Source organism: Macrotis lagotis, chromosome 1 (assembly GCF_037893015.1).
Source record: "Macrotis lagotis isolate mMagLag1 chromosome 1, bilby.v1.9.chrom.fasta, whole genome shotgun sequence".
NCBI classification, from domain to species: domain Eukaryota; kingdom Metazoa; phylum Chordata; class Mammalia; order Peramelemorphia; family Peramelidae; genus Macrotis; species Macrotis lagotis.
This window is the reverse complement of record NC_133658.1, coordinates 741,413,694-741,485,782: the sequence shown is the minus strand read 5'-3', so window position 1 is coordinate 741,485,782 and position 72,089 is coordinate 741,413,694. Positions and strand designations below refer to the sequence as shown.

Genomic DNA, 72,089 nt, shown 5'->3' with positions numbered 1-72,089 from the left:
CTCTGTCTGCTTCTGGTTCCTGGATCTCAGCTGCCATTACCACGCTGCTAGTTGTGTGCCCTGAGAGCTGAGCTTCATGTGCTCACTGTGGCAGAGGTCCCCCACTTCCCCCTGCTGTTCCCCCAAGTTGTGCTTGGTGCTCCCTGGAGTGTAAATCAGGAAACTGCCCCCACTGCTGTGAGCCTTGGCTCCCAGTGCCCTGGGGCTGCCTCCAGGAGGCTGAAATTACTTTGCTCTGGCGGGCCACCCCTCTGACCCCATGGAGCCGAGCCTTTCCATTCTTTTCCAGGTTACCTTGGGTTGGAGAACTGCCTCACTAGATCTCTCTGTTGCTTCTGTCTCTCCAAAATGTAGTTGGAGTCCTTGGTTTATAAGTTTTTCCTCCAGAGCAACTAAGAGACGTTCCTCTCCTGTCGCCATCTTAGCTCCACCCCCCCCCCCCACCATTTAAATGAAATCTGATCATCTCTTTGGTTTTGATTCAAAACATAGCTTTCCCCCACCCTGGTGAGAGTACATTTTGTTTTTTGTTGCAATTGTGGTGGTAGGTATAGCTATTAGTAACAAAATATATCAGATAAGATAATGGATCAATAGTCTCTTCTCTACTAAAATCATTCTTTGGGGGAGGGGGTCCTGATCTATTAATGCTTTGATTTTGGAAGGTCCCAGGTGAGGCTATTTTCTCAACCAATGCAGGTCAGGACTTGCCACATAACTAAGATTGGAGTGACCGGAGATACTTTAAATGATATGCTCAGGGTAATGTAGCCAGTATGTGTCAAAGGGTAGATTGGAACCCAGGCTATCATCATTCCTCAGAGACCATCTCTCTTTATATGTTATGCCAAGTCACCTCTCAAAAGGGTACATAAGTCTGAAAATTTGAGTTCATGATCTTGATAGAACATCTCTGAAGTTCATTTTATTCTTCAGTTCTCTCAGGGGAAGAATGGTGCAATCTAATGATCACTTTGAGATCTGAACCTTTAATTAGTAAAGATATTTCTCCCTCTTCATTTATATGATATATTTCATGGTTGCTGGATAATCATAAAGTTGAGTCACTAACTTTCTACTTCAAACACAGACCTAACAGGAAATCAATATCACCATTTCAGGTTCTCCCAAATACCATCATCGTTATTCCAACATGTCAGTTAGTCATTTGGTCAATAAATATTTATTAAGGACTTACTATGTCCTTGCCAGTGTATTAAGTGCTGAGGATTCAAAGAAAGTTAAAGGCAGTTCTCACTTTCAAGAGGTTTCCACTTTAATGGAAGAGTCCACATATAAACAACTACATACAAACTTGAAATGTAGAGGAGAAATTGGAGATGATCAACTGAGGGAAAACAAAAGAATTAAGGGGAAAAAAAACTTTTGACTCAGAGAAATGAGAAGTGATTATAAAAGAATTTTACTGTCTATAATGACCAATTTGGTACCTGAATAAGAGAAAAAAAAGTATTGTGATAAAAGTTGATTTATTTTCAACTTTGAGTATTTTTCTTTTTTTGCCTAAGATGGAAAAGGAGGGAGTTTGTTTTTCATGATAAAAATATATCATAAATCAAAAGTATTTAAAATAATTTCCCATTAGATGATTCTAGCTTACCCCCAGAAACTCAGAGAATCTTCTCTGCAATTTTTATTCATCTTCATTTGCCCTCCACAATTTTTTGAAAATCCATTTGATTTATAATATTTTTCTCTTTATAGTGTCATTTCAGTAGAGCCAGAACTAGGGTCAGAGGATCTTGCTCCAGAATGGCATATTTAAAGGTTCAGGTCCTTCAACAATAAAAAAAAAAATAGACTTGGTGCCTAATTGGCAAAAATAATGAACTAAAATAGGAAATCACCAGATTTCAAGCTGATGTGAGCTTGTCTAGTACCCTGATTACTTCAACTCTACATAGCAGCTCCTATGGTTCTTGTTCCAGGATCACCCACTCCTAAAGTCATGTCCTTAGATTACATGCCTTCAATACAATTTGTGATCTTGTCCTTGGTATAGAAATTTCTGGTTCTAGTTTTATATTTCAAATCTTGGTTTGTTTTTAAGTCTCATTGATTTCTCCTTCTTCATATTGGCCCTCCTGACCCCCCCACACACACCACATCCCCTATATCCCCCAAACCCAGCCAATCTAATGCTAACATTGTCCCTTCAAGTTTGCCAATATATTTTCAGAATAGAGAAACAAGCACACAATCTGTGAAGTCCCTCACAGTCTAAGCCCCAATTATAAAATATATGTAATGATCTCTTTACAAATGTGAATTCAATTTATTAACAATATTTGAGGTTTTGCTACTTTAGTAGTATACTAAAAACATAAAGAAACAGTTATGTGTCCTCTACTTCCAAAGAAATATTACCATTTAGTTATCATGGTATGACTCTACCTGTCATTGTTCAGTAGATTAAAAAATATTCTTTGATAGAATAGATGTTGTATTGAATAGTTGGATAGCTGGATTAAAATGAGCTCTATGATTATACTTTTCTGCTTCTCTAACTCCTTATCACTTTTAAACTCAAATTTCTAGGATAAAATTATTCTTCATTCTCAAATTCATTTTTTAAAAGCAGCTCATGTTTTTCAGTCTAAACAATTAGACTAAAGTTGGTGATCTTCTGTGTATTGTACATCATGATTCCCAAGGGGTGGTAAGGATTCAAAGGTTAATGGAAGGCCCCAAAGACTTAGGAGCTTGACTTAGTGCTGTGTGGTTGCTGTGCTCTGATAGTGAACTTGTGACTCAAGAGCAAGAGAAGGAAGCTGGGATGGCAGAGGCCCAAGATACTGCTATCAACATCCATCCATATATATATACACACACACACACACACACACACACACATATATGATATTTAGAATGCTGATGCATCAGGAAGAGATGCCAAGAATGACAAATTGATGACTAGACTACCTTGAACCTTTGAGCCAATATTATGTTGGGCACAATGAACTAATCAGGATTGTGGAAGTAAACATAAAGAAGCTGACAAAAGCTGAGGTCAATTTAGAGACGCACGGAAAGAATTATACCAACTGATGCTGAGCGAAGAGAGCAGAACCAAGAGATCAATGTACATATTAAAAACATTTTGAGTTGATTAGCTTTGATGGATGTACCTCCTTTCAACAGTTCAGAGAGCAAGGACAGCCCAGGAGACCTGCTATAGATAGTACTTTGCACATCAGAGGAAAAAACAAAACAAAATAAAAATGGAATCTGAATGGATACTGTCTTCACTTTTTAGAAACTACTCTTGTGTTTTTTCTTTCTATCCCATGATTTTCTTTCTTTTCCTTTAGTCGTAATTCCTCATACAGAAAATAATGTAAACATATTAAACACAAATGTACATGCACAACTTTTACCAGACTGTTCAGCACTGAGGAGAGGTGAATAAGAAGGGAGAGGGGTAGAAAAATGCATAACTTATAAATATGTAAGTGGATGAATGCTAGAAAGCTTTCATAACATGTAACTGGAAAAATAAATAAATAAATAAATAAAAGGTACATGTTTAGAAACAACAATAATAACAAAAACTGGGATAATGGAAACTTTCAAGAGAAATCAGGGAAAATTAGTGACTTTCTATCAGTATATGCTTCTGTTCAATCCTCTTTTAGTATCTTTTCAATGTGTTTTTTAAAAACATCGATCCTAGAACCCTTTAAAATTTGCAGAGCATGTTATAGTTTTCATTTTATTTGAATGCCAGCAGTATGAATGTTAAGCACAATGGACATTTTTATCTCAGTTTTACAGACAAAGAAACTGAGACAACAGCCACATGAATAAGTCCCTCACTCCTCTATGTCTCCAGCTTTCTGCCCAATACCATTTATACAGAATTTTTAGTAGTTCAGCAGAAGGAAAGTCCTGGGAATCTTTGGAGGCTGTGCCAGCAAGTTGGAAGAAGGAATGAAGAATGGTCAGATTGGAGCAGGACTGACTGCTCAGATTGCCTCTGGTCTTTTTAATGTAGGAGTCAGGGACACCACCAAGTTTCCTTTTGTTTTTTGGGAATTCATAAGAGTTCCCAACTCCTACTTGTTTTCATTTATTTATTTATTCATTCATTCATTCATTCATTTATTTATCTATTTATTTATCTATCTATCTATTTATTTATTTATTTATTTATTTATTTATTTATTTATTTATTAGGTTTTTGCAAGGCAAATGGGGTCAAGTGGCTTGCCCAAGGCCACACAGTTAGGTAATTATTAAGTGTCTGAGACCGGATTTGAAATCAGGTACTCCTGACTCCAGGGCCAGTGCTTTATCCACTGCGCAGCCTAGCGGCCCCGAACTCCTACTTGTTTGAATACTTTTCTCTAGGAGTTCTTTCCAATCCATTAACAAATATTTATTAAGCACCTACACTATCCTAAGTGATGAGTTTAAGAGAAGTCATTCAGATTTCTAAAAAGGTCATATCTGCAGGAGGTCAGTACTCTGGATGACTCAAGTTCTTATCTTGATGTAACTTATATAGTAACTTATATAGTCATGATATGGGAACAGGAAGTCACAACTTTCTTTAATGAATAGATCAGAATATATAGCTGTTATGGCAGAGTGATTGTCCAGAGAAAGGTCAAAATCCAATAAGCATGAAGCAACATTGCCTGAGTCCATTGCCAGAGGTACAGTCAAAGTAATGTCAGGAAAATACTTCTAATAAAAGACTTCTCTTTTGAAACCCCTGAACTACCAGTTTTATAAATTCAACTAGAACTATAAGAACTAGTCTTATAGATGACAGTAATTATCAGTTAACACTTTAATGGGGATTAAGATTATAGGATCATAGATTCAAGGTTGGTTGTGTCCTCAGAGGCCATTTTCATCATAAAATGATAGATTTAGAGCTAGAAGGGCTGTTAGAGGTCACCTAGTCCTACTTCTTCATTTAAATGACTTGTCCAGGGTCACACAGTTAGGGATCAAGATAGGATTCTAACTCACTCTTCTTTATTCCAAGGCCAACATTCAATCCATGGTGTCATGCTGTCTCTCAATCCCCTCATTTTGCAGGTGGGGGGGGGGGGAAGGTTCAGGCAGGTTAAGTGATTGCAGAGGCAGAATTTTAATCCAGAGCCTCTGATCTAGAGTCAATGCTCTTTCCATTCTACACTTAATTCATGCAGAATGGGCATCAGAAGGTAAGGCTTTGATGAAGGAGGAAGAAAAATCCAAAGACAAACTTAATAGTTTTTGCTAATGTCCACCCTTGGAAGATGAGACTCATTGTCTCACTTTTAACACACAGAGGGATAAGCTCCCAACCCCCAGTATAAAACCAAAAAGATCTAGGTGTAGGCACTCTCTAGTTCTGATGAACATAGCAAACATCAGCAGCAATATGGCAATGGTCAGTCAAGTAGCATAGGAAATCTTGAGTACCACTAGAGAATCATGGTTTAAATGCTTACAACCCCTAGACAAATTTTCTACAGGAAAAATATTTGCTTCCTAATTACCCTTTATCCTGCACTATTAATGAACAAGATGCACAAAATGGAAAAGGGTGTTTATTTCCTGTTTTTCTTTTTCTTCTTTTCTCAGTGATTCACCACAAATCTGACAAATCAAATAGAAGCCAATTTATTCTCTATGAGGAAGGACAATATTGTTATTCAAAGGGCACACATACTAGTGAAAACAAAGGTAAATTGTATAAGTTTTAAACCAGTGTTGGTGCCCACTCTTGATATAAGCAGAAGACATTTCCATAGAGTATTGACCATGGATGCAAGAAGAACTAATAGTCAAGTTCCCAAGTATGATATTATGGAAAGACCACTCAATTTTGCAGTCAGAGAACCTGAGATCAGAAACCAACACCCTCCTCTTATGGCTTATGTGAGCAGGTCACTATACCTTACTGGGCTTGGTTTCCTCATCTACAAGAAAGACTAGAAAAACTCCAAGGTTCCTTTAGCTCTATATCTATGAGTCTGTAAGTTGGCAAGGGGAGATGGCTCTATTCTTCTCTGGGAATCCTGATAAACTCCTTCGAGTGAGATGGAGCAGTACCATTGACTTCAGTACTATGATATTTACTATTCTTTTCCAAACATTGTTTCTTGGGAGAAGAATCATAGAATCACAAAATTTCAGAGTTGGGAGGGACCTTATATATGTCTAACCCATACACAAAAAGGAATTCCTACCATAAAACAATGAACAAGGAGCTCTGAGAAAACCTCCAATAAAATCTCTTGAGGATTTCTATTTTGGATAACTCTTTTCAAAAGTTTTTGCAAGCAATTGGGGTTAAGTGACTTACCTAGGGTCACCTAGTCAGTAAGTATCTGAGGCTGAATTTGAACTCAGGTTCCCCTGGGTCCAGAGCCTGTATTCTATCCACTGTTCCATCTCTCCAATCCTTCCTTCCTTTTTTTCTTCTCCTTTAGAACAGTTCTAATTGTTAGGAAATTAACAGGTCACATTAAAATATCAATCCTAAATTTTTATTGAAAAGTCCATTTATTATTCTTGGTTTTTCCCTCTGATGCAAACAGAATAAATCGAACCTTTTCCTTCCCATGATAATCCTTCCAATATATGGGAAGTTATCATGTCTACCCTGAGTCTACTCCAGACTAAAATGTCCTAGGGCTTTCCTAATACTTCCATTCATAATAGCTGATATTTGTCCTTCATTCTCAAAGATCGGGACATCAGGGAGGTGATGACAAGCAAGTGAGTTGGATTTAAATTGAGGGTGGGTGGAGGGTTGTACCAAGTCATCAACCTCACTTTCTCTATCTGAGTCCAATAGACATCTATGGATCAGGACTACTGAAGATGGCCCTGGATGCAGTGGGAAACCTTGATCTTTTATAACTAGATCTTCCCAGGTCATAGTTTGACTGAGACAATGTCCATCCAGTGATTAAAATTAGGGAAGAGAAAGATGAGGAAAGAAGAGTAAGATGACTTCCAAAAAAATTAATCTGGAAGGCTAAGACCTTTGGAATTTATGACACAGATTGAAGGTCTTTCAACACTCTTGACTGACTTTCTCAGGGCACTTTCTAGCTTATCAATATCCTTAGATCACCACATTCCTTACCCAACTAACAGAGTCCAGACATACATCTACTACCCAAGCAGACCTAATTAGGAGCCGGTGGAGCTAGAACAGCAGTAACCCCGGAGCAGAAATAGTGCCTGCTGGCAGCAGCAACTGCAGCACCTTAAGTCCTTTTAAGAAAAACCTCTTCTTGGATGTTGAAACCAAGTCAGAAATACAGTGGATACAGATTACCGGGCAATGAACTTGTCAAAGATTTCTGGCTCATGCTCCAACTAAAGGATGCCCCTGGGGAAAGAAGTCAAGATTAGACATGGCAGTTCTTTATCAAAGACAATCAGAAATTAGAACAATTCAGAGCAGCACATGAAGATCCTATGTATGACATCTTTAGGGAGAAAAGCATCTTGAAAAAGGTGTAAGGATACAACAGTTACAGAAACTACTAGAGGATTCTACCGCAAATGAAGAAGGCAGCACATCTAGCTCCTCAGAATGTAAGGAGTAGCAAAAGAGAAAGAAGGAGAAATATAGGAAGAGGAAAAAAGGAGGGAAAAAAAAAGCAAAAAAGCACAAATCTAAGTAAATGAGGGTTCAAACTGAACAAAAAGTAATTTTCTTTAATCTACCTCATTACTCTAGAAACATAGTTGAATGTCAGAGGTACTAAAGTAGTAGCCACAAAAGGATCTCAGCTGACAGAGAAAAAGGAACCAAGAAATGTTTGTTGTTTGTAGTTTGCATCACTTCTGTGGCAGCCTGTTCAGGATGTTGAGTTGCTTATATGCCACACTTTTGGATTCTCATTGTCATTTTCTCTGATTCCTATAGTTTTTTTTTTCAAGGCAATGGGGTTAAGTGACTTGCCCAAGGCCACACAGCTAGGTAAAGATTAAGTGTCTGAGGGGCGGCTAGGTGGCGCAGTGGATAGAGCACCGGCCCTGGAGTCAGGAGTACCTGGGTTCAAATCTGGTCTCAGACACTTAATAATTACCTAGCTGTGTGGCCTTGGGCAAGCCACTTAACCCCATTTGCCTTGCAAAAACCTAAAAAGAAAAAAAAAAGATTAAGTGTCTGAGGCCAGATTTGACCTCAGGTACTCCTGACACCAGGGCCAGTGCTCTATCCACTGTGCCACCTAGCCACCTTATTCCTATAGTTTTTAATAAATTTTTGAGCATAAGACTTTGTAGGCATTTCCAAAAGAGATACCTTCATGAAAGCAGAGGGTTTGTGGAGCTATTGACTGACTTACTTGAAGTCTAGCTCTTCAGCAGTTGCAAATGAGTTCTATCAAGAAAGTTAATGTTCTGTTGCAGACAAGAAACTTTTTAAAAATATAATGGTGATACATAGGAAAAGGAGGCAACTATAGGAAATATCTCATTTCTATTGCAATAATTTTGTTTTGGAATTTAGCATTGCACTAAAGTAACTGATTTATGTAGATATTTTAGAAAATATTTTTAACCAGCAAAAATCTTTGCTCTCTCCCTCCCAGTCTAACTTATTCCCCTATACAAAAGAAAAACAAAATCAAAAACATATTCTTAAGCAAAAAAAAAAAAAACCCTTCTCAAACTGTGGTGACTGGACCTAACACAATACTCTTGATGAGGTCAGAATATAATGGAACTATAAACTCCTTATTCCTGAATTTATGCTTATTTTAATGAAGCCTGAGTTAGGTCAACTTTTTGGGGGGGTCGTATTATACCATATTGCTAACTGGTAGATGGAACAAGGATTAGAGCATTGACCTTGGAGCGAGGAAGACCAGAGTTCTTCTGGCATCAGACTCTTGCTACTTAAACCTTTTTTTTGCCTCAAATTCCTTATCTGTCAAATGAACTGGAAAGGGGAATGGCAAATCAATTCAATATCTTTGTCAAGAAAACCTGAAATGGAGCCATTAAGAGTCTGACATGGCTGAAACAATAGAACAACATCATTACACTATTCACTCGCATTGAGCTTACAGACCCACAAAATTCATAGATGTTTTTGGGAAACAACTGTTGCCTAACCATGTGATGGTTATCATCAATCTTAGCTATGAAGACCATGCCATCTAAATCTTTATTCCAGCTTAAAAACTGTGAGTATAAAACCATATGTTTAATTTAAACAGCACAAAGTCAGATATTCCAAAAGTATTCCACTGGAGATCTCATGCCATGATGATATTGAACTATACTTTGAGTCTAGCCATTCAACTAGCTCTGAATCAATCTATTCATTATAACTTTCAGCAAGTCCACAATTCCCCATAGTCTCCAGAAGAATTATAGGAGATATTTTATCTAAAACTTAGTTAAAATTCATATTAAGCTATCCATAACATTCCCTTAATATACTATTTTGGTAATCATGCCCCCAAAAGAAAAAAGCCATGCTCATTTTTTGTTTGTTTTTTCATTAGTCCTTCAGAATTGTCTTGAATCAGTGTATTGATAAGAATAGCTAAATCATTCACAAGTGATCATCATTCAACATTACTATTACTATATACAATGTTCTCCAGGTTCTACTCATCTCACTTTGTATCAGTTCATACAAGTCTTTCCAAGTTTTTCCTGAAAGCACTCTACTTGTCATTTATTTATCTATTTATTTTGCAATGCAATGGGGTTGAGTGACTTGCCCAAGGTCATGCAGCTAGGCAATTATTAAGTGTCTGAAGTCAAATTTGAACACAGGTCCTCCTGACTCCAGGGCCAGTACTCTATTTACTGTATTACCCAGCTGCCCTGAAATGTTATGTTCTTGATGACTTTTTTAATTATTGATATTCTTTCTAGTTGTTTAGGAAAGACTACATTCTAGAATTTTTTTCAAGTATTGAAATCAAGCTCTCTGGACTATAGATTAAAGATTCCGTTTTCTTTCATTTTTTTTGGAAAATTGGGCCAATCTTGCCATGTTCTTTTCAATGACTCAGAAGTTTCATCTGCATCTGAGGATGCAATCCATCTGTTGATCAATTAATTATATTTTCTTACTTATCTTTGCTATTAAAGGAAGAGAATGAAAGCCTTGTTTCATTTTTTAATGTTTTTGTTTGTTTGTTTGTTTGTTTTTTAGGTTTTTGCAAGGCAAACGGGGTTAAGTGGCTTGCCCAAGGCCACACAGCTAGGTAATTATTAAGTGTCTGATGTTGGATTTGAACCCAGGTACTCCTGACTGCAGGGCCTGGTTTATCCACTATGCCACCTAGCCACCCCCATTTTTTAATGTTTTTAATTAAAGTTTTGACTTCCAAATTCTATCTCTCCCTCCTTTACAACTTTTCTCCTCCTTAAGATGGTAAGCCATCATATATAGGCTATATATATGCAATTAAATAAAACATTTCCATATTAGTCATTTTGTGCAAGAAGATTCAAATAAAAGAAAAAATGAAACAAAGAAACTTGAAAAATGGCATGCTTCAGTCTGTATTCAATCAACATCAGTTCCTTCACTGAAGGCAGATAGAATGTTTCATCATTTTTCCTTTGGGATTGTCTTGTATATTGCTGAGAATAGCTGTCATTCACAAGCCTTCATGATACAATATTACTGCGACTGTGTGCAACATTCTTCTGCTTCTATTCACTTTGCTATGCATTAGTTCAAGTAAGTCTTTCTAGGTTTTCCTGAATCATACTGCTTACTATTTCTTATGTCATAATAATAGAGAATAAGCATTTTTACATATCATCTGAGGGAGGTACAATTATTATCCCCACTTTACATTTGAGGAAACTGAGGCAGATAGCAGTTAATTAAATGTGTTCTCTGGGGTCACATAGCTAGGAAATGTCTATGGTCAGATTTCAACTCAGTTTTCCTGATTCCAGGCCTGGAATTTTATCCACTACACCAACTATCTCAATTTCCCTGTGAGTCAATACAAGGGTCCTTCTCCTTGTCAGGGGAAAAAAAGAAAGTAAAAATTCAACAGCATTTTTTTTTCTGTTGGCAGTTGTCTTCCATCCCAAGCAAAGGTTCTAATCCATGATCCTTTTTTTCCTTCTTAGTGTAGCATAAAAATCCTTTTTTTCTTCTGTTTTTAGCTTTTGCTGTTCTTGATATCATGACAAAATGGATACAGAGCTGGCCTTGAAGCCAAGAACACCTGGGTTTAAATCCCCACTGTGATACATATTGACTCTTTGATCCTGGGTAAATCACTTAACTTCTCAGTACTCTAAACCAGCAATTCTCCAAGTATGATTGGAGGACCCCATAGGTCCTGAGACATTTGAGGGTTGTTGGTCCATAAGGACAAACTATTTTCATAATAACAATAAATATTGTTTGCCTATTAAATATATCCTCCCTCTTCCAACCACATATCTTCATAAGGTCATATTTTCTTGGTACATTTCAATCAAAATAACACACTGCAGCAAATTGAAGGCAGAAACAGATATGAGAGTACAGTTGTCTTCTCTTAAGCCAGGCATTAAAGATATTTGCAAAAATATATAAAACAAATGCCATGCTTCTATGTAAAACTGTGCTAGTTTTGGAAAATACAGGGTCTTAAAAAACAAAATGTCTTTTAGGTTAGCATTTAATAGGCTTACTATTGGGGTGGCTAGGTGGCACAGTAGATAAAGCACCAGTCCTGGAGTCAGGAGTACCTCGGTCTCAGACACTTAATAATTACCTAGCTGTATGGCCTCAGGCAAGCCACTTTACCCCTTCGCCTTGCAACCCCCCCCCAATAGATTTACTATTATTATTTTTTAATTAGTTAATTAAATTTAATTAGTTAATTAAAAAATTAAGTTTTAATTCCTAATAGGGTAAATATCAATAGATATAACTAAAGATATGCTGGCAAATCTTTAACAATGAGTTTTTCAGGAAAATGTATACATGATACATATATTCATGCTTAATCTGCTTTATTAATATTTTCTCCATTACTTTTTTATGATTATATAATCAGCAAAACAAGGAATTAAGCCCTGAGTTGTAGCACTTGCCAATTTTTGAGATGTAAATACACTGAATATGTAACAATCTCTTGAAAACTGGTTCCTGCACACTTCTGGATACACATACATACATACATGCAAACAAAAGTTCTTTGAGGTCCTCAATATATTTTAAGAATGTGAAGGGATCTGAAGCTAGAGAGTTTGAGTAAAACTGCTCTAGGCAATTATCTAATACTTTGAATTGAAGCAAAAATACCAATCTTCTTTGGGAGGAGTTGAAAGTTCCCTACACTAATGAAATCAGAAGTCCAGTCCCTATTCCACCTAACTTCCTTCACCACGCCCAGCTTATCTTGACCTTCAGCACTTCTGACATTCTGTATTCCTCACTATTTCTCACCATTGATAGCCAATCTGTTGTCCAGTTTTGTCAATTTCACCTTCACAACATTTTTCCAATATGCCCTCTATTCTTTGACACTGCCACAACATATATTGATTCCTGTAATAGCATGCTGGTAGTTCTCTTCCCACTCTAATTCCTCCTCCATTCAGTTCTAAAATTATTTTCTCAAAGTCAAGTCTACTCCATTCATTAAATTCTCCCTATCACTTCTAGTATAAATACAAAATCCTGTGTTTGTCATTCAAAACCCTTTCTACCTTTTCAGTCTTCTTACACCTTTCTCTCCACTTCAGTCCACCTCTTTGCTGCTCCATGAACATTATCTCTTGGCTCTATCTACTAGCTTTCCTGACTTCCTATAAATCCCAACTAAAACCTCATCTTTGACAGGAAGTCCTTTCTAATTCCTCTTAATTGATGTGCCTCCCCTCTCCTAATCAGTTCCTATTTATCCTGTATGTAACTTATTTGCACATATTTGTTTGCTTATTGTCTCCCTCATCAGACTGTGAAAAGCAGAGAATAACTTTTGCCTCTTTTTTTAATACCAGAGATTAGCACAGTATCTATATACCAAATGTTTAATAACTGTATTGACTGATTGGTTGTCTATTTTTATGGGAACAAGCTATGCTTTTATAGTCATCCTATTACCTTGCCTTGCTTCCAACTTTTTATTTTTTTTTTAATCTTGGAGAATGAATTCCTTTTTTGTACTCTTTTCAAATAAGTTTCCTTTTTCCTCATTGAAATTATTTCTCTTTGTGACTTAAGAATTTCATTCTTGAGCATTTCCCATCCTTCTTATATTTACTTCCTCTGTAGAGTTTATTCTATAGAATTTTACTGATCTTTCTCTGAACTCTTTGAAATCTGCTTTTAAAATGTCTAGGGTGCATGTCATAAAATGCCAAATTTTCTCTCCTCTATCACAAACTTTAGAAAATTTGTAGCATTTCCCTCCAGATTGCCATCATTTTCATCCCTGCAACAATGAGTGAGAATCTCAATTAGTGAGAACCATATTCACAATAGAATTTTCCTTCTTTGGCTCCTTCATCTCTTAAAGAAACTATAACTATAAGAAATTATTAACATTCTTACTTTTGGCAGAGAGGGAGAGAAAGAGAGAGCGAAAGACAGAGAAATACAGAGACAAAGAGAAAGAGAGACAGAGAGAAAGAGAGTTCTTTTTATAAGATATCTGGACAATTGAAGTCTTTCACTGCTACAATATCATGCCTCTGTGTCAAGTTTGTTGTCTTGTTCCCAAAGTCCTTATTGTTTTTTTCTTTCTATCCAGATACTCTATAGTATATTCATATATATATATATATATATATATATATATATATATATATATATATATATGTATAACTGGACTTCATTTCTGTTGTCAAATGTGTCACAATCAATGAGACCAAGTGGAAAACTTCTCATGGTTTACCATACCCAAACCATTGTCTACATCAATAATCAACAGATGAATGAATGAATGATTAATTGAATATTATCTTACTCTTTATCAGTTTTCTCTCTGTTAAAGGGAGAGAGTTGGATGAGATGACCTCTTGGACTCCTTTCTGCTTCAGTTCTATGATCTGAATTAATGATCCAGATCTTCCTAAAGAAAATAGGTTAGAAACTGGTGACTGATTCTGAGCAGGTAAATGAGGAACCAACTTTCCTTGAGGTGAGTCCAGGCCTTGCCTGGTGTAAAGAGGTCTACTCTTCCTTAATAGCAGTCTTAAGGACCAAAATATTACTGTTTTATTACAAGTATATTTTTACCTTCAAACTAGTTGTCAGGAGAATGAGAATGTTATCTCCTTAAAAGTTTCGTTTACACTATGCAAAACATATCATCCCTAAATGCTTAATGACTCAAGGTTAACAGAAAACAATATTGGATACTACACACTGACAAAAGCCCTAATTAGAGGAAACGAGTTCCTTAAAAGCTTTTTTTGAAATTCTCTTTATTTTCTTATGTCTTTATGAAACATTTCATCTTTTGCAGATCAGAGTGCTTTGCTCATATGTTTTTCTCATCACTTTTTGTAGAAATCCTTCATTCCCATAGTAGTTACCATGTCCTTCAGAACCAGATCCTTGATACAATGGTAAAGGCACTCCACTTAGTCATTTGGGTGGGTCACACAATCTGGCATTTTCCTTCTTTCAATGCCCATTCACCAAATTGGGTTATTTGAGCCATCCAATGACAAACAACAGGGATAATGTTCTTTTTTTTCTTGAAAAAAATTCCTCCTGTTTAACAGGTTAAATTGCTAGCTTATGTAAATAAATTAGAATAAAATATCAAGTATATAGTTGTATACATTATCAACTGGCAAGTTCATGCTGACACAGATATCCAAATGTTTGCTGGAAGCCCTTTTCCAAAATATATGCAAATGACTGGGCAAGGTACTTAGTTTCTCTTGACCTCAATTCCATATCTGTAAACTGAGGATGGGTTGTTGTTCAGTTGTTTTTCAATTATATTTGACCCTATTGGGATTTTCTTGGCAAAGATACTGGAATGATTTGTCATTTCCTTCTCTAGTTCAATTTACAGGGAAGGAAACTGAGGCAAATAAGGTTAAATGATTTGCCCAATATAAGTCATTGTATATTTCTTCCTTATTTTGTTGAGGTTTTGAACCTTGGTTTATCCTTAGTACTAGGATAAAATATTTTTTTTTCCTTCCTAATTCTTCCTCAGCAGGTTCTGCTCCATATATTTTAATTCTCTTAATCCTTTTATATCCACCTTAATTGACCTTAATCCTGCTTCTTTTTTAATTAGGAGTTGATGGATCAGTTGTTGTTATTCCTTCATTTTCTGTAGACTTACTTGCTCACAGAGTTATGCTGAGTGAACAGCTTCACTCTCTTCCAGAGTTATCAAAGTCCAGTGACAAGACAAGTCAGGAGGATTGGTATTTGAGGGTAAATTGTGGAAATATCCAAGAGCAGTGTGTCATGACAGAATATATCTGTTTAACTTCTAATTATATACACAACTTAACTCAAGATTAAAAATTGCCTTTTGAGGTTCCTTATGGAATTTACTACAATGAAAGGATGAAGTCTTTTCTTAGTTGGACCCTCGTGGCAAATTAGATAATCCACAAAACAGTGAAAACCTGCTTTAACTAGTATACTCAAATATCTTGGACTGCATGTCAATATGTTGGCTATGGTAGATGGAGAGTTAAAGAATTCTGCCCTTTACAAAAGGTAGCACTGGACTGCTTGCATCTAAGCTACATTACATTGGTACATTGGGTGAATAGAGGGTTATATAGAATGATGGATTTAATGAGGAAAGACATTCCTCCTTTTTTGGGTTTTAGATTTACTGATGATGCTTTGGAGTCTTTCTTTTTTTTTAAAGTCTATTGATTTATTAAGGAGTGTCTAGAGGACAGGATGGTGAAAATCCTTGAGTCCATGTCATATGAAGATTTTTGTTGTTGTTTTTTTTTTAATTTATTTTTTTATTCTCATTTTGTACAAATGTTTTTTTACATTAATAAAATATTCTTGTTTACAAGTAAACAAAATACCCCTCCTCCCCCATGAATATAGACAGACTTGCTTGGGAGAAAAAAGTAAAGGGGAGAGAAAAAAATTAAAATTAAAAAAATAATAGTAATAATTGTAGGTATGGCCAGGTGGCGCAATGGACAAAGCACCAGCCCTGGAGCCACCAGCACCCGAGCCCATATCCAGCCTCGTAAACCCAACAATCACCCAGCCGTGTGACATGCAAGCCGCCTGATCCCCACTGCCCTGCAAAAACCAAAAAAAAAAGAAAAAAAGACCCAAAATAAAATAAAATAGTAATAATAGTAGGGGTGGCTGGGTGGCAGACAGAGCATTGGCCCTTGAGCCAGGAGCACCTGGGTCCAAATCCAGCCCCAGACACCCATAGATCACCTTGCTATGTGGCCCAGGCAGGCCACCCAACCCCACTTGCCCTGCACCCTCCCCCAAATAAAAATAACAAAAAATGTGATTGAGTCTTTGTTCCAACACCAACAACTCTGTCATGGGTGGATCTCATTCTTTATGATAAGTCCATCACAAAAGTTACTTCCATATTTTTCCACCATTGCCATTGCTGATCTCAACTCCCTCCTTTCTTATTTCTCCACTACCATGTACTATATTTTCTCTTTCCTTCCACTCTGACTCTGCTATAGGGTCGTTGACTGGCTCAGCAGACAGATCCCTGGTCCTGGAGCCAAGAAGCCCTGAGCCCCCATACCACCCCTTAGGCCCAGAATCCACCTGGCCCCATGGTCCTGGGCAGGCCTTCCAATCCCAGCCCCTTGCAAGAAGTAAGAAAGAAAATGTGCTATATATGACCACTCTCCCCCCATGGTCCATCCTCTGCTCCTTTATTCACATCCCCACCCCTTCCCCCTGCTCCCCCCTCCTTCTTACTCCAGATGTCTATACCCCATTGAGTATATAGGCTGTTTCCTCTCCTAGCCATCTCTGATGAGAGCAAAGGTTCCCTCATTCCCCCTTGCCTCCCCCCTTCCATATCATTGCAACAGCTCATTGTAATAAAAAAAATCTTATGTGAAATATCTTGGACTATTCCCCCTCTCCTTTTCCTTTCTCCCATTCCATTTCCCTTTTTTTCTATTGACTCCATTTTTACACCATATTTTATTTTTGAATTCAGCTTTCTCCTGTGCTTCAACTATAAAAGCTCTCTCTACCTGCTCTATTAACTGAGAAAGTTCATATGAGTATTATCAGTGTCATTTTTCCATTCAGGAATACATGCAGTTCATCCTCATTAAGTCCCTCATATTTCCCCCTTCTCCTCCAATCTCTATGCTTCATCTGAGTCCTGTATCTGAAGATCAAACCTTCTGTTCAGCTCTGGCCGTTCCAAAAGAAACATTTGAAATTCCCCTGGTTCATTGAAAGTCCATCTTTTTCCCTGGAAGAGGACATTCAGCCTTGCTGGGTAGTTCATTCTTGGCTGCATTCTAAGCTCTTTTGCCTTCCAGTATATTGTATTCCAAGCCCTACAAGCTTCCAATGTAGTTGCTGCTAAGTCCTGTGTGATCCTGACTGCAGCTCCACAATATTTGAACTGTGTCCTTCTGGCTGCTTGTAATATTTTCTCTTTGACTTGGGAATTCTGGAACTTGGCTATAATATTCCTAGGGGTTGGTTTTTTGGGATCTCTTTCTCTGGGGGATCGGTGGATTCTCTCCATTTCTATTTTGCCCTCTGCTTCTAGAATATCAGGGCAATTTTCCTGTAGTAATTCTTTGAAAATGATGTCAAGGCTCTTTTCCTGATCATGACTTTCAGGTATTCCAATAATTTTTAAATTATCTTTCCTAACTCTGTTTTCCATATCAGTTGTTTTTTCAATGAGATATTTCACATTTTCTTCTAATTTTGCATTTTTTTGGTTTTGAAGTATTGATTCCTGATTTCTGGTAAATTCATCAGTCTCCCTGAATTCTATTCTTTGTCTGAAGGATTTGTTCTCCTCAGAGAGTTTTCTTATCTCTTTTTCCATCTGGCTAATTTTACTTTTTAAAGCATTCTTCTCCTCAATAACTTTTTGAACTGTTTTATCCATTTGACCCAAGCTGGTTTTTAGCGTGCTATTTTCTTCAGCATTTTTTTTTTTTGGATTTCCTTGACTAAGCTGCTGACTTCATTTTCATGTTTTTCCTACATCTCTCTCCTTTCTTTTCCCAGGCTTTTCTTCCAACTCCCTCATTTGATTTTCAAAGTCTTTTTTGAGCTCTGTCATAGCCTGAGCCCAATTTCTGTTTTTTTTTGGAGTCTAGATGCAGGAGCTTGTGCTTCCTCATCTTCAGACTGAGTATTTTGGTCCTTCTTGGGCTCATTTGCAAAATATTTCTCAATAGTCTTCTTTTTGTTTCTCTGCTTGCTCATTTTCCCAGCCTGGACCTGGTTTGGGGTGTTTCTTGAGCTTTTGGGACACTCCCACAAGGGTCTCAGTGTGTGAGGCTCTGTCCTCCCTCCTGGTCTGTGAATGACCATATGTGCCCCCCTCTGCCATGGGGCTGAGGTGGAGGGGGCCCTGCTGTTCTATGGGGGGGGGGGACTAGACTGGGATCAGGATCTGAATGTGGTCAGAGCCCCAGATTCCTGTTCCAGGGGCAGAGGACAGAGCTCAAAGTTTCTCTTCACTCCCCTCCCTCAGCTCAATGGGCTCATGCCCTGGATGCTCCTGCTTACTGGCTCCACCTTCTTCTGTTTCCGGCTCTGGGCTGCAGAAAGACCAAGCTGCTCCCTGTGTGCCCCGAGGGCTGGGCTTCATGGGCTTGCTCTGGCAGAGGTCCCCCGCTGTTTCCCCACTTTGTGCCCGGTGCTCCTCGGGGTGCAGCTCTGGAGACTTCCCCACTGCTGTGAGCTGAGGCTCCCAGCGCCCTGTGGCTGCCTCTGGGAGGCTGAAGTTCTTTGGCTCTGGCAGGCCACCCCTCTGGCAGGCTGCCTCTCCAATCCAGGGGTAGCAGAGCCTTTCTGCTCTTTTCCAGGTTACCTTGAGTAGGAGAACTGCCTCACTGGGTCCCTTTGTGGGTTCTGTCTCTTGAAAGTTTAGTTAGAGTCCTTAGCTGATGAGTTTTATCAGAGAGCTCCTAAGACTCGATCCCTTCTTGTTGCCATCTTGGCTCTGCCCCCTGGAGTCTTTCTGTATGACTACATTAGGCAGCTAAGACCCAAATGAACCTTCAGGATCAATTATTGTATGAATACCTGGGAGACTTCTCTCTGAAGGGTGTTTGATGGTATGTCTCTTCCATATTACATGTATGTTACATAAAATAATAAGAGGAAAATATCTCCCCTCAGGCACTTTACTTTGTTGATGGCTCAGTATCAAGGCCTGGAGACTGTTTCTCAAGTTTTCTGAGGTCTCATCTCACACCTATCATATTGGCTGATATGACAGAAAAGGCAAATAATGAATATTTGAGATGTAGAAAAATTAGAATACTAATTATATTTGTCCTTCATTTTCAAAGGAACACTAATGCAGTGTTGATGGAATTGTGAACTGATTCAACCATTCTGGAAAGAAATTTAGAACTATTCCCAGAATGTTATAAAAATGTGCATACCCTTTGATCTAGCAATTTCACTACTAGGTCTGTATCTCAAAGAAATAATAAAAAGGGGGAAAGTTGTGCAGGGTGTACCAAAATATTTATAGCAGCTCTTTTTGTGGTAGCAAAATTTGTAAATTGAGGGGATGCCCATCATTTGGGGAATGGCTGAACAGGTTGGGTATACTAATGTAATTAGAATACTATTGTGCTATAAGGATTGATGAAAGAGATTGCAGAAAAAAACTGGAAAGACTATTTGAACTGATGCTAAGTGAAGTGAACAAAATCAGGAGAACATTGTACACAGTAATAGTCAGCATTGTGCAATAATCGACTATGATAGACCCAGCTCTTCTCAGCAATACAGTGATTTAAGACAATTCCAAAAGACTCATGATGGAAAATGCTATTCACAACCAGAGAAAGAACTATGGAGTTTGAATGCAGACCAGACATAGCATTTTCACTTTGTTTTTGTTTTTGTGGGGTTTTTTTCCCCCTTGTGGTTTTTTCCTTTTGTTCTTCTGCTTCTTTCACAACATGACTAATGTGGAAATATGTTTAACATGATTGTACATGTCTAACCTGTAGCAGACTGTTTGCTGTCCTGGAGGGGAGGGAGAGGGGAGAGAGGGAGAAAAATTTAAAACTCAAAATCTTACCACAATACATGTGGGAAACTATCTTTGCATATAAATGGGGGGAAAAGAAAATACTATTAGGTAGAGTTTAAAAAAGAAAAATATTTAATAAATATTTTAGCATTAACTTATGCTGACTACTCTCAGCTTGGAAACTTCTAAAAAAAACTATATTTTTCTCCCAAATTTATCTTTCCCATGTTCAATCTCTAACTGAATTCTTTAATCTGAATATCTTTAGATCACACATTATTTCCTATACCCTGTTAGTTTTGTTTTCTAGCTTCCTCTTCCTCTGACCTTTTTAATGATGGAAGGTAGAAGTAGGAAAAAAATAATTTAAAAAAGTAGGTTTTTAAAAATGTATCTCACCACTTTGAAAACAGTCTTTTGCCCAAAATTAAAGGCAATTCAAAAGGTTTTTGATTTCATTTCACTTCTAGGTCATCTTGAAACTGGTTCTTTTCCACTCAGGACATCATCTTCCCCTGAAAGTGGGAATCCATTCCCATGGAATCAACTTGGGTTCTGATAAATCAACTTTCAACTTACCTTGTATTAATGTAGATCTTCATTTTACTTCCCAGTGATCTCCAAACCATGTGATGAGTATGTGATCCTCTCCTGGTTATGCATTGTGTGCCCTCATTGGAATGTCAATGCCTTGAGGATAGGGACTTACTTGCTTATTTTTATATATCCCTAGTTTAACAGAAGACTTGGCATAAAAAAGTACTTAATAATTGCATATTCGTATCTCTGTCTTAATTAGACTAATTCATTTAAACTAATACTAGGGAGAGTGAGGAGAATGAAAAGTTAGGTAAAGAAATGGATGTTTATGAAGCATTTAAAAGTGTTTCAGTCTAGCTATGGAATATTAGATGGGATGCCCTTGGAGTCTAGATTGGTGGCCTGTCTTATAGATGACAAAACTAAGAATACTTTTGCTCTTTCAGTATCTAAATTTCCCTGAATGGAATCCAAAATAAAATCTCCTTATAACAAATTTCTTTCCAGAGTTAGTTATAGGATTATAGTAAAGATACAACATAGAGTAAAAACCTCAAAGATAGATCTCAAATATTATTTGGGCTATGGTTATCCAGTTTGGTCTGCCAAATTTTTATTGGCTCTGCCCATGTTTACTGATGCCATGCCTCCTTCATTGTTCTTATAACAATGGACCAAGACTAATGTATCTGCGTACTTACTGTCAATCTGACCAAACTAGCCTCTAACTTGTGGGTGCCTGGAGTAAAACAGAGTAGACTACAGACAAGAGAAACCTTCCAAGAAAGGAGGGAGGTTAAACACATGTGTGGTTGAATCTTGATTTATATACTTGTGACTAGACAAAGAGTCAAACAGTGCAGTGTAGTAGCTGTAGTGAGGCACAGCAGAAACAAAGAGGAAGATTTATCTAATGACAAAAAGTTTGTTCATGCTTGGGCTTCAGTTCCAGAGGGTCAGAGCAAAGAAGTGTTGTTGTGCTTCTCTTGGGAACTTGACATCCACCAACCCCACTTCTTGTTTCTACCCATACCCTGGCTTTGGGTGAAATGGGAGGGAAAGAGGGGGGAAAAAAAAGGACCTTCTTTTGTTTTTAAAAATGTTTAATTAATACCTTTTGACTAATATGTGAAAATAACCACCATCCAGCATGTAACTCTCCCTTGTAATAAAGAAAAGCAGTTCAACAAAAGCAACTGATACCATGGCCACAATCAACAATGTAATCAGCAATCTGCACCCATATTCTTTCATCTCTCTCTGAGGAGAAGAGAGTTATAGCATATGACATTGTTGACCACCATCCTCCTGGATATTCTCTCTTGATTCTCTTCCCTGCCTGATTCCTTTATTCCTTTTCAGTCTCCATTCCTGGATCATCATTCATTTTTCAGACCCTCTTTCTACATGCTCCAGGACCATAGCATCTTCTCTTTTCTCTCAATATTCACTCTTAGTGATCTTATCAGCTCCCTTGAGTTTGACTCCCCCTACATGTCCAAACTTAGTTTCTCTCCTTAGCTCCAGTCCCACACAGTCAACTGTCCACTGGACAATCCCAACCTCTCCTTCTGCCCAGATATTTGAAATTTGCATTCTCACTGCAACAGCTTCATAATTGTTCTTTTTGCCTCCAGGCTTTTCCTTGTTCTATCTATCTTCCATATAGATATTATTCTTAAAGCTGATAATCCTAAAACACAAGTCTCATAATGTTACTCATGCTCAAGAAGCTTTTGTGGCTCCCTAGTACTCCTAGTACGTCCAAGATAAAATACAAATACCTTTGCTAGCCATTTAAAATCTTTCACAATATGATTCCCATCTATCATCTAAGGTAGATTATCTTTCATTTTCCATCTCTCCATTCTAGCCAGTGACTATAGTCAGTCAACAAATATTGATTAAGTACTTACTATATATCAGATCTTGTGCTAAGCACAGTACACCCGATAGTGAATAGAAAGAAGGGGATATGCTCAGGAGATGTTGTACAAATGAAACTAAGACTTCACAGTATATTGGATATGTGGAAGGAATGCTAATGAGGAATCAAAAATAACATTGAAGTAGAGAGATTGGTGACTAGGAAGATGAGGGAATCTGTAAAAGTGATAGGAAAATTGGGAGAAAAGGGACAGTTTTGGGGGAAAGATCATGAGTTTTTCTTTGGATGTGTTAGTTTTAGGTGCTTACAGGATATAAAATGAACTCAGAAGAGAGATTAGGGCTGGATATATAGATATGGGAATAATTTATAGTTAAATAATTGAAGCAATAGGACTTAATGGGATCACCAGGAAAGATTATAGAGGAAAAAAAGAAGAGGGCTCAGGATATAGCCTTGAAGGTTATCCATGGTCCTTTTTTTTTTGCAAGGCAATGGGGTTAAGTGGCTTGCCCAAGGCCACACAACTAGGTAATTATTAAATGTCTGAGGCCAGATTTGAACTCAGGTACTCCTGACTCCAGAGCTGGTGCTCTTTCCACTTCACCTCTTAGCTGCCCCAGGTTATCCATGCTTAGTGGGTATGAAGATCCAGCAAAGGAAACTGAGAAGGAGCAATCAGATATGTAGGAATGCCAAGTGAGGACAATGTCATGAAAATTTAGAGAGGAGAGAATATCTAGGAGGAGTGGATGATCAAGAGTATCAAATGCTGCTGAGAGGTCAAAAAGGACTGAGTAATCAATTAATAGATCACTGATAACTTTGGCATCTAGATGGTGAAAATGGATAAACTTCTGGGTCTGAAGTCCTGAGTTCAAATTTAGACTCAGACACTTACTAGCTGTGTGACCCTGGGCAAGGTTCACTTAACTTTATTTACCTCAGTTTCTCTTCCATAAAATGAGTTGAAAAAGAAAACGGGAAACCCACTCTAGTATCTTTGCCAAGAAAACTCCAAATAGGGTCATGAAAAGTCAGACACGACTGAAAAATGATTACACAACAACATATCAGTGATTGATAAAGATAGAAGTCAAATTGCAGAGGGTTTAGAATCAAAAGAGAGAAGAGGATAAAGAGATAATGCAAATAGTTTTCTCAATTAACTTAGCCTAGAAATATTAGCAAGTGTGGTTGAATCAAGAGAGGGTTGGCCATTATTGCTGTTTTTGTTTTAAATAGAATTTAATTTTTTCCCCAATAACATGTTAAGACACTTTTTAGCATTCATTTTTACAAGAGTTTGAGTTCCATTTTTTTCTCCTTTCTGTCCTCCTTATAACTCTTCCAAAAATTGTGGGCAATTTGGTGGGCAATCATGTAAAACATATTTCCATAATAGTCACAGTTGTGAACGAAGAAGCAGATTAAAAGTAAAAAAAAAACTATGAAAAAAGAATAAAAAGTATTAAAAGCATGATTTAATCTTCATTCAGAATTCATCAGTTCTTTATCTGGATATGGATAACATTTTCCTTTGTGAGTCCTTTGAACTTGTCTTGGATCATTGTGTTGCTGCAAAGAGCTCCTTTCACTTTGATCAGTTCATACAAGTCTTTCATTTATTCTAGCACAATAGTATTTCATTACATTCATATACCACAGCTTCTTCAGTCATTTCTCAATTGATAGGCATCCCAATGATTTCCAATCTTTTTCCACTACAAAAAGGACTGCTATAAATATTTTTGCACATATAGATTCTTTTCCCTTTTTTAAAAAATGATCTCTTTGGGATATAGACCTGAAGTGGTATTTGCTGAATCATAGTTTAGTTACCCTTAGTTCAAAGTTCTAAACTGCTCTCCAAAATAATTGGATCAGTTCAACACTCCACCCAATGCTGACTTAATTGTGTTCCAATTTTCCCACATCCTCTCCAACATTTATTATTTCCTATTTTTGTCACAGATTGGAATAAGATGGTTCCTAAGAGTTGGTTTAATTTGTATTTTTCTAATCAAAATTGATTTAGAAAACTTTTTAATATGCCTATAGATAGTTTTGATCTTTTCTTCTGAAAACTGCTTGTTCACATCCTTTGACCATTTATGAATTGGAGAATGATTTCTATTCTTCTAAATCTGACTCAGTATCTATATATTTTAGAAATGAGGCCTTTACCAGAGACAATCATTATAAAGATTGTTTCCCAGATTCTTACTTTCCTTCTAATCATGTTTGTGAAAAAGTATTTTTTTACTTCTTTTTAATTTTTTAAAAACATTTATTTTCATCAATATGCACATGCCTATTTCCAAGTTAAAAAATTTCCCTCCACCCTCCCTTCCCACCCCCCTCCCCACAGCAGGGATCAGTTAGGTTAACATTTTACATACATATTTTGTTAAACATGTTTACAATTTAGTAATTTTTGGCATGAGGAATTAGAATTAAGGGAAAGAGATACATAAGACATAATTATTATAAAGTGTACATCAGATTAGAAAGGATTTTTTTTCTATATGTTTTGTTTTGTTTTGTTTTTCTTCCTCTGGTTGTGGATAATATAGTTCATAATCAGTCAAATACAGTTGTCCTAGCTCTCTGGAATGCTGAGAGGAGCTGCTTCTATCAAGGTTGCTCATCTCATAATGTTGTTGATGTGTACATTGTTCTCTTGGCTCTACTTTCTTTGTTCAGCATCAGATCCAAGAGGTTATTCCATGCTTCTCTAGAATCCTACCCATTCATGATTTCTTATAGAACAATAATATTCCATAGTATTCATGTACCGTAACTTGTTTAGCCATTGCCCAATTGATGGGCATCCCCTCATTTTCCAATTCTCTGCCACTAGAAAAAGAGCTACTACGAATATTTTGGAACATGTAGGACTTTTCCCATTTTTTTATAATTTCTTCTGGATATAGACCTAGAATTGGAATTGCTGGGCCAAATGGTATGAACAGTTTTATTGCTCTTTGAGCATAGTTCCATATTACTCTCCAGAAAGTTTGGATCCATTCACAATTCCAGCAGCATCACTGTCTCAGTCCTCCCACAACCTGTCCATCATAGGTCATTTTCCCTTTTTCTCATCTTGGCCAATCTGATAGATGTGAGATGAGGCCCCATTGTTTTAATTTGCATTTCTCTAATCAATAGTGATTTGAAGCATTTTTTCATATGATTATATGTAGTTTTAATTTCTTCATTTGAAAATTGTCTCTTCATATCCTTTCACCATTTATCAATTGGGGAATGATTTATTATCTTAAAAATCTGATTCAATTCTCTATATATTTTAAAAATGAGACCTTTATCAGAAATCCTGGTTGTGAAGATTGTTCCCAGCTTTTTGGTTTCCTTCTAATTTTGGCAACATTGATTTTATTAGTGTAAAAACTTTTAAATTTAATATAGTCACAATCATTCATTTTTCAATTTATAATGTGCTCTAATTCTTGTTTGGTTGTAAATTTATCCCTTTTCTATAGTTCAGATAGAGCATTTTTGGTCTATTAATTTATCTATAGTATTGCTTTTTATGTCTAAATCCTGTACCCATTTTGACCTTATTTTTTTTGTTTGTTTTTTTTTAGGTTTTTTTTGTAAGGCAAACGGGGTTAAGTGGCTTGCCCAAGGCCACACAGCTAGGTAATTATTAAGTGTCTGAGACCAGATTTGAACCCAGGTACTCCTGACTCCAGGGCCGGTGCTTTATCCACTATGCCACCTAGCCGCCCCTCCATTTTGACCTTATTTTGGTATAGGGTGTGAGATATGGATCTGTGACTAGTTTTTGCCATACTATTTTCCAGTTTTCCCAACAATTATTGTCAAGTAGTGAATTCTTATCTCAGAAGTTGATGTCTTAGGGTTTGTCAAATAGTACATTGTTATAGTCATTTACTGCAGTTTCTTTAAAACATATTCTAATCCATTGACCCATTGCTCTAATTCTTGACCAGTACCAGGCAGTTTTGATGACTGCCACTTTCTAGTATAGTTTTAGATTTTTCTAGAGTTAGGCCACCTTCCTTCACATTTTTTCATCAGTTCCCTTGCTATTCTTGCCTTTTTTGTTGCTCCAGATGAATTTTGTAATTACTTTTTCTAGCTCAGTAAAGTAGTTATTTGGTAGTTTGATTGGCATGGCACTGAATAAGTAATTTAATTTGGGTAGAATTGCCATTTTTATTATATTAGCTCAATCTAACCATTTTCCCAATTATTTAGATCTGACTTTATTTGGGTGAGGAGTACTTTATAATTGTGCTCATACAGTTTCTGGGTTTGTCTTGGGAGGTAGATTCCCAAGTATTTAAAGTTGTCTACCGTTATTTTAAATTGAATTTCTCTCTCTATCTCTTGCTCTTAGGCTTTGTTGTTCATATATAGAAATGCTGATGATTTATGTGCGTTTATTTTATATCCTGCTACTTTGCTGAATTTGTTAATTGTTTCAAGGAGTTTTTTAGATGATTTTCTTGGGTTCTCTAGGTAAACCATCATATCATTTGCAAAAAGTGAAAGTTTTGCTTCCTCATTGCCAATTCTGATTCCTTCAATTTCTTTTTCTTCTCTTATTGCTACTGCTAATATGTCCAACATCATATTGAATAGTAATGGTGATAATGGGCATCCTTGTTTTACCCCTGAATTTATTGGAAATGCTCTGAGTTTATTACCATTAAATATAATATTTGCTGATGGTTTTAGATAGATACTATTTATTATTTGAAAGAAAACTCCATTTATCCCTAAACTTTCTAGTGTTTTTAATAGGAATGGATGTTGTGTTTTATCAAAGAATTTTTCAGCATCTCTTGAGATAATTATATGATTTCTGTTAGTTTTGCTATTGATATGTTTAATTATGTTGGGTCTTTTCCTAATGTTGAACCATTCCTGCCTGTCAACAATAAATCCAACCTGATCATGCTGTATTTTCTTGGTAATAACTTGTTGTAGTCTCATTGTTAAAATTTTATTTAAGATTTTTGTATCAATATTCATTAGAGATATTGGTCTATAATGTTCTTTGTCTGATTTGGTTCTTAATGGTTTAGGTATCAGCACCATGTTGGTGTCATAAAAGGATTTTGGCAGAACTACTTCTTCTATTCTAAAAAATGTTTATGTATAATAGGAAACAATTGTTCCTTAAATGTTTGGTAGAGTTCGCATGTAAATCCATCTGGACCTGGAGACCTTTACTTAGGGAGTTTATTGATGGTTTCTTCAATTTCATTTTCTGATCTGGGGTTACTTAAGTATTTTATTTCATCTTCTGTTAATCTGGGCAATTTGCATTTTTGTAAATATTCATCCATTTCACTCAAGTTATCTAATTTATTGGCATACAGTTTGGGCAAAGTAACTCCAAATTATCTCTTTAATTTCTTCCTCATTGGTGATTAGTTCACCCTTTTCATTTTTGAATCTGGTAATTTGGTTGTCTTCTTTTTTTAATCAGAATAACCAAAGGTTTGTCTATTTCATTGACTTTTTCATAAAACCAACTCTTAGTTTTATTTATGAGATCAATGGTTTTCTTGCTTTCAATTTTATTAATCTCTCCCTTGATTTTTCAGAATTTCTAATTTGGTATTTAATTAGCATTGTTTAATTTGTTCTTTTCCTAGCTTTTTTTAGTTGAATAACTAATTCATTTATCTCCTCTTTCTCTATTTTATTCATATAGGCATTTAGAGATATAAAGATTCCTCTCAAAACTGCCTTGGCTGCATCTCATAAATTTAGTATGATATTTCATTATCATTTTCTTCAATATAATTATTGAACATTTCTATTATTTGCTATTTGATTCACCCATTATTTAAGATAAAGTTAGTTAATTTCCAATTAGTTCTTTATTTATCTTTCCCTGACCCTTTATTACATGTATTTTTTATTGCATCATGGTCTGAGAAGTGTGTATTTATTATGTATGGCTTTCTGCATTTTGTTATAAGGTTTTTGTGCCCTAGTACATAGTCAGTTTTGATGAAGGTGCTATGTATTTCAAAAAAAAAAAAGCATATTCTTTTCCAAGTCCATTAAGTTTTCTCCAGAGGTTTATCATATCTAAGTTTTCTAAGATGTCATTCACCTTCTTAACTTTCTTCTTGTTTATTTTGTTGTTAGATTTATCTACTTCTGAGAGAGGGAGATTGAAGTCTTCCATTATTAAAGTTTTGTTGTCTATGCCTCCTTGAAATTCATTCAGCTTTAGGAACCTGGATGTTGTACTACTAGGTGCATGCATGTTTAGTAATGATATAGCTTCATTAAGAATGGATAGAGCACTGGCATTGGAGTCAGGAGTACCTGAGTTCAAATCTGGCCTCAGACACTTAATAATTACCTAGCTGTGTGGCCTTGGGCAGGCCACTTAACCCCAGTGCCTTGAAAAATCTAAAAAAAAAAAGAATGGTGCCTTTTAAGATGATGTAGTTTCCTTCCTAATCCCTTTTAATAAGATTAATTTTTGCTTTTACTTTGTCTGAGATTAGGATTCCTACTCCAGATTTTTTTTACTTCAACTGAGGCATAATATATTTTGCTCCAACCTTTTACCTTTACCCTGGGTGTGCCTCTCTGCTCCAAATGTGTTTCTTGTAAACAATATATTGTAGGATTCTGGTTTTTAATTCATTCTGCTATCTACTTCCATTTTATGGGACAATTCACCCATTCACATTTACAGTTAAGATTACTAATTCTGTATTTCCTTCCATGATATCTTTCTCCATTTATATTTTATTTCCTTTTCTCTTATTCCTCCTCACCAAAATTTTACTACCTTTTCCCTTTGACTTTTCTTTCAAAAATTTAACATTTAGGGGCAGCTAGGTGGCACAGTGGATAGAGCACTGATCTTGGAGCCAGGAGTACCTGAGTTCAAATCCAGCCTCAGACACTTAATAATTACCTAGCTGTGTGGTCTTGGGCAAGTCACTTAATCCTTTTTGCCTGTAAAAAACTAAAAAAACATTTAACATTCAGTTTATTTTCACATATACCTTCTTTTCCCTTTTATCAGTTCCTTCTTTATTTATCTTCCCTTTTCCCAGTCCTCCCCCTTCCCTGTAGATTAAGTTGGATTTTTAAACCCAAGTGGGAATGTATCTTATTCCCCCACTGGGCTAAATCTATTGAATAGTATTATTCAGCATTCAGGTTCTCCCTTCTTTCCCTCTAAAATTATAAATCCTCCCTTGATGTTGTTTATTGCTCTAATATTATTAATCAGGTATCATCAATCACAGTTTGATTATTTGATTGCTTGATAAACTCATACTGTTATCAAGATAATATCCAAGATTATTTACTTGATTGATTGATAAATACCCTTGGCTCAAATTGAATCAAATTATAATTATAATCATTTTTTACCTTTCCCCCTTTTCAAATAGCTTTCAAGTACACAGTCCTCCTCATGAGTCAAAGTATCATCCAAAGCCATATCATTTCTTGAACTATTTGTGCCCCTCCCACCCCAGGCCTATTTTCTTTCATACTTTACCTCTTCCTCTCACCACCCAGGGTATTTAACCCCTTGTTAAGTAAATCATGGGTTAAGTCAAAACCTAATCTTGTTAACTGTAAGAATCTTAAAGATCTCTAAATACTGGGAGGCTCTGGAGGTCTCACTTGAGAACTTTACAAATGATAGTAAGTTATAGACTCAGGTTCTTGCAGTTTATGATGTCCTCATTGTGATTAAAGTGAGTCAAAGGATAAATGAGATACTTAAATTTAAAGTTAACACTCCTGCTTTTCTTCAGGGCTTTTTGTTTCAAACATAGTGATGTCATCTTGGACCTCTTCAATTGAGTGATAAGACCTAATTATATCCATATCCTTAAGGTTCTTTCCCTTTGATTATATTATACCCTCTAATTATCCTAAGAGAAGTAAAATTCTAAAGAATTAGAAGTGTTATATCACCCTTTTTAGAGTTGTATCCAATTTGATAGTCTTGTCCAACATTTGTTTTGTTTTGTTTTTTCCTTCTCCCTTTCATTTGCATTTTTTATGCAACTCTTGAGATGTGTATTTGGCAATTGAATTCTCTGTTCAATTCTGGTCTTTGTATCAGGAAATTCTGAGAGTCCTCTATTTAATTGAACATCTATTTTTTTCCCTGACAGTATATGCTGAATTGTGCAGGGTAGTAACATTCTGGGTTGTAATCCCATGTCTTTTGCTCTCCAAAAATATGCTAATCCAGGTCTTCTGATCCTTCAGTATTGAGGCTGATAAGTCCTATGTGAGTCTGATTGTGTTTCCTTTATATTTGAATTTTTCTTTTTGCTACTTGCAATATTCTTTCCTTTATTTGAGAGTTCTGGAATTTGGCTATTATAGCCCTTGGAGTTTTTATCCTGGGGTCTCTTTCTGGAAGGGTTCTGTGGATTCTTTCAATGATTATTTTGTTATCTTGTTCTAGATTTGAACAGTTTTCCCTTATAATTTCCTCCTGCATGATGTTTTCCAGGTTCTTTTCTTGATCCAGGCTTTCTGGAGAAAGATATCAGGAGAGAAATACAGAATTAGTAATCTTAACTGTAAATGTGAATGGGGTGTACTGCCCCATAAAATAGAAGTGGATAGCAGAATGAATTGAAAACCAGAATCCTACAATATGTTGTTTACAAGAAACACATTTGAAGCAGAGAGGCACACCCAGAGTAAAGGTAAAAGGTTGGAGCAAAATATCACAAAATGTCACAAAAGTGACATCACTAGTCTGATGATTCATAGATTATCTCTCCTGGATCTATTTTCTAGGTCATTCATTTTTCCCTAAAAGGTTCCTTACATGTTTTTTCAATTTTTTCAGCATTTTTATTTTTATTTTTTGATGGAATCTTGTAGTTTTGTAGATTCATTAGTTTCTATTTGTTCAATTATAATTTTTAGAGTTGTATTTTCTTCAGTTAACTTCTGTGTTTCCTTTTCCAGTTAGCTATTTTTACTTTTGAATAGAGTTGATTTTTTTGATCAATTTTTCATAATTTTCCTGCATAACTTTCATTTCTTTTTTTTCATTTTTCTTCTTTATCTTTTCTTTTGTTCTTAAATTCTTTTTTAAGTTCTTTGATAAACTTTTGTATTTGAATCCAATTGACTTTTTTTTGTTGTTGGGACTGGGGTCTGATCCCTGACTTACCATTGGCCAAGATGCTACCTATACCATCTTGCCTTTGCAGAGGGTTTTTTTTCCCCTCCTTTATATCCAGGTTCTGATTTAACAGTGGTTTATTCCTGATCCAATTCCCAGTGTTCTCAAGGTTCAGACTTTGTCAGGGCTAGGGTCCTCCCTGCTAGCTTCCTATCTAGTAGCTGGGACCTCTGCTGTTGTTAAGCTGTCAGGACTGGAATTGCACTGTATCTAAAAGCCTTCTGCTGACTTTCCCACTTTCCCACTTTCTGTACCTTACTTTCCCTTTCCCCCCCAAAAGACAGACCTTCACTGAAGATCCTCCACGATATCTACAACTGAAAATGTCTTTGAATATTCACTTTTTCTTGGAGGGATTTGCAGTTTGAATGTCAGAGTAGAGGCTTCATTTTTATCTTTGGTAGGGAAAAGCTCCAGGAACATGTTAGCCTCATGCTGCCACATCTTGGCTCCTCCCCAGAAGTCTGTGCAAAAGATTTTAATTTAATATAATCAAAATCATTTATTTTTCATTTTGTAATGCTCTCTATCTCTTTGTTTGGTCATGAATTTTTCCCTTCTCCCTAGATCTGATAAGTAGACTATTCCTTACTGTTCTAATTTGTTTATGGTGTTCTCATTTTTGACTTTATATTGGTATACAGTGTGAGGTGTTGATTTATACTTAGTTTGGGTCCTATTGTTTTCCATTTTTCCCAATAATTTTTGTCAAATAGTGAGTTTTTATCCCAAAGGGGATAAAAAAGGGGTCTTTAGTAACTATTAATAGTAACACTAGATTACTATTGTCATTTACTACTTTATCTTGTGTACCTTATCTAATCTCCTTTAAGAATTTGTATGCTGGGCACACGGTTGGCTAAGCAAGCGTTGGAGCTGGAGCTGAGGTCGCCCAGGGCCACCTTGCCTTACACCAACCAGCCCACAGTTCAGATCACCGAGCTCACGGACGAGAATGTCAAGTTCATCATCGAGAACACGGACCTGGCGGTGGCCAACTCCATCTACAAAGTCTTCATCACTGAGGTGCCCATCATCGCCATAGACTGGGTCCAGATTGATGCCAACTCTTCAGTGCTGCATGATGAGTTCATTGCCTACAGGCTTGGATTAATCCCTCTTACAAGTGATGACACTGTAGACAAACTGCCATACTCCAGGGACTGTACATATGAAGAACTTTGTCCAGAGTGCTCAGTAGAGTTTACACTTGATGTCCGTTGTAATGAAGACCAGACTCACCATGTCACATCTCGGGATCTCATTTCTAATACCCCCCGAGTCATTCCAGTGACATCCTGCAGTAGAGACAATGACCTCAATGACTATGTGGAACAGGATGACATCCTCATTGTCAAACTCCGGAAGGGCCAGGAGCTGAGACTACGAGCCTATGCTAAAAAGGGCTTTGGCAAGGAGCATGCCAAATGGAACCCTACAGCTGGAGTTGCCTTTGAGTATGACCCAGATAAGGCCTTGAAGCATACAGTCTACTCAAAGCCTGAAGAATGGCCAAAGAGTGAATATTCTGAGATTGATGAGGATGAAGCCCAGGCTCCCTATGACCCCAATGGCAAACCAGAGAGGTTCTACTACAATGTGGGGTCTTGTGGTTCTCTTCGCCCTGAAACCATTGTCCTCTCTGCTTTGTCTGGTTTGAAGAAGAAGTTGAGTGACCCCCAGACTCAGCTAACACATGAGATCCAGAGTGATGTCCTGACTATAAACTAAGAACTGTTATTTCTATCAGAAATGTGACTCAAGAATAATGGATGGACTTTGAGCCTGAGCTTCTGAGTGCTTCTAGAAAGTAGACTAAAATTTGTTCAAAGTTCTGGCTAGCACAACTCATCTTCTAACCCTTTTGCCAGTTTGGGATGTAATTAGCCCATGAAGATATCATGGGAAGGAGAAGTGGGAAGCTTTACTCCCCACATCTTGGTCTCCTTGAGTTTGTCTGTTCCTTTAATATGAACAGAAAATAAAAAACCTTTTCCCCTGGGGCAATCAGCAAAAAAAAAAAAAGAATTTATATGCTATATCACTGGGTGCATTTATTTTTGATATTGATATTACTTCATTGTTCATGGTACATTTTATCAGGATGTGTTTCCTTACTTATTTCTTTTAATTAGTTTTATTTTTGCCTTTGCTTTGAATGAAATCAGGATTGTAACCCCTGCTTTTATATCTTTCTTTTTTTTCTTAATTTCAGTTGACATATAATAGATTCTGCTCCAATCTTTTGTCTTTACTCTGTGCTTCTCTCTGCTTCAAGTGTACTTCTTGTAAATAACATATTTTAAGATTCTTTCTGCTTCCATTTTATGGTATAGTTCATTCTATTTACCACCACAACCATGATAACTAGTGCTATATTTTCCACCATCCTATTTTTCCTTCTGTTTGTACTCTCTCTCTCTCTCTCCTTTCTCCCTCCCTTTCCAACAGTATTTTGCATCTGTCTACCAACTCCCTCAGTCTATGCTCTTTTCTGTCAGCCTCTCCTCCCTGCCCCCTTTCCCTATCCCTTTCTCCCCTGTTCCCCCTCCCCCTCCCCAGTCTTTACTTAAGCTCCTCCCCTCTTACTTTCCTGATGGGTAAGATGGATGTTCAACTGATGGTGCCTTTGAGCCAATACTGATGAGAGTAATTTTCAAGCAAAGTCCAACACCCCTCTCCTATCTTTCCCTCCATTGTAATAGGTTTTTGTGTGCTTCTTCATATGTTTAATTTACTCTGTTCTACCATTTACTTCCTTCTTTACTCAGTATGCTCTTCTTTTTCATTCCTTAATTATTTTTATGTTATTCCCCCAAATCCACTTTATACCCAAACCCTCTGTTTAAGTATATTCCTTCTAACTATACTATTAGGGGCATATTTTTTAAGAATTAAAAATATCATCTTTCCATTTAATAGTTCAGTTTCATCGAATCCCTTATGTTTTCTTTTTCCTCCTTACCTTTTAAAGCTTCTCTTGGTTCTTGATATTGGAGACTGCATTTTTGGTTCAATACTGGTGTTTTCCTTATGAAAGCTTGAAATCCTTCTGTTTCATTAAATAACCTGACCCCATGAAATATTAGGCTTAATTTAATTTATTTTTAAAATTTTTTAATTTGTTTGATTGATTCTTGATGTCTTATAGAGTCATCAGCTTCCACTTGACCAATTCTAACTTTAAAGAAGTTGTTTTCCTCAGTTTTGGTGCTTCCTTTTCCATTTGTTAAATTGTACTTTTTTAGTTTTATATTTTTTATTTTACTTTCCACCACTTACAAGGAAAAACAAGTTTCAAAACTCATTTTTTAAACTTTGAGCTCTGAATTTTCTTCCTTCTCCCCTAGCTACTCTTCCCACTAAGAAAGCAAGTTATTTGATAAAGATGTGTTGTCATGCAAAAATTGCAATAATAGTCATGTTGTGAAAGTAAATCTAGTCCCATCCGCCCAAAATAAAAGAGAAACCTCAACAAAAATAATGTTTATAAAAAGTATGTTTCAATCTGTATTCATATAACATCAAATCTGTCTTTGAGGGTGGCTAGTATTCTTTATTATAAGTTGTTCAGAGTTGTCTTGGGTCACAGCATTTCTGAGAAAAGGTAAATCTTTCACAATTGATCATCTGGCAATTTTGCTATTACTTTGTATATAGTCCATTTAGCATTGCATCTGCTTATGTAAGACTTCCCAAGTTTTACTGAGAGCATCCTGTTCATAATTTCTTATAGCAGGATAATGTCCCATCTTAATCACATGCAACAATTTATTCAGCCATTCCCCTACTGATGGCATCCCCTCAATTTCCAGTTCTTTGCCAACAGAAAAGAGCTGCTATAAATAGCCTTATTCTTATAGTTCCTTTTCCTTCTTGCTTTTCACCTCTTCTGGATTATAGCCATGGTAGTGGCATTCCTAGATCCAAGGGTTGGCATGGTTTTGTAACCCTTTGGTCTTTGTTCCAAATTGCTCTAGAATTGTTAAATCATTTCACAATTCCTCCAATCGTGCTTTAATGTCTTATTTTCCCCTATATCCCCTCCATAATTTGTCATGTTCTCTTTCTGTTATATTAGTCAATCCAATAGGTATAAATTAATTATTCTAATTTGAATTTCTCCAATCAATGAGTTAGGACATAATTTAATATGAACATAGATAGCTTTGATAACCTCATTTGAAATCTGTTCATATCTTTTGATCATTTATCAAGTGGGAAATGGTTCTTATTTATTATAAATTTAATTTGATTCTCTATGTTTGAGAAATTAATTTCAATATTTTTTCCCACAGTTACAATTGCTAACTCTATTTCCCTCCATCCTATTCCCTCCACCCCCCATTTATTATATTCTCTCTCCTTTTGTCCTTTCCCTCCTCAAACGTGTTTTGCATCTGACTACCCCCTCCCACAATCCTCTATCACCTCTCTCCCTCTTTCTCCTATCCTCTTTCCCTCCTAGGGAAAGATAGATTTCTATACTCAACTGAGTGTATATGTTATTACCTCTCTGACTCAATTTCAGTGAGAATAAAGCTCACTCACTCCCTATCAACATCCACCTCTCCCATTCCACAGCAAAAGCTTTTTATTACCCCTTTAAGTGAAATAATTAATCCATTCTACATCCCCCTTTCCCTTTCTCCCAGTTCATTCCTCTTTTATTCCTTAACTTCATATTTTAAATATATTATCTCTTCATATTCAACTCCCACCTGTGCCTTGTCTATATATATGCTCCTTCTAATTGCCCTAATAAATGAGAAAGTTCATTTAAGTTATCAGTATCATTATTTCATGCAAGAATATAAGCAAGTTCAACATTAAAAAGTTCCTTATTTGCCTTTTTTTGTTTACCTTTTTTAAGCTTGAGTCTCATATTTGAAGATCAAATTTTCTATTCAGTTCTAGTCTTTTCATCAGGAAAGTTTGCAAGTCCTCTATTTCACTGAATATCCATCTTTTCAGTTGCACTTTTAAAGGAATTTTTTCCTTCAGTAGATTTTGGTATCTCCTTTCCAATTCGACCAATGCTACTTTTAAAACAGTTGTTTTCTTTTCCCAGGCTGCTGCTGATTCTTTTTTCATTATTCTTTCATATCACTTTCATTTCTTTTCCCAATTTTTCTTCTGTCTCTCTTATATGATTTTAAATTCCTTTTTGAGTTCTTTCATGATATCTTTCTGATCTGGGTCTTTATCCTTAGGGGTTTTGATATTATTTTCTTCTGAGTTTGTGTCTTGATCCGCCTTGTCATCATAATAACTTTCTATGGTCAAATTTTTTTTTGCTCATCTTTTTTGGTCTTTTCTCTTTCTTCTAAATTTGTACTCTGTTCCCAAGCTAGAAGGGGCATTGTTTCAGGTTTCTTGTTCCAGGTACTGCAGATACTAGAAATTTATTTGGTGCTACACTGCTATTTCCCTGAGGCCCATGGGAGACCCTCATGTGCTGAAGGGTTGGGGTGAGGAGTTTCTAATGCTTCTGGAGGCAGTAGGGATCTGATAGCTTAGTTGGTACTGAACAATTCTGGTACCTGGCCTGTGCTGAGGTTGGTAGGGGGTTTCTGCATTTCTTTGTGGACACACAGAAGTACATGGTAATCAGGCCACTGAAAGTAGCCTGCTTGTTTAGGTACCTGTAGGATTGTCATCTACCTGTTTGACTGGGACTATGGTGGTTCCAGGAGCTGGAGTCTACCTTCCCCTGACTATGTTGATGTTGGGGATATTGATGGTATTTGCTTGCTCCACTGCTGTGGGATTTAGGATCTCCTGCTAGTTTGCTGAGGTGGGGCTTCCTGTTGACTTGCTGGGATGCTTCCTGTCCTGGACTGTGCTCACCTTTACCTGAGCAAGACATATCATTTTTGCTGCTCCTCCAAGTATTTTGTGTTAAAAAAAATTGTTTCACCCCACCTTGTTGCTAGTTCTGCTCTTCCAGGATTTGTTTTGGTGAGCTAATTTATGGTTGTTTGGAGGTGAATATAGGAGTGCACCAGAGATTTACTGCTTACTCCACCATCTTTTTTATTGGTTTAAGGATGGGGGTGATGTGGACTGACTCTAGGCAGCAGAGATGGTGAGAAAATAGAGAAACTGGAGAAAATAGAGGGAACAGTCTATTTGAGAAAATAGAGGGGATGAGATTAAATGTGCTCTTCAAGGGATTTGCCTTGGCAAGGAGAAAGGCCACCTGTTACATATTTGTTTTTTTGTTCACCTCCATGCATCCCTATATTTAGAATGTACCCCTTGGAATGCTCTTGGAATACTTAGATCCCTCCAAGTTTCAACCTACCTCAAGCAAGGAGACTTTGGAATCAGAGTACCAGAGTATAAATTCTCATTCTACCATTTATAACATGTTTGACAAGTCTCTTAGCCTCTCTTTGCCTCAGTTTCCTCATATGGAGTCTTTACAAAATGAAGTAGGTCTAGAAGGTCTTGGTCTGTGATCTTATGATCCTTATTACCATGATAATTAAGGCTTCTCCCTCTCCCCAAATTATTTTGTATTTATTTTGCTATCTACTCTTTGTGTACACGTTGTTTTTCTCCAAAGAAATTTTTCAAGGGCAGGTATTCTTTCATTTTTATCATACTATTCCAAATACCTATTACCTAGTGAAATCCTCATAGATGTTTGTTGAATTGAATTAAGCTGTTTTATTATTTGTTCTTAAAAATCAAGATTGAGATCTACCCAAGGTTTATCTTCCCTTTAGAGTCCTTTTTTATTTATATTGTCATAATTATTATGCCTGGTGGCCTCCTAGTTCTGCTTGCTTCTTATTCCACTCTTTGGATCTTTGTTGATATTCTTACATTGGTCATTTCTAACTGCACAATTATTAGTTCCTGAAATTTCATTAGTTTAGAGAAATCTGGGGAAAAGAAACTTCCTCTACCAATCTAATTTGGCACCTTCTCTGTAATTTGTAATCATACAGAGTGTCCTTACAGCACTGAGCATTTTGGTGACTTATCCAGGGATACACAACTAGTCAGGATAGGGAGTGGAAGTCAGTTTTCAAATCTGTTTTTTTGGTTCCAAGGTCAGTTCTTTAATTACTATCTCATGATAAGAGAAACTAAACCTAAGGTTTAGAGTAAGCTTGGGGTGGCTAGGTGGAGTAGTGGATAAAGCACTGGCCTTGGAGTCAGGAGTACCTGGGTTCAAACCTGGTCTTGGGCAAGCCACTTAACCCCATTTGCCTTGCAAAAACCTAAAACAACAAAAAAAAGATTTAGAGTAAGCCTAAAGTATTAGAAAGTAAGTCTAAATTTCTTTTTTCAAGAAAAGGACATATATTATTAAGAAAATGTAATATTGAATATAAATGTGATAATACTTAAGTATTTGTTTAAACTGAACCCTCAATTAATTGAGCAAAATGACAGGGGCTGAGGAAATTCGTGTTAGCAAAATTTTACAAGATAGTACATTGCTTTTCCCACAACAAAATTTTGGATTAGAAATAAGGAAGCTGCCCTCAGCCTCCTGAAACCTTCCTACCCCACTTCTCCCAATAAATAATTTTAAAGAGGTGAGAAATAACTAATGGCCAAGTGGCATTGACTTAAAGGCTAAAGTCCATACAACTTAAAAATCTAATCAATTTCAATTTCAATTGTATCAATGAACAATAAATCCTAGGCAGTGATCAAATGTGATAATTTAATCAGCACAAAGCATAATTTTAGTTTTGACTTAAAAGACTGTGAAGTAGGTACAGTGCTCAGAGAATTTTTCATAAAGATTTAGAATATAGTGAAATCCATAGTCCAGAGAATAGGTTTCTAATATCTTATATTTGAATCTTCTGTCTTAAGAATTGAATCTTGGGGATAAGGAGGCAAGAAGATACAAAAATACTCTGTATTGTGTATTGTGCATATTCTAGATTTAAAGAAAGTCTGACCTTGACGATAAATAATCAGAATCCCTCCCATGGAATCTACCCTCAAGCAAAAAAAAAAAAATGAACCAGATCTTTTCATTTCTTCTCTTTAGGCCTGTCTTTCTCCCTACCTACTAAGTTTCAAAACATACTAAAAATTGCAATATTTATTTTCAGATTCTACTACTTTTTTTTTCCCTCATACACACAATCTCTTCCTGAGATAGCCTTCTCTACCTAATTTTGTCTAAATCTCAGACCTCCTTGATGAAGGGAACATTTTGTGAGGAAACTCTCATGGCTGATGCAAATCTGCAGCTGTTTGGCAATTTATATCTTAAAAAGTGTCCTGGGTCCTAGGACACTGGGATATTCTTACTCAGAAGCCTAGCTCTCTATTATCTCTCTAACCAGGCTACACTTTACATGACCACATAGGACTCTAAATTGTAAACTCTTGTAAAATCTCCCTTCTCACTTAGCCCTGATTGGGTGTGTAATTAAGATCTATGTACTAACAGCAGAATACAAGAACTCTTTCTCATTTCTTCTTACTTTTCTTCCTCCCCGCCTTCCCTCAGCCTCTCCCTAAGTTGAATGATTACAGTTTGCTCAATTCTGTATCTCAGTCAGAAAGGTCTTTTATTCAGGGAAGGATCAAGGGAGAATATTCCTGGATCTAATTATAAAAAAAACTTTTCAAGGTATGCTTTCTAATTCACCTAATAATTAGTCAATTGTCCTCTTCATGATAGGATTAGGGGTTGAAGATCCCCCTTCAACCCTACCCTTCAACCGTAGCATGGGCATCATGAAGTTGAAAGTGGGGGTGGGGTGGGATATCTCTCTCCTACTCCCTTTCTCCATTTAGACCCACCACCACCACTACTGATGTGTCTTGAGGTATAGTGTTGTGAATTGTGTTCTTTGTTCTTCTCAGTTTCAGGGGTCAATGGCCATCTCCACCATGTCATAGATTGGAATCTTGGGAACCTTGAAGTCTGGTTTGCAAAGCAAAATATAACAGTCAGGTAGATAGAGTAAACCCTGAGAAACCAGGGATTCAAGACCTGAGCAGTCTGACAGTCTTTACACTGTTTCCATGGCATACACTGATCAAAGTTGAATGTGTTGAGAGAGAAATTATATCCTTAAGGAAAAAATAAAGTATAAGAGATAATAAAATTACATAATAAGATATCTTTTTAAAATTAAAGGTAATAATCTTTGGTCTTTGTTTAAACTCCACAATTCTTTCTTTGACTACAGATGGTATTCTCCATTATCCCTGATTATTGCACTGCACCCCCATGTTGCTGTTAGGGTGTAAAATGTTCTTCTGGTTCTGCTCATCTCACTCAGCATCGTTCATGCAAATCCTTCCAGGCTTCTCTGAATTCCCATCTCTCCTGGTTTCCAATAGAACAATAGTGTTCCATAACATACATATACCACAGTTTCTTCAGTCATTCCCCAATTTATGGACATTCACTCAACTTCCAATTTTTTGCCACAACAAACAGGGCTGCTATGAATATTTTTGTACAAGTGGAGTTTTTATCCTTTTTCATGATCTCTTCAGGGTATAGACCCAGTAGTGGCATTGTTGGATCAAAGAATATGCACATCTTAATTGTGCTTTGGGCATAATTCCAAATTGCTCTCCAGAAAGGTTGGATGAGTTCACAGCTCCACCAACAATGTATTGGTATCCCAGTTTTCCCACATCCTTTCCAACACTGATAATTGTACTTTCTGGTCATATTAGCCAGTCTGAGAGGTGTGAAGTGGTACCTCAGAGATGCTTTTATTTGTATTTCTCTAATCAGTATGATTTAAAGCAATTTTTAATAGGACTATGGACCCCTTTGATTTCCTCATCTGTAAATTGCCTCTGCATATCCTTTGACCATTTATCAATTGGGGAATGATTTGATTTTGGTTTTTTTTATAAATTTGATTCAGTTCTCTATATATTTTAGAAATGAGTCATTTGTCAGAAATACTAGTTATAAAAACTGGTTACAGTGGTTTTGTTTGTGCAGAATCTTTTTAATTTAATGTAATCAAAATTGTCTAGTTTGTTTTTAATGATGTTCTCCATCTCTTCCTTGGTCATAAACTGTTTTCCTTTCCATAGATCTGACAGCTAAGCTATTCCTTAATCTCCTAGTTTCCTTGTAATATTGTGTTTTATGTCTAAACCTATACCCATACCACACTATAGGGTGTGAGATAGTGGCTTAATCCAAGTTTCTGCCATACTAACTTCCAATTATCTCAAACAGAGAGTTTTTATCCCAGAAGCTGGACTCTTTGATTTTATCAAACATCAGATTACTATAATCATTTCCTGCTATCTCTTTTGTACCTAGTCTATTCCGTTGATCTACCCCATCTATTTCTTAGCCAATACCAGGCAGTTTTGATGAGTGATGCTTTATAATATAATTTTAGATCTGGTAGGGCTAAGCACTTTTTTTGCACTAAACCCCTGGAAATTCTTGACTTTTTATTTCTCCATATGAATTTACTTTTAATTTTTTCTAGCTCCTTAAAGTAATTCTTTTGGAATTTTGATTGGTAGGGCACTAAATAAGTAGTTTAATTTAGGTAGAATTGTCATTTTTGTTATATTAGCTCTGCCTATCCATGAGCAGTTGATATTTGCCCAGTTTTTTAAATCTGATTTTATGTGTGAGAGAAGTGTTTTGTGGTTGTTTTTATAGAGTTTCTGAGTCTGCCTTGGCAGGTAGACTCCCAAGTATTTCATATTGTCTGAAGTTAGTTTGAATGGGATTTCTCTTTCTAGTTCTTGCTAGTAATATATAGAAATGGTGAGGATTTATGAGGGTTTATTTTATATTCTGAGACTTTGCTAAAGTTGCTAATTGTTTCTAGTAGTTTTTTAGATGATTTTTTAGGATTCTCTAGATATACCATTGTGTTATCTGCAAAGAAAGAGAGTTTTGTTTCTTCCTTCCCAGTTCCAATTCCTTCAACTTCTTATTCTTCTCTTATTGCTTAAGCTAACATTTCTTTTTTTAATTTAATTTAATTTAATTTTTTAATTCTCATTTTGTACAAATGTTTTTTTTACATTAATAAAATATTCTTGTTTAAGAGTAAACAAAATACCCCTTCCTCCATGAATATAGTCTTGCTTGTGCGATAAAGTAAAGGGGAGAGAAAAAAATTAAAATTAAAAAAATAATAGTAGTAATAATTGTAGGTATGGCTAGGTGGTGCAATGGATGAAGCACCAGCCCTGGAGCCACAAGCACCCGAGCCCACATCCAGCCCCGTAGACCCAACAATCACCCAGCCATATGACATGCAAGCCACCCAATTCCCACTGCCCTGCAAAAAACAAAAAGAAGCAAAAAAAAAGACCCAAAACAAAATAAAATAGTAATAATAGTAGTGGTGGCTGGGTGGCAGACAGAGAATTGGCCCTTGAGCCAGGAGCACCTGGGTCCAAATCCAGCCTCAGACAACCTAAGATCACCCTGCTATGTGGCCCCAGGCAGGCCACCCAGCCCCATTTGCCCTGCACCTTCCCCCAAATAATAATAATAATAAAAAGTGTGCTTCAGTCTTTGTTCCAACACCAACAACTCTGTCATAGGTGGATCGCATTTTTTATGGTAAGTCCATCACAAAAGTTACTTCCATATTTTTCCACCATTGCCATTGCTGATCTCAACTCCCTCCTTTCTTATTTCTCCACTACCAAGTACTATATTTTCTCTCTCCTTTCACTCTGACTCTGCTGTAGGGTTGCTGAATGGTGCAGCAGAAAGATCCCTGGTCCTGGGGCCAAGAAGCCCTGAGCCCCCATACCACCCCTTAGGCCCAGAATCCACCTGGCCCCATGGTCCTGGGCAGGCCTTCCAATCCCAGCCCCTTGCAAGAAGTAAAAAAGAAAATGTGTTATATCTGACCACTCTCCCACCATGGTCCATCCTCTTCTCCTTTATTCACATCCCCACCCCTTCCCCCTGCTCCCCTCTCCTTCTTACTCCAGATGCCTATACCCCACTGAGTATATATGCTGTTTCCTCTCCTAGCCACCTCTGATGAAAGCAAAGGTTCCCTCATTCCCCCTTGCCTCCCCCCTTCCATATCATTGCAATAGCTCATTGTAATAAAAAAAAAAATCTTATTATATGAAATATCTTGGCCTATTCCCCCCTCTCCTTTTTCTTTCTCCCATTCCATTTCCCTTTTTTTCTATTGACTCCATTTTTACACCATATTTTATCTTTGAATTCAGCTTTCTCCTGTGCTTCAACTGTAAAAGCTCCCTCTACCTGCTCTTTTAACTGAGAAGGTTCATATGAGTATTATCAGTGTCATTTTTCTATGCAGGAATACATGCAGTTCATCATCAAGTCCCTCATATTTCCCTCCTCTCCTCCAATCTCCATGCTTCACCTGAGTCCTGTATCTGAAGATCAAACCATCTGTTCAGCTTGGGCCATTCCAAAAGGAAAATTTGAAATTCCCCTGGTTCATTGAAAGTCCATCTTTTTCCCTGGAAGAGGACATTCAGCCTTGCTGGGTAGTTCATTCTTGGCTGCATTCTAAGCTCTTTTGCCTTCTGGTATATTACATTCCAAGCCCTACGAGCTTCCAATGTAGTTGCTGCTAAGTCCTGTGTGATCCTGAGTGCAGCTCCACGATATTTGAACTGTGTCCTTCTGGCTGCTTGTAATATTTTCTCTTTGACTTGGGAATTCTGGAACTTGGCTATAATATTCCTAGGGGTTGGTTTTTTGGGATCTCTTTCTCAGGGAGATTGTTGGATTCTCTCCATTTCTATTTTGCCCTCTGCTTCTAGAATATCAGGGCAATTTTCCTGTAGTAATTCTTTGAAAATGATGTCAAGGCTCTTTTGCTGATCATGACTTTCAGGTATTCCAATAATTTTTAAATTATCTTTCCTAAGTCTGTTTTCCATATCAGTTGTTTTTTCAATGAGATATTTCACATTTTCTTCTAATTTTTCATTTTTTTGGTTTTGAAGTATTGATTCCTGATTTCTGGTAAATTCATCAATTTCCCTGAATTCTATTCTTTGCCTGAAGGATTTGTTTTCCTCAGAGAGTTTTCTTATCTCTTTTTCCTTCTGGCCAATTTTGCTTTTTAAGGCCTTCTTCTCCTCAATAACTTTTTGAACTGTTTTATCCATTTGACCTAAGCTGTTTTTTAGCATGTTATTTTCTTCAGCATTTTTTTGGATTTCTTTGACTAAGCTGCTGACTTCATTTTCATGTTTTTCCTGCATCTCTCTCCTTTCTTTGCCCAGTTTTTCCTTCTAACTCCCTCATTTGATTTTCAAAGTCTTTTTTGAGCTCTGTCATAGCCTGAACCCAATTTCTGTTTTCTGTGAGTCTTTAGATGCAGGAGCTTGTGCTTCCTCATCTTCTGACTGAGTATTTTGATACTTCTTGGGCTCATATGCAAAATATTTCTCAATGGTCTTCCTCTTGTTTCTCTGCTTGCTCATTTTCCCAGCCTGGGCCTGGTTTTGGGGTGCTTCCTGAGTTTATGGGACACTCCCACAAGGGTCTCAGTGTGTGAGGCTCTGTCTTCCCTCCTGGTCTGTGAATGACCATAAGCACCCCCCTCTTCCACGGGGCTGAGGTGGAGGGGGGCCTGCTGTTCTATGGGGGGGGCTAGACTGGGATCAGGATCTGAATGTGGTCAGAACCCCAGAGTCCTTTTCCAGGGGCAGAGGACAGAGCTCGCAGTTTCTCTTCACTCCCCTCCCTCAGCTCAATGGGCTCATGCCCTGGAGACTCCTGCTTACTGGCTCCGCCTGCTTCTGTTTCCAGATCTGGGCTGCAGAAAGACCAAGCTGCTCCCTGTGTGCCCCGAGGGCTGGGCTACACGTGCTCACTCTGGCAGAGGTCCCCCGCTGTTCCCCCACTTTGTGTCCGGTGCTCCTTGGGGTGCAGCTCTGGAGACTCCCCCACCACTGTGAGCTGAGTCTCCCAGCACCCTGAGGCTGCCTCTGGGAGGCTGAAGTTCTTTCGCTCTGGCGGGCCACCCCTCTGGCGGGCCACCCCTCTGGCAGGCCGCCCCTCTGCCCCCGGGGAGCAGAGCCTTTGTGCTCTTTTCCAGGTTACCTTGAGTAGGAGAACTGCCTGGGTCCCTTTGTTGGTTCTGTCTGTCGAAAGTTTAGTTAGAGTCCTTAGTTTCAAGTTTTATCAGAGAGCTCCTAAGACTCGATCCCGTCTTGTCGCCATCTTGGATCTGCCCCCTAAGGTAACATTTCTAACACAATATTGAATAGTAGTGATGATAACAGACATCCTTGTTTCACCCCTGATCTTATTGGGAATACTGCTAGTCTGTCCCTATTGCATATAATGTTTGTTGATGGTTTCAGATAGATTCTGCTTATTCTAAAGAATAATCCATTTATTCCTATGCTCTCTAGTGTTTTTAGTAGGAATGGCTGCTGTATTTTGTCAAAGATTTTTTCAGCATCTACTGATATAATCATATGATTTCTAATAAGTTTGTTATTGATATAGTTAATTAAACTAACATTTCCTAGTTTCCTAATATTGAACCAACACTGTATTCCTGGGATAAATCCTGCTTGGTCATAGTGTATTATTCTAGTGATAATTTGCTGTAATCATTTTGCTAAGATTTTATTTAAGATTTTTGCATCAACATTCAATAGGGAGATAGGTCTGTAATTTTCTTTCTCTGTTTTGACTTCCTGGTTTAGGTATCGGCACCACATTGGTGCCAAAGATAGAGTTAGGCAGAGTTCTGTCCTCACCTATTTTACCAGACAGTTTATATAGAATTGGAATCAATTTTTCCTTAAATGTTTTATAGAATTCACTTGTGAATCCATCAGGCCCTGGATGGCCATAATGGCTTGTTGAATTTTTTTTTTCTGAGATAAGTTTATTTAAGTGTTTAATTTCCTCTTCCTTTAACCTGCCCAGCTTATATTTTTGTAAATATTTATCCATTTCACTTAGATTATCAAATTTATTATTGTACAGTTGAGCAAAACAATTCCACTTTGTTACTTTAATATCCTCCTCACTGGTGGTGAGTTTATCATTTTCATTTATGATATGGGTAATTTGATTTTCTACTTTCTTTTTTAAATCAAATTAACCAGAGGTTTCTCAATTTTATTGGATTTTTTTTCATAAAACCAACTCTTGGTTTTATTGATTAGTTCAATAGTTTTCTTGCTTTCAATTTTATTAATTTCTCCTTTAATTTTTAGAATTTCTAATTTGATATTTAATTGGGGGGTTTTAATTTGTTCTTTCTCTAATTTTTTTATTTGCATGTTTAGTTCACTGATTTCCTCTTTCTCCAATTTATTCATGTATTTAAAGATATAATATATCCCTTGCCACCTGCCTTGGCTGTATCTCATAAGTTTTGGTATGTTGTCTCATTATTGTCATCATTTAGAATAAAATCATTAATTCTTTCTATAGTCTGTTGTTTGATCCACTCATTCTTTAAAATTAGGTTATTCAAAGGTGTGGCTAGGTGGTGCTGTGGATACAGCACAGGCCCTAGAGTCAGGAGTACCTGAGTTGAAATCCGACCTCAGACACTTAATAATAACCTAGCTGTGTAGACTTGGGCAAGCCACTTAACCCCATTGCCTTATAAAAACTAAAAAAAAAATTAGGTTATTCAGTTTCCAATTAGTTTAAGACTATCTCTTCCTCGCCCATTATTGAGCATAATTTTTATTGCATTATGATCTGAGAAGGATGTATTCACTATTTCTGCCTTTCTGCAATTAATTATTAAGTTTTTATGCCCTAGTACATGGTCAATTTTTGTGTGACATGTATTGCAGAAAAAAAATATATTCCTTTCTATCACCATTCAGCTTTCTGCAGAGGAGTATCATGTCTAGGTTTCCTAACATTCTATTTACATCCTTAACTTCCTTCTTGTTTATTTTGTGGTTAGATTTATCTAAATCTGAGAATGGGAGATTGAGGTCTCCCACTAGTAGAGTTTTATTGTCTATGTCTTCCTGTAACCCATTCAACTTCTCCACTAAGAATTTGGATGCTATACAACCTGGTGCATACATATTTAGTATTGAAATTACTTCATTGTCTATGGTACCTTTTAGGAGGATAGTTTCCTTCCTTATCTCTTTGAATGAGATCTATTTTTTGCATCTGTTTTGTATGAGATAAGGATTGCTACCCCTGCTTTTTTTCACTTCAGCTGAAGTAAAATATATTTTGCTCCAACATTTTACCTTTGCTCTGTATGTATCTCTCTGCTTCAAATGAGTTTCTTGTAAGCAGTATATTGTAGGAATCTGGTTTTTAATCCAGTGTGCTACTCACTTACATTTTATGGGAGAGTTCATCCCATTCACATTTAAAGTTATAATTACTAAGTCATTATTGCCCTCCATGTTATCTTCCCTCTGTTTATATCTTTCCCCCTTTTTTCACTTTATCCATTGAGTGGTGTGTTGGTTTCTGTGACACAGAATGGAAAAGAAACTGAAACTGCAATGAATGCAGATTTTTTTTTTCATTTCTACTGACCAATAAACAGAACTACAGGTGCACCCAATCACGAACATGCATTAACTCATTATTAACTCATGAGAAATCTAGGTAGGCTAATTAGAATGTTTCTTACTTCCAAAAATATCTAGAGAGGAAGAATGGAGGATTGCCATTGAGAAAAAAATGTGGATAGCTAAGTAGGTACTGTCTGAAAGTTGGCATTCATCCACAGCATTAAACAATATCAAAATAAGAAAGGTAATAAATTAAAAACAAAAGCAAAAATAAAAACCAGAAAATACTGCTTTCATAAAGATCTGATTGTCTTGACACAGGCCCTGAGGGCAGAATCAAATGCATCACTCCCAAACCCTATTACAGAAGAAAAGAGATTTTGATATATCGGTGGAGTGCATCTAAGAGCAGTTCAGATACGAAAGATGTACTGTACTTTCAGACATACATCTTTAAAATCCAGGACTCATTTGTAAAGTTGACTGAAGGTATATTAGCTATTTCCCCACAAAAATACTATTTGAATTCTCTCCTCCACCCTCTTCCTCCCTCCCTTGATGGGATATCCTTTTGGGAGGGCAATACATAACATTATTTCAGATTTGAAACAAGTTAGTATACCTGGGGGGAGGGGGAGACAAACCACAGGTTGTTTTTAAGTAATTATAATTAGCTTTATTATTTTATTATTTTTTATTATTATTATTATTATTATTATTATTATTATTATTATTATTATTATTATTTCAATAGGCTGTCCATGTTACTCTTTCACTGCTATGGTTTGATCTGAATTAGCGGTTGGAGCTTCAGAAGGTTTAACCTCTTCTGCTGGGGTTGCAGGTTCCTGGGCCTTAGGTATAGAACTAGGGGATTCCATTGTTGCTGGCGTCTCTTTGGAAGAAGACACAGCCTTGCTGCTGCTAGGTTTTGAGTCTGAAGCTGGAGCCATTTCACTTTTAGTTTCTTGGGTGACAGGAGTTACGGAAGCCTCAATCTTTTTGGCTTCCCCTTCATCTTTGCTCTTGTCATCTACTTTACTAGTTGCTGTGGCTTCTGAAGACTCGGAGACCTTTGCCTCAATGGTAGTCACTGAAGTCTTAGAAACATAACTACTCGTCACTGGGGCAGAGGCAGGAGCCTGCTCTCCCTCAGTATCCTTCTGCTGCTCTGCCTTTCCATCAGGAACAGCCTCTGGTTTCTCAGGCTCTGATTTTGGAGCTTCTTCCTTGCCAGCCACTGCATCTTTCTCTGTTTCCTTCTCTTCAGTCTTGTTAGCAGTGACCTGGGGATCTTTATCAGTCTTCTCCTTTTTGTTATTTTCCTTCATATTTGTGGTCTCCACCACTGTCTTGGTCTCATTCTTCTTCAGAGTTTCTTCTTCCTCTGCACCAGCTCCTTCAGCCTTCTTGTCTTTATCCTTGGCTTTCTCATCATTTACATTGTACCTCTTCTTCTTCTTGATATGCTTTCCTCCCATCTTTGGAGTTCTGGGTTTTTTCTCTTTTCCACCCCCTTGGTGTGAGTGAGATGCACCCTGTTGACACCATGAGAGTCTTGGGGAGCCTAGGGTCCTCTTGGCTGGGCTGGGTGGTACATTGTCTCTCCTGGGCTGGAGAGTGGAGACTGGAGCATGGGGAGCCTATTGGAGCAATGCAATCATGTTCATCACTTCTGACCAAGTATATCCTCTCTAATAAAGTTACAATTCTCAAGAGTTATGAGAATCTTTCCCCCAGGTGGGGATATAGTCAGTTTCATCTTATTGAATAGCAGTTTTTTCCTTTACCTTTTTTTAACTTTTTCATGTGTCTCTTAAGTCACCTGTTTGTTGTCCAAATTTTATATTTAGCTCTGGTCTTTTCTTCAGGAAAAGTTGGAAGTCTCCATCTTCTCCCCTGGATGAGAAGGCCCAGTTTTGCTGGATAGCAAATTCTTGGCTGCATTCCAAGCTCTTTGCTCTTCAAAATATCTCATTTCAGGCCCTTTGATCCACTGATGTTGATACAGCCAGGTCCTGTGTAATCTTTAATGTGGCTCCTTGGTATCTAAATTGTTTCTTTCTGGCTGCTTTCAGGATTTTCTCTTTTATCTGATAGTTCTGGAATTTGGTCACAATATTCCTTTATGTTTTCATTTTGGAGTCCCTTTCAGGAGGGGAATGATGTATTCTTTCAATAACTATTTTTCCCTCTGGTTCCATGATATCAGGGCAGTTTTCCATCACTAAATGTTGTAATATTGAGTACAGTCTTTTTTGCTTTTCTCTTCAATGTTTTCAGGAAGCCCAATGATTCTCAAATTGTCTCTCCTGGATCTATTCTCAATGTCAGTTGTTTTATCAATGAGATATCTTACATTTTTTTCTATTTTTTCAATTTTTTGGTTTTTTTAAACAGATTCTCATTGTCTCATGAAGCCATTAGCTGCCATAGATTCCATTTTTTTTAGAGGAGAATGTTCTTCATTTACCTTTTGCAGCTCCTCTTCAAATTGGTCAATTTTGTTTTTGAAGGAGTTTTCCATTTCCCCAATCAAGGATTTGCAAGAATTATTTTCTTTTTTGCATATGTCCAATTGTATTTTCCAAAGATTTGCTTTCTTGCTGCACAATTTTATAGTTAATTATCTCTTGCAAGGTGTTATTTTTCTCTTTAGTTTCTTTTCCCAATTTTTCCAATTGATTTCTAAACTCCTTCCTGATTTCTTTTAGGAAGTCTTTCTGGGCCAGAGTTAGGATCTAAGTTAGGATCTTTGTCTTCAAAATAGTTTTCAAGGGGCCCCCCTTCCTGCTGACCTTTCTTCTTTTCTAATATCTTGTGTTGGGGGATGGGCTGGTTTACAGGCCTTTGGTGTTGAATATCCTAGAGGCTTTGCTGACTGAGTTTAGTAATTCTGCATGGGATGGCCAGTAGGGGGTTATGGTTGCTCTCTCTGGAGTGTCTGTGACCTTGATTTGAGGCCCTCTCCCAAGGCCTGGTGGGGGTAGGGGGGCACAGCTGTATACTGTTATCCTTGAATAATTTGGACTGGGCTCTGGGGCGAGGTAGTTAATCTCCCTATTGAACTGAAGGAGCTCTGCTGCCCACACCTGAGCCTGAGGAGGGAAGGTGGAAGGGCTCTTACTATGCTTGTTCTGGGAAGAGGGCTTCGCTGAAAGTATGGAGTTCATGACCTGAGATGAGGGATCTATGTCCAGCTGCACTCTGTAGCTCTCTGTGCTGGAACTCACCCTCCAGCCTTTCTGGGTCTCCCTAGACTACCTTTCCCACAGCCAAAACCTCCATGGCTAAGGCTGGTCCTCTGACTTCACCCTGCCACTGCCCCTGGGCCGGCTCTCTGTTCTCCCTTCCCAGTTCACCCATGGTCCCTTGTTGGTAGATGTTCTTCTTCTAGCTTCTTTTTTGGGGTTTTGTCAATTGAATTTCTGTTAAGAGGTTTCTTTCATATTATTTTGGAGGGGGAAACCAGGAGATCTTAGCACAGTGCCTGGCTTCTCTCTGCCATGTTGGCTGAAAGATTTTGAGCATATTTTCAACTTGGAACTGGAACTGGATTTATAGAAAATAAGCTAAATTTGTTTGTCTATTTGTTTTTATACCTTGAAAGTTAAGATTTCATTTTAAAAAATGGATCCCATTCTTAAATTGTTAAATAGATCTGAAGAAGAGATGAGTCTTCCTACTCTGTTGCATTGGTTAAAATGTGCATTTATGGATTGTTTGAGGACTGATACTGTTAGCAATATTCAGTCCTGTATAGAAGTATTGTTACACTGATGGATACTATATTAATGAATCAGTTCCCAAGCATGTTTTCTGGGGAACCTCAACTTTGAAACACATGGTAAGTGTGTAATGGAGTATTTAGGGCTTGTACATTCAGGTGGCTCAAAATTGAGACACCCTTGTTCCCAGAGTCCTCTATCATGTATCTTTGCTTAGGCGGCTGAACTCAGGTGTTGGTGCCATGATGACATTGGAGCCATAATTTTATGCCAAATGTTTGAGCCAGCTAGCCTGTCAGGCAAACCTTGAGAAATCATTGTGCCTGAGACTGGAATTGGAGGGAGGGAATGTGTTGGACTTGGATCTGAGACTGCTCTATAGGAGAGAATTGAGCTAAATTTTTTTGTGAATGTGTTTTAGACCTTATTTTTATTATACAAGCCCCATTTTTGCATTCTTGAATTCCATACTAAAGGATTGCTATATACTGATAATGTTCTGTATTGTTGAATATGTATAGGTACTGATAGAACTTTTAATGTGAGAAGATTGCTATTACTAGATTACTACTATTTATAAGAAATGTTCATATTGTTCTTTGGCATTTTAACCAACCTCTACTGCTTGCTTATAGAAACTGGGTTTTATATATTTGGAGTATTTCTTTTGTCAAAGTTAAAATCAGCCAATTGATTAGTTCATTCTAATATTTACCTGGAACCAGAGCAGAGTATGTGGGACATACAATATATCATAGTCATGTATTTTGGATTGTCCTGTTCTTCCCTCTACCCCAGGCACTCTCTTCTCAAAACAAACTGGGAGGAACTCAGAAAGTTTTCTGAGTAATTTTAGTTTTATGAGGCAATATCTGAAGTGCAGGTTCTCACCATTGCTCTCTCCATGATAATATATGCATTGAATAGTGAGAATACTAGGACTAAAGATCACATTACTCCTAAGCAAAGGTTGGGATAATGCAAGGTTGGCAGTTCTACATGTCTTGACATTCCACTCTCATGTAATCGTTCTCTTCAAAATATAGTCATAGAAGACTCTCACTCCAAATTCATTTTTTCCAAGATCCCATAATGACATATTTCTCAAACCGAATACTCTCAGCACAATTGTTAATTATTTTTATGATGAAACTCTAAATCTTGAAAGGTTTCTCCTTACATCTAGCATTTTTGCATATTTCACATATTACTCCTAGTTTTCCCCTAAGGTGTCCAACAAGACAAGTCTAATCACATTTCCACAAGACAGTCTTTCCAGTACTTGAGTCTATCATGCAATTGTTTACTTCTTGTGCCTTCTCTTCTCCAAATTAAGCAACTCCAGTTTTTCAGTCAATCCTATATGCTATTGAACTCTTCCCCATTCTGGCTATGCTCCTCTGAACTCTTCAATTTATCAAATTGCTTTGGTACAACGTGGTAACCAGAACTAAACATGTATGATCTCACCAGGTCATAATGCTGTGAGACTGTTACCTCTTCATTATTTATTTATTTATTTATTTATTTTAGGTGTTTTTTTTTTCAAGGCAAATGGGGTTAAGTGGTTTGTCCAAGGCCACACAGCTAGGTAATTAAGTGTCTGAGGCTGGATTTGAACTCAGGTACTCCTGACTCCAGGGCCGGTTCTCTATCCACTGTGCCATATAGCTGCCCCTGTTACCTCTTTAAATAAAGAAGTTATGTCTTTATTAATATGGTCCAATATTCACTGTAGATTTTGCAGTCTACTAAAACATCCCAATCTTTTTTCACACAAACAGCTAACCATTTCTTTCTTCTTTCGTAATTGTGAAGATGAATTATTGAATCCAAAAACTAAATTTGAATTCAACCTCTGATACTAGTTGTGTGACCCTGGGTAAGTTGTTTAACTTGACTAAGCCTTGAGTTCTTCATGTGTAGAATGGGAATAATATTACCTGTGTTATTTCTCTCATAGAATAATTGTGGAGATCAAATCAAATCTGAAGGGTCAGTTGCTATTATTGTTATTATTGTGAAATTATTGAGTGCCGGATAGAGAAATAATAAAATCTTAGGACTTTACATAATAATGCTCAACAGCAACAACAATAAGTGACAATAACAATAATTAGCATCTACATAATGTTTTAAATTTACAAGCACCTATTAGGTGGTACCAGCCCCTGGGGATACAGGAATAATTCCTAAACACAAGGAGCTTTATATTGAGCTGGTGGAGGCAAAATGTGTGCATACATACACACACACACACACACACACACACACACACACGAACACATACAATATGCAAAATAGACAAAAGAGGCACATTGGTATTTTAATGTCTAGAGTGTTAGACCAATAATCAGGAAGAGTTGAATTCAAATCCTATCTCAGACATTTATCAGGTGTGCTACTGGGTCAAGTAACTAAACCTTTATTGACCTCAATTTATTTATTTGTAAAATAAGGATAAAAGCACCTACCTGACAAGATTGTCGTGGGGATTAAATGAGATCATATATGTAAAGTTCATTGAAAACCTTGAAGTCAATCAATTAATATACATTTTAGGTTTTGGTTTTGTTTTTTGTTTTTTTGCAAGGCAATGAGGTTAAGTGGCTTGCCCAAGGTCACACAGCTAGGTAATTATTAAGTGTCTGAGACCAAATTTGAACTCAGGTACTCCTGACTCCAGGGCCAGTGCTCTTTATCCACTGTACCACCTAGCTGCTCTAATTAATATACATTTTAAAAACACTCACTATTATACTAAGTCCTGGGGATACAAAGAGAGGTAAAAGATATTCCTTGCTTTCAAAAACCACAATCTAATCGAGAAGACAACAAATAAACAAATATATACAAAGGAGGCTATATGCAGGATAAATAATTAATAAAGGGAAAGCACAAAGGGGTTGAGAAAAGCTTCCTGCAGAATATGAACTTGTAGTGGGGGACTTAAAGGAATCCCAGGAAGTCGATAGGAGTTCTCCAGAGGTGGAGAACAGCCAGAGAAAATTCCCAAGGTCAATACATGGAGTATTTTTCATGGAACAAAAGGAAGTCAGTTTCATTATCTTGAAGAGAATATGGCATGAAGTAAATTGAACATTAACTATTATGAAAAATGATTTGAAGGAAAGTAAGAACTACCATATTTTCCATTCTCACCATGATTTCCATTTCCTTCACCACCTTAGGTTCTAATACAGTATTGAATAATAGTATTGATCAAATGCATCCTTGTTGCTTCTGTTCTTTCAGTTGCATCCAAGTCCTTATGATCCCCATTTGATAAAGATAAGGGAGAGATTTGCTTGTTCCTTCTCCAACTCATTTTACAGATGAGGAACTGAGGCAAACAGTTAAGTGGCTTGCCCTGGGTCACACTGTCTGAGGCTGGATTTGAACTGATGAAGATGTCTTCCTGATTCTAGGTCCATTGTTCTATACACTGCTGTCACCCAGCTGCCCCCGAAGTATATCCGTATTTCACCCCTGATCTTACTGGGAAGGCTTCTAACTTATTGCCATTATATTATATTTATTCCCATAATGCTTGATATTAGATAAATAGTTTCTTATTTAAAGAGAGACTCCAGGGTCAGCTAGGTGGCATAGTGGCTGGCCCTGTAGTTAGGAGGACCTGAGTTCAAATCTAGCCTCAGATACTTAATAATTGCTTAGTTGTGTGCCCTTGGGCAAGTCACTTAACCCTATTGTCTTAAATAAATTTTAAAAAAGAGACTCCATTTATTCCTGTACTTTCTAGTGTTTTTTTACAGAAATGGGTCTTCTTTATCAAAATCTTTTTTCTGCATTTATTGATATAATTTTAAGGTTTTTGTTGTTTTTATTTGTGATGACCTAGCCAATTATACTTTATAGTTTTATTAATATTAAACCAGCTCTCCATTCCTAGTATAAATCACATTCTGGTCATAGCATATGATATTTGTGGTACATTTTTGTAATCCTGTTAATATTTTATTTAAAATTTTTGCTTCAATATTCATTAGGGAAATTGGTCAAGAGTTTTCTTTATCTGCTTTTTCTACCCCGATTTATGTATCAAAATCACATTTGTGTCATAAAAGGAATTATTTGAGGGGATTCTGGGAAGATGACAAAAGAGGTTAGATAATTCCAAGTTCTCCAGATTTCTTATTTTATAAGTAAAAAAACACATCAGGGTGAAAATAGAGTGGCAAAAAAAAGAAAAGTTGGGGTAGAAGAGTGTTCCTTCTGAAACAATCAGAGAAGATCCAAAGAAAGATCCAGGGACTGAAGTTCCACTGCCTGAGTGAAGTTCACTCACCTTCAGGCTAGCTCCTGGAAACAGCAAGAGGCAAGCCCTAGGGGCAGGCAGGTTGGGAGGTAGCCTCCTCCTCAGCCACAGGAATTTTAGCCTCAGGGACCATGTGGGGAGTCTGGAATCTGAGCGGGGGAAGACAGAGAATCTCTGCTTATACAAGAAACCAGAACCAGCTGTACAGGTGAGACATGGTCCTGGGCAAGAAGGAACCAGAAACTCCTAGTAAATGCAGAGGCCGTGGCACAGGAAACTGCTAGCTTTCAACACTTAGAGGAGAACTGAGTTTTTTATCTTGATTCCAAGCCAGAGTAGAGAACTGAAGGTCATAGTCACTGGAGGGTTCTTAGGAGTAAGATCATTTCTAACACAGTGTGCTGAGGGGCTCTAGGTGTGACTTGGAGCAGTAAGGATCTCCTAGGTTGAACCCAGCAAAAAGCTCCTGAGACCAGAGTCACCCTCCCCCAAGACCAGGACTAGTGATAAATATAACAATAAACTGCTATTTTTTTTTTAATGAATAAGGTAATGAGAAAGAACTCAATCATAGGCAGTCATTATGGAAATAGAGAAGACTGGATTTCATCTTCAAAAATAAATGCTAAAGCAAAAAAAGTCCTCTCCCATTCTAAAGAGTAATGTCAAATGATTACCTGCTTTAAAAAATCATAGAAGAATAAAAGAAAATGATTTTAAAAAACAAATAAAAGAGACAGAGGAAAAACTAAAAATAAGAATAAGAACAATCCAAGAAAAAACAAGAAAATTATGAAAAGAAAGTAAACAACTGTGGAAAAGGAGATTCAGAATCTGAAGAAAATGACTTTTCTGAAATTTAAAATGGAGCAAGGGGAAGCCAGTGAAATTATGAGACAAAGAAATATTAAAACAAAATATAAAGAATGAAAAAGTAGGAGAGAAAGTGAAACACCTCAAAATAAAAATAAACAGATTTAGAGAACAGATCAAGAAGAGAAAACATAAGAATAATTAGACTACTTGAAAGCTACAATAATGATACAATAATTCAAGAAATAATTAAAGAAAAGTGACCTGAAGTGTTAGAACAAGAGGAAAAAATAGAAATAGAAAAAATTCACCAATCAACCACCTGAAAGGCATCCTAGGAGGAAAACTGATAGGAATATCATAGCTGAATTCCAAAACTTCCAGAGTTAAAAAGAAAATATTAAAATCAACAAAGAAAAAGCTATTCAAATAAGTCAGAACCACAATAGAATTACACAAGATCTAGAAGTGGCTACTTTAAAGATAATAGATCATAGAATACAACATATAAAAACACAAAAGAACTGGCCAAAAAATATCATACCCAACAAAGGTAAGCACAGTCCTGAAGGGGAAAAAAAAGGACATTCAATGCATTGCCAGACTTCCAGGATTTTGTTGCAAAAAGACCTGAACTTAACCAAAAGAAATGTAAGGTAAAGATTAAAAATGAATTACAAGGGACTCAATAAGGACAAATTGCTTATTATTTATGTTTGAAAATGTTAACCATAAGTCCAAAATTGTTATTAGTAATAGGAAAGTTAGAAGGAAAATGGGGATAGAACTAGTAGGATGAGATTCTTAAAAATAAAATATTTAACAAAAGTTTTAAAAAAGAGTTACCAGTTTATGCAAATGAAGTGTGAGAAGAAAAACTGATACAGTGGAATTAGATGGGAAAGGATAACTGTTAGTTCTGTAAATGTATTCTCATCAGGAATGGGTTAAAGAGGGAATAATACATAAATATTATATTAAAATAAACTATAAAAGTCTTCTAAATTCAGGAAGAAATAATAGAAGGGGATGGGGACAGTAATGAGAGTATAAGGGAATAGGCTAAGAGAGTACACAGAAGTGCAGATTTGTGGGGGATTACAGAAGGGTGTATAGATCCAAGGGAAGGGGGTATGGAAGAGTGAGTGAGAGAGGAATTCTTTGAAGGGCAGTTGATGACAAAGTAGCAAGAAGAAACTCAAAATGTTATAAAAATGAGATATACACAAATATATATAGGGGTACATATGTATATATGAGTATGTATTTAAGTGTGTATGTATGTGGGTATTTATGTACATATCTATGCCTAATTATAGCAGTCCTGGGGGGAGGTTCGAGAGAAAAAAAGTAAACAGTGCACCACAGACAACAGAGAAAAGTCTACAAGGAAGCAAAGAAAAGATGGACAATTTTGAACACAATATGTAATATTTCTTATATAGGCTTTCTTGAAATCAAAGTTTATTGTTTTGTATTAGGATCTTCTCTCATATTTTGTGGGGCACATGACAATTTTTTTCTGTTTTGTAAAATAAAATTAAAAATAGGCTTTAAAAAGAAAAAAGAAAAAGACTCCTTTACCTATTTCTTCAAATAACTTATAAAATATTGGAATTATTTGTTCCTTAAATGTTTGATAGAATTCATTTGTAAATCCATCAGATCCTGGGAATTTTTTCTCAGGGAGATATCACTGCTGACTTGTTTAATTTCTTTTTTTTTTAGGTTTTGCAAGACAATGGGGTTAAGTGGCTTGCCCAAGGCCACACAGCTAGGTAATTATTAAGTGTCTGAGGCAGGATTTGAACTCAGGTACTCCTGACTCCAGGGCTGGTGCTCTATTCATTGCACCACCTAGCTGCCCCTTTTTTCCTAAGATAAGGTTATTAAGTATTCTGTTTCATATTCTTTTGATCTGAGCATTCAGTTTTCTCAAAAGATCTATCATTTCTAGGTTTTCTAACATTTTATTTACCTCTTTAACTTCCTTCTTGTTTATTTTATAATTAGATTTATCTAAATCTAGAGAGGAAGGTTGAGGTTTCCCACCAGTAGAGTTTTGCTATCTAATCCTATAATTCATTCAGCTTCTCCTCTAAGAACTTGTATGTTAAACCACTTGATGCATACATATTTAGTATTGAAATTGCTTCATTGTCTATGCTAACTTTTAGGAAGATATAGTTTCCTTCCTTATCTCTTTGAGTAAAATTTATTTTTGCAGCTGCTCTGTCTGAAATAAGGATTGCTTCCCCTGCCTTTTTCACTTCAGCTGAAGCAAAATATAGATTGCTTCAACCTTTTGCCTTTCTTCAACTGAGTTTCTTGTAAGCAGCATATTGTAGGATTCTGTGTTTTAATCCAGTTTGCTACTCACGTTTTAAGGGATAATTCATCTCATTCACATTCAAAGTTATAATCACTCTTTATTGTCCTCCATGATATCTTCCCTCTATTTGTATTTTTCCCCTTTTTTCACTTTTTCCAACCCCCCCTCCCCTTTCTTCCCCCCTTTTCCTTTGTCCCTTCTTCCTTCCCTTCCTTCTGTTAGTTCCTCTTTTCCTCCCCCCCCTCCACCTTTTCCCTTTTAATACTTGAAAGATAAGATAAGTTTCTTAACTGAATATGTGCATGTTAATTCTTCTTTAAGTGAAATCTGATGACATTAATATTCAGGCAGTTCTCATCTCCTTCTTTCTTCTCCTCTAGTGCAATAGGTCCTTTGTCCTTCTTCATGTAACATGATTTACCCCATTCAGTCTCCTCCATCCTCCTGTCTTTTTACTGTTCCCCCTTTTTAAGGAGATATTATTTTTAAACCATTCTATCAGAGTCAGAGACAAATCACAAGTATTCATTCCTTCTGGCTAAGTATATTCTCTCTAATAGAGTTAAACTATAGCCAGTTTCATTATATTGGATAGAAATTTTTTTTTCTTTTCCCTTTTTTTAACCTTTTCATGTGTCTCTTGAGTTTCCTGTTTGAAGTCCAAATTTTCTATTTAGCTCTGTTTTTTACATCAGGAAAAGTTGGAAGCATCCTATTTCATTAAATGTCCATTTTTCCAGGAAGGCTCTGTTTAGCCAGATAGTGAATTCTTAGCTGCATTCCAAGCTCCCTTACTCTTCAGAATTTTGTACTCCAGGCCCTTCAATCCCTTAATGTTGATGCAGCCAGGTCCTGTGTAATCCTTACTGTGGCTCCTTGGTATCTAAATTGTTTCTTTCTGGGTGCTTTCAGGATTTTCTCTTTTATCTGATAATTTTGAAATTTGGCCACAATATTCCTTTGTGTTTTCATTTTGGAATCCCTTTCAGGAGGGGAATGATGTATTCTTTCAATGACTATTTTTCCCTCTGGTTCCATGATATCAGGGCAGTTTTCCTTCACTCTATCCTGAAATATCAATCTAGACTTTTTTTATCCTCAATGGTTTCAGGAAGCCAGTGATTCTTAAGTTGTCTCTTATGGGTCTATTCTCTAGGTAAGTTGTTTGCTGATGCAATATTTTACATTTTCTTCTATTTTTTCAATATTTTTAAACAGATTCTTATTCTCTCATGAAGTCATTAGTTTCCATAGATTTCATTCCTTTTTTGATAGAAGAATGTTCTTCATTTACCTTTTGCAACTCCTTTTCCAATTGGTCAATTCTATTTTTGAAGGAATTTTCCATTTGCTCAATTGTGGTTTTGAGAGAATTGTTTTCTTTTTGCACTTGTCCAATTGCATTTTCCAAGGATTTGCTTTATTGTTAGAAGCTGTTACTTTTCTCTTGAGTTTCTTTTCCCAATTTTTTCAATTGATTTTTAAACTTCTTCCTGATTCCTTCTAAGAAGTCTTCCTGGGATGGAGACCAATCATATTCTCCTCAGAAGTTCTAGCTCTCTCTAAGTTAGGACTTTTGTCTTCAAGGTAGCTTTTGATGGACCCCCCCCTTCTGTTGGCCCTCCTTCATTTTCATAGGATTTTATGTTGGGGGAGGGCCTGGTTCACAGACCTTTGGTGTTGAAATCCCTAGAGGCTTTGTTCATTGGGTTTAGTAATTCCAAGTGGACCCTCCAGTAGGCAGTGCTGCTTGCTTGTGACCTTGATTAGTGGCCAACTTCTTAGGCCACTGACTATACTATGTTTTATAGTCTGCAGAACATTTTCTATGCCTAAAAATGTGATATAGGTATTTCAGAGTTTCATGTCCTCATTTTACAGCTGAGGAAAGTTAAGTTCATTGAGATTAAGTGATGTACTTATAATTACAAAATCATTAAGTGTCAAAAATGAGAGTGGAACTCAGTTTTCTATTGCAATCTGTATTTGAAGCTATGAAAATTTTCTAGATAGAAAGAAGACTAAAGTTTTATCCTCAAGGACCTTGAGTGTGATAATATAAGAACAATAAAATGTCAGAGTTAGAAGGGAACCTAGAGATCATCTAGTTCCACTCTCTTATTATACAAATGGAAAAACTGAGAGTCAGAGGTGTTAAGTGTCTTGCTCAAGATCACACAATCAGTGAACAATAGAGCCAAGGTTGAACCAAGGTTGCTAGATCCAAAGTCTCCAGTGCTCTCTCTGCCTAGCCAATGAAGCATCAGTCACTATTGTGATGAGACATATAGGCTGAGTTGAGGTGGTATCATGTGTCTTAGCCATGTTCTGTTATAGGAAAACTTTTAAGGAGGGAGTTTGTTGAATTATGTTGTAAAAAAATGGGTTTGGCAAAAGAAGTAGCTAATCTTGTTGTATGGGAGGACGTTATAAAACTCAGGGAAGGAGAAAAAGAGGCATAACCTTAGAGCTAGTATGAGGCGTTAGCTGACTGAGCTATTTGTGCAATGTGTAAATCTAGCACTTCTTAGTTCTCAGGTAATAATGTTGGTCATCTTTTTTTGGTATGAGGTCTATTTATCAACTTGAAGGCCATTATTAAATTACCCTTGGAGATATCTTCTGCAAACTGAAGAAGCTCAATGAGAATCATAGAATTTTAACCAGTTGTTCCAACTTGGGTTCAAACTCTTGCTTCTTGGCCTGAGTATAGGTTCCTCAGGAGACAAGTAAGATGACCTGGTACTCCTATCTCTGAGGACTTGTCATATTTTGTTGTGCTCTACAGCAAAGACTTTAATGTAGCCAATGAAGCAGAAGCAGATTTTTTTTAAAGAAACTCTTGTTTTCTCTAAAATCCAGAAAATGTTGGCAATTTAGTTTTCAGTTCCTCTGCCTCTTTGAAAATGATTTGGCTCTTCTGTTTTCTGGATTCACATACTGCTAAAATCTAGCTTACAGAATCTTAAGCATAATCTTGCTGGCATGTAAAATAAGCACAATTGTTCAGTAATTTAAACATTCCTTGGCATTGTCCTTCTTTAGGATTGGTATGTAAACTGATTTTTTCCCAATCCAGTCACTAAGATGAATTTTTCATATTTGCTAGTATTGCATATAGTGCTTCAAAAGCATCATCTTTTAGGATTTTTAAATAACTCAGCTGGAATTCCACCACCTCCATTACCTAAATTGTTAGTAATGCTTGCTAATGTCTACTTGATTCTATTCTCCTTGATGTCTGGTTCTAGATCAGTGTCCACCCCACTGTGGTTATTGGCAATGCTAAGATCTTTCTTTTATAGTTCTTTTGTGTATTCTTGTCACTTCTTTTAAAAACTTTTTTACTTATTTTATTATGAACTTGAATAAAATACTCATTTAGATAACATAGTAGAATAGAAAAAAGATAACTGCACAGGAAATTGCAAATCTATTATGTACAACTATGTCTTTTTAAAAACATAATAAAGTTATGTAAATTTTTTGTCCTTTATTTCTTCCCTCCTCCTTCATCCTATCCTAGAGATAGCTACCATTTGACAAAAATAAATGTATATATATATATATATACACATTATATATATTTTTATTCATATATATATACACATATGTGCATATAAGATTGTTCTGTACATACTTTTAGTTAGCTGTTCTTTCTCTGGCTATAGATACCATCTTCCTTAATAAATCCTTTGTAGCTAATTTGGGTGTTTACAATAATCAAAATTAGTCAAAACAGTCACTCGAAGTTACTCTAAAACAATATTATTATTAATGTATACAATATTCTCTTGATAATATTTATTTCGATCTTCATTATTTTGTGCAAATCTATCCATCTTTTTCTAAAATTGAGTTCATCATTTCTTATTCTATTTCTTATTCTATCATGATCATATATCACAACTTGTTTAACCATTCCCCAATCAATGAACATCCCACAATTTCTAGTTCTTTATCACCACAAAGAGAGCTGCTATAAATATTTTAGAATCTATTCCTAATCATCATTGGAAAAAGACTTAGTAATGGAATTGCTGGATCAGCTGCCCTCAGAGTTCATGTTTGCTGATTCAGTGGGAGATCTGAGTTGTTTAAGCTTCTCTTACACCACACCTCAGCCCCTGGAGATTGTGTCTTTCCTAAGGTCATCTCAGGTCTCCTCTTAGGAGGACAACTGTTTTACTTTTTATTTATTTTATTTCATTTTATTTTTGAGGCTCTGTTTCATTTTGAAGTGATATTCTACATATTTATAGAAGAAATTTAGAGAGCTGGAATTTTCTGACCTATTACACTATTTTCCCAGAATCTTCATTCACTACCTCTTCTTAATAGCTTCTACTTCTAAGTCTCTAATATTTTTGTCTTTCATCATGTACATTTTTTTGTGAACTATGCCTTTGATATCTCTATGTTCTTGAAGAGACCTCTTATCTTTTCCATTCTAATGTTTTCTTCTATTTTTTTGAATTGCTCATTTAAGAAAATCTTATTTCTCCTTGAAGTTATATGGAATTTGCACTCAGTTGAATATATCTTTTCCATTTTCCTTTCCCTTTCCCTTGCCTTCTTTCCTCAGCTGTTTGTAAAGCCTCACCAGACAGTCATTTTGCTTATTTGCTCTTTTTCTTTGAAATTTTTTTTTTGCTGTCTCCTGTATAGTGCTACCAACTGATAGCCATAATTCTCCAGGCACTCTATCTACCAAACCTAATCCCTTAAATCTATTCATCACCTCCTCTTCATAGTCTTAAGAGATGTTATTTACATATTTGTTATATGGTCTAATGGTTTTTCCTATTTCAATTTAAATCTGAATTTTGCAATAAGAAGCTCATGATCTGAGCAGCACACAAACTCTTGTTTTAACTGACTATTTAGAGCTTCTCCACCTATGACTGCAAAGTATATAATCAATATGATTTATATATTGACAATATTGCATATTGTATATCTCTTTCTACATATATATGTTTATGTGTAGAGTTGCCTTTTGGGTTGTTGAAAAAGAATGTTCTGACTAGCAAAGTTAAAAAACTTTTACTTTCTGCCTTGCTTCATTTTGTACTTGAAGATCAAAGTCATCTGTTATTCCAACTATGTTTTGATTTCCTACTTTAGTATTTCAATCCCCTATGATCAAAGTCACACTTTCTTCTGATGTTATCTCTAGAAGACATTGCAGGTAATCATAGAATTGATCACCTTTGGCCTCTTTGTCATTAGTGGCTGGAGCATAGATTTGTATTATTTTTCTGTTTGTCCAAATACAAAAAGCCATAAGGAGTTCTATTTCCTTTCTGTTGCTTGGTGATAGGACCACCATGGACAACACAAAGGATAGAGAAGCATTTATTGAGTGTCTTTTAGTGTGACTGGGTATTGTGCTAAATATTTTGCAAATACTCTCAGTTTTCTTAAGGTTTTTGCAAGGCAAATGGGGTCAAGTGACTTGCCCAAGGCCACACAGCTAGGTAATTATTAAGTGTCTGATACCGGATTTGAACTCAGGTACTTCTGACTCCAGGGCAGGTGCTCTATCCATTGTGCCACCTAGCCACCCCTCAAATAATCTCTCAATTGAACTTCATAATTCTGGGAAGTAGATGCTATTTAATATTGTCCTCATTTTACATCTGAGAAAACTGTCCAGGATTACACAGCTAATAATTGTCCAAAGATCTGAACTCAGGGCAAAAAGAAATGATTTTCTAAAAGTTACATTCTTAGAGTGACTAACAGTGTCAGTAATAGAATAATGGCAAAATTTAGAGCTAGAAACCTAGTCCCCTGACTCTCAGTCCTGTATGCTTCATTGATCATCTTGCAAAATTCCCCAAAGAAGTTCAAAATGGTGTTTTCTATTTCCTTTTCATGTCTGATGCAAGGATATCCAGAATCATTCCCTTGATTTTAAAGCAAAGCAGCATATTGAGTTTTATTTTCAAAGCTGACTATTGAAATATCCAAATATTTGGACTCACTAAAGACCTTATAAAACTTGAAAAGCAGAGATCCTGTACTCAATACACATGATTTCTCACTTTGATTTCTCCCTTCCTTCCCTCTTCATCCCATCCCCAACTTCAAGGACAGCCTCATAGGGAGTGAAATCTTCAAAATCAGAGACTGAAGAAGTAAGTGGGAGAGGAAAAGTAGGCACAGCCATTCTCCTTTATCCTTGTCACAAGAGATTTTATGGGTAGCAAAGCATCAAAGCTTTTTTAAATAACATTTGGAAGAACCACATCCTTCTCCTTATTCCTACAGTTTTCCTGCATCAAACCCCAGTTATATGGGACTCTGCAATAGGAACTATGGAAGCAGAAGGATAAAGTTTTCAGGAAGTGAAGTATTGGTATTAATTAAACAGTGCTGAATGAGAGAAATTAAATGGGGGCATTAGAGGGAGGGGTGCCTTTAATGTCTTACTTCTTAAGGGTTAGAGTTGCCTCATAAAATCTTATTTGTGGAATCATTTTCATACCATCTTTGTGAGGTAGACGGTATTAAAGCAACAATAATCTCCTCATCAGTTGCCACCCACTTGTTTCTGCCCCCCCCCCCCCCCCCCCGTCTCATCCTAGTCTTGATTGTTCAATTTGGAATGATGTCAGTTTTGATTTTAGTCAAGATAAAAGTATCTTGTTTTTGTCCGTCTGGAAGAATGTTTGTTTAGTTACCTTTATAAGCAAGAAGCATAGCACAATTCTAGAAACAATATCAATTTAGAGTCCTGCATTTCATATATATATATTTCCAGTTGGTTATAGGAACTAGTCCAAGATTTTGCGTTTCAGTTCTCCCAGTTATAAGAGGATACTTGCCACTTACCAACCTTGCAGTAAGTTTTCGAGAATTCACAAGAGCATTGGAGATCATCTTCCAATCCAATTCCAACCAATAGGTATCTATTAACCCCCACAGTGTTCAAGACAGTCATATAATGGATAGAGAGCTGGTTTGGGAGTTAAGAAGACCTGGGTTCAAATACTATCTCTGCCATACTGGGTATGTAAATTCTGTAAGATATATTGCCAAGCAGATACCAAACTGTGTTGAGTAGAAGGAGTTTACTTCCTCACTAGCAAAGCTCCCCTATACTGGAGAAATTATGGATCCAGTGCCCCCAGCCCACATTAGATTGAAACAGTATTTCCAACTTGAAAGTTAGGAGGACCCAAAGCTGCCCAAAACTTAAAGAGAAAATAAATTGAAGATGGCGGGAGAACAGCCTCTCTTAGGTGTTTTCTCCAAAACATTTCAAAAACCTTAAAATTATGACTAACAATTTTCAAGAGACAGATCCCACAGAAAGATCCAGTGAGGCAATTCTCCAGCCAAGGTAACCTTGAAAATAGTGGGAAGGCTCTATTCCATAGGGCTGAACGGGCAGCAGGGCGCTGAAGCAAAGGAGCTGAGAACTACCCCAGGGCACCTGGGTCCATGGGAACTCCAACTCCTGTCAGCAAAAGCAGTTTTCTGACCTGCCACCCCAGGGAGCACCAAGCACAAATTAAAGATCAGCAGGGAGACCTCTGCCAGAGTGGGCACAAAGCCCAGGCCAGTGTGACCCTCTTCAATGGGGCCACAGCCCTCAGCACAGCCCAGATCCCAGAAAACAGAAGCCAGGCAGCTGCTCCCTGAGCACTCAGCCCATGGAAGGTAAGGGAGTGGAGGAAGACTGTCAAGGCATGTCTTCTGTGGACAGGACTGGGGCTTTGATCATATTCAGACTCTGGTCACAGTCTGGGGTCCCAGAGTGGTGAGCTTGTGGCCATTCAACAGACCAGGAGAGCAGTCAGAGCCTCACATACTGAGGTCCTTGTGGGGGTATCCTAATAATACTCAAAAGTTCAGGAAGCATCCCAAGATCAGGCACAGGCTGGGGAAATGAGTAAACAGAAAAAAACAAGGAAACCAACCAGAAATTAAAGAAACTGAAGATACTCAAGTTCTCTGCAGTTTTTGTTTTTTCCCTCTGGCTTACCCCTGGGCTAGGGCATTGATCTCCACTGAGAAAAGAAAAAAAAAGTCTCATACCAATGGACTTTGGAACTATGGTTATATTACATTTAGTAATGTAATAGAAAATATATGCACATATTATACAGTATAAATAATTTATACAGTCCATATTTGAATCTATTGCAACATCACAATTTGAGTACAGATCCATTGGACATGAGAATCAATTAACTCACTAGCAGTCAGATTCAGGATATTAATGAGCAGACATTGCTTAAATAGCCTTCACAACAATATTGTCAATTTAATTCTTGTCCAAAGAACTGGACTATTTGTTCATCTTATTTCCCACTTCCAATTAAAATGACAAGTTTATTTAATAGCATGTTTTCTCCTAAGCAAGATTAATAAGAAAAAAAATATTTTATTCTGAATAAGAATTAAATTTCTAGAATCAGAATTAAATTAATATAGACACCATATGGCAAAGAATCTACAGCTCTCCTCCAGTTGGAGCATGTATTACATAAAATAAATGTAATTCATTTGAAGGATTTAGAGACTGTTATACTTTACATCAGTCACTCCAATTCCCCCCAAAACATAGGTCCCACAATTGGTCTATGTTTACCTGGAAAATAATTAATGTATTTTTGGAAGCTCTCTTCAATATATATCTCTGAAAAAGAGTAGTCTAAGTATCTAAGGTTTTACAAAAGTGTCATCACTTTAAAAGAACCATCACAAAGAAAATGAATATTATACACAGAACAAACTGAAATCATTTGCAAAAATAATATAATATTATATTTGGTTATATCAAATTAGTTGGTATCTCCAATAATTGTAGCCTTTGGATCCATAGGGCATCTGGGTAGTGCAGTCAATAGAACACTGACCTTGAAGTCAGGAGGATGGGAGTTTGAATCCCACCATAGATACTTAATAGCTGTGACCTTGGGCAAGTCATTTAATTATCTCACATACAGGGCCATCTCCAGTTGTCCTGATTCATATCTGGCTACTGGATCCAGATAACTCTAAAGGAGAAAGTGACCCCCTTACTCAAATTCAGTTCATAGGCTTATCATAACATCACCTCCCTGATGTCATGACCTTCTTCAAGAATAAAAGATAGAGGGCAGCTAGGTGGCATAGTGGATAAAGCACCAGCCCCAGAGTCAGGAGTACCTGAGTTCAAATCTGGCCTCACACACTTAATAATTACCTAGCTGTGTGGTCTTGGGCAAGCTGTTTAACCCCATTGCCTTGCAAAAAAAAAAAAGAAGAATGAAAGACAAATATCATGCCCTACTAGTGGTGCTCTCAAAAAAAAAAAAAAAGCTCAGCATAGGTTTAGAGAAAAAGAAGAAAGAAATGATTTTTGCCCCAATTATCCACGGGATTTGTGGATAATCCATCTACAGCATGAATATTTAAACTTTTTTTTTCATTGACCCCTTTGTGAGATTGACAAAACCTATAGATTCTTTTCAGGGTGTTGTTTTTAAATTCAAAAAAGCAAATATATAAGATTATGAAGTAAATCAATCATATTGAAATACAGGTAGCAAGATATTTTTAAAAATAAGTTCACAAATCCCAGGTGAAAAACTCCTCACTATAGACATCCTAATGATGTCTATCCTCATCAGTTACACCCTAAGAAGTTCTATATCCTAATAAGTTCCACAAAAACATAAAATTTAAGGAAGCAATGATATGGAAGGGGGCAATTTGGATTGTTCCTAGATTGGGAGGATGGGGAATAGTCACAGAGGGCTTTACCAAAAGAGCATTGGATACCTAATATGGATATGACCAGAAGAAAATTAAAGCTGAGACAAAGTTTAGCATCATGGCAAGGATAGGGGATGGAACTAAGCTGGTCTTGGCTAATTGTGTCAAGGATGAATACCAGTACAGCAGGGTCTTGTGACATTAAGATGAGTTTTGTTAACATAATACTAATGAAGTTATTGTAAAACAATATTGGTTGGGGCAATGTCATGTGGGTTATATCTTTATTATCAGTCATCCTAACTTCATGAAAGTCATTACATGTGAGTAAGAAAATGTTATTACTTAGAAAGAGAAAGTTATGTTCCTTTTGTATTGAGGAGAGTATTTTTTCAAGAGTAGAGGTCAGTATGTGGTGACAGTACTACTAGCTCTTTAGGGCTAGGTAGGTCTCAAATGAGATCAGACACTGAACTTGAAATTGGTAGCAATGACCATCTTAAAATTGGAGAACAAGAGCAACTCCATAGGAAAGTTGAAGTGAAGATGAGTCCCTAGATTAGGACTGACTTGCTCAATATTGTTCTTCAGCTGAAGAACATACTAGGCTATGTGTGTATACTATACTAGGAGGTGCAGGTTTGAGAAGGAAATCAAGGGGTGAGGTGAATCATTCTGGAGTAATCATAATTTATTTAATCCTGTTTACTAACAAGGTGTATAGGACAGGGAAAGCAGAGAGTTCTATGTCATTTGTTTTAAAAGAAATCAGGGAATGAGCATGGAAGGTGGAGTTGAGAGGATTCTCATCAGTTATTGGTGAGAATTAGGCTTACCAGCTAAATAAGCATCCTTTCTTTATAAAGGTCAACTCTTTAAAAAAAATAAAATGATATTACTAAATTAATCTGACAATGAGAATGTGATTAGAATCTCCCTGGGTGACTGACTTAGCCACTGAGGGCTTTGTATTAGCTCTTTTTTTTGCTATTTCAGTGTCTCAGTAATCTGAAAATTATTTCTAAGTAGTTTAATCCTTCTAAGAAAACATTTCTTAAAAAAATATCACTACTTTCAAATATAGTTGTCACTTAATGGTGAAAAAAAACATAAAATAGGGAAATATTATAGGAAATATAAAAAACACAAGGACTAACCTGGAAAAGGAAAAGGCAAGACAAGGAAGGATATGGGAAAGGGTGGGGAAAGAAAGGAAGGAAGCAATTCCAAGAACAAGATAGGATTGGATAAAAGCATTACAGACCTTGATGAAACTTTATCTCTTTTTTTCATTAACTATGGGTCTGGTAACTTTCCCTAATGTGTCCTATAAATTGAAGGATATATAGAACAAATTAAAATTCTTGTGTGTAGAATTAGGAAAGCTGTGTTTGTTTGTGTGTGTGTGTGTGTGTGTGTGTGTGTTTCATGCTGGGGGCCTTTATTTTCTCCTTTCTCCTCAGAATGAATTCTATTACTTGAAGGAATCTAGACATCTAGATTGACTTGAATAATCCCATGCTGTTGCTTAACAGAGATTCCTTAATATTTATAAAAGATAATTAGGAAGTGACGTCTTGCCTCTGTAACAGGTAGGGAGTATTCCCCTGGGTGTTGGACACTCCTCCTATGAATTAGAGTAATCATATAATCACAAATTTAGAGCCAGAACAGATTACAGAGTCTATCTAGTCCCACCTTTCTTTTTATAAATGAGGAAACTGGGACTTAGAGAAATGGACTGACGTATCCAAGGTGCTCTACCCAAAGTGTATTCAGGTCTATTGTGCAATTAAATTTCCATTCACTTCTCATCTCAAATAGTCTGGGCCCATTCCTTCTGTAATCCTTGATTCTTCTAGGAAGATATTGCTCTACTTCATTCTCCAGTGAATTTTTTGTATTTCCTCATTGGTCCCAAATGAGATCAGACACTGAACTTGAAATCGGTAGCAAGGACCATCTTAAAATTGGAGAACAAGAGCAACTCCCTAGGAAAGTTGAAGTGAAGATGAGTCCCTAGGTTAGGATTGCCTTGCTCAGTATTGTTAAAGTTATGATATTAGGAAAATTCTGTCTTCTACCATACTAGTTTCTTCACTTAATTGGCTCATACATCCCACCCAAAAAACCCTGGGAAAATATAGGCAGTATAAGATAGTGGACAGAGTACTGGACTTGGAATCAAGAAGACCTAGATTTGAATCTGCTTTCATATACTTATAAGATATGTAACTCTAGGGAAGTTTAGTTGCTCATCTTTGATGTTCAATTTCCTTAATTTGGAAAAGAGTTGACCTTTATCTCTAAGGTCTCTTCCAGTTCTAGTTCTATAAATCTATGACTCTTTGAAGAATTCATGTCTTCCCTCATCAACTGAAAACACTTGAATTTAAAGACTAAAGAAAACAAAACAAACCAAAATAGAACTTCTGGAAAATAAACAGAAATCTTCCAATGAGTTAACATTTCCCCAAGATTTATGTATATTTCTAGCCCCTTTCGATTCTTAGTTTTCAGGTTCTCCTCCCACTGTGGTTCCCTGCCGTTCCCAGCAGGTATTGGCAGGCTTTCTCCTCCAGGCTGGCACCTGCTCCTCCAGCACTCCCTCAGTGTTTCTGGAATGCAAACCCAAATATTACTCTTGTTTTCTCTGTCTCTTTCCTTCTCTCTCCTGTCACTGTCTCTGTCTCTTTCTATACTGAATCCCCCACCTCCTTTCCCCAGACCTCTTCCATACATTCTACTTGGGGGGTGGAGGTAAATAACATAAATAGGTAATAAAACTCAAAATGTCAGCAGGAGAGAGAGCACTAACTCACAATTAAAGAAATCAGGAAAGATTTCACTTAAGAAAAGTTACCTGATTCAAGTCTTGAAGAAAGAAAGCTATTCTAAACCAGAGGTGAGGAGGTAGGGTCTTCCAGATATAAATTCTAATCTTACTCTCCCAACCCCCATGCATGAGGATGTATG

The 72,089-nt window shown here is 36.7% G+C and overlaps 1 protein-coding gene and 1 pseudogene across 1 annotated transcript; one reads left to right on the top strand and one right to left on the bottom strand.

The window, feature by feature from the left end:
- Positions 1–32,623: 32,623 nt before the first annotated feature.
- Positions 32,624–33,514, top strand: LOC141506525 (DNA-directed RNA polymerase II subunit RPB3 pseudogene; annotated as a pseudogene).
- A 15,497-nt stretch (positions 33,515–49,011) lies between these two features.
- LOC141487688 (brain acid soluble protein 1 homolog) lies at positions 49,012–49,728 on the bottom strand. Its single transcript, XM_074187147.1, has one exon. It carries the CDS (start codon positions 49,726–49,728, stop codon positions 49,012–49,014), a length of 717 nt encoding a protein of 238 aa, XP_074043248.1.
- Between the last annotated feature and the right edge of the window lie 22,361 nt (positions 49,729–72,089).

Excerpts from the sequence above, each read along its gene's own strand:
- LOC141487688 (XM_074187147.1), bottom strand. The coding sequence starts at position 49,728 with ATGGGAGGAAAGCATATCAAGAAGAAGAAGAGGTACAATGTAAATGAT.